The sequence below is a fragment of the Gopherus flavomarginatus genome, chromosome 5 (genome assembly GCF_025201925.1).
Source record: "Gopherus flavomarginatus isolate rGopFla2 chromosome 5, rGopFla2.mat.asm, whole genome shotgun sequence".
Classification (NCBI taxonomy): domain Eukaryota; kingdom Metazoa; phylum Chordata; order Testudines; family Testudinidae; genus Gopherus; species Gopherus flavomarginatus.
In genome coordinates, this window is record NC_066621.1 from 54,270,693 (window position 1) to 54,342,781 (window position 72,089).

General features: G+C 43.5%; 2 protein-coding genes across 3 annotated transcripts; both read right to left on the reverse strand.

Moving 5' to 3' along the window:
- Positions 1–4,510: 4,510 nt before the first annotated feature.
- MYOD1 (myogenic differentiation 1) lies at positions 4,511–8,264 on the reverse strand. The gene is made up of 3 exons (XM_050955836.1): positions 7,399–8,264; positions 5,847–5,925; positions 4,511–5,211 (listed from the first exon to the last, which is right to left on the reverse strand). Exons 1-3 carry the CDS (start codon positions 7,945–7,947, stop codon positions 4,967–4,969), a joined length of 873 nt encoding a protein of 290 aa, XP_050811793.1. The 5' UTR covers positions 7,948–8,264; the 3' UTR covers positions 4,511–4,966.
- Positions 8,265–14,853: 6,589 nt separating this feature from the next.
- LOC127052295 (ferritin light chain-like) lies at positions 14,854–24,949 on the reverse strand. 2 transcript variants are annotated; one of them, XM_050955838.1, is made up of 3 exons: positions 23,520–24,949; positions 17,162–17,308; positions 14,854–16,155 (listed from the first exon to the last, which is right to left on the reverse strand). In XM_050955838.1, the coding sequence occupies exons 1-3, from the start codon at positions 23,562–23,564 to the stop codon at positions 15,658–15,660; spliced, it is 690 nt and encodes a 229-aa protein (XP_050811795.1). In that variant the 5' UTR covers positions 23,565–24,949; the 3' UTR covers positions 14,854–15,657. The 2 variants fall into 2 exon arrangements, with proteins under 2 accessions (XP_050811795.1, XP_050811794.1); XM_050955837.1 differs by lacking the exon at positions 23,520–24,949 and adding an exon at positions 23,047–23,451.
- Between the last annotated feature and the right edge of the window lie 47,140 nt (positions 24,950–72,089).

A 72,089-nucleotide genomic window follows, 5' to 3' on the forward strand; every position in this document is an offset into this window, starting at 1 on the left:
GCTTCCACTGAAGTTAAGAGGTTTGTCATTGCTGTTCTAGTGAGCAGGACCAAGTTAATAATGATGTATAGAGCAAAGCAGATACACATTATATTATTTCTCCTATTATTAATGTCCAAATTGTACCCAATAACACATATTTGATTAGTTTACAACTTAATATTTCTCCATGTACTCATATGTGTAGTCATACTGATGACTGTAGTACAACTTCACTGAGTAAAGTGAGCAGTATTTGCCCCTTAGTTTTTTTCTGCAAAATGTTCAGAGCTTTACATATCTCCCCAGGAGCAAGATATATTATTTCCAAAGGTGTCATTTAAAACGAAAATGCTCTACAAGTTCAAATAGCCTGGGTCCAGCTTAATATATTTCTTGTTTTCTATTTTTAGGAGTAACCACACACTATTCATATACCAGAGGGGTAGCCGTGTTAGTCTGGATCTGTAAGAGCAGCAAAGAGTCCTGTGGCACCTTATAGACCAACAGACGGGTTGGAGCATGAGCTTTCGTGGGTGAATACCCGCTTCGTCGGATGCATGTCACTATTCATATATTTTTATATCTATAGTGGTCTTAATCATTTATTTCAAATGTTAAACCGTTTTCCAAAAGGATCATCTGTTATAAAACAGATTCTAAGTTGATAGTTTTGCGTTCTTTAATGTTTCTGATTAGAGCTGATAGAATTTTTTCAAAAAAAATCTATACAAAATTTGGACGTTAACATTTCACAGCATGAAATTGACCTATTTTTCTTTTTAATTTTTTGCATTTTAATTTAATTGGTTATTTACATTTTTTTACATAAAATAATATTTTTAATAAGTGAAAATTTTCTATAACCATTTTGATTTAAAAAACAAGTCATGAAATTTTGTGTATGAAATCAAAAATTTTGAAAAAATCAACAGTTTTCGTGATCTGTTTTCATTTTCTAAACTGAATGAAAAAATATTCAACAATTCTATTTCAGGTATTTGTTTACATTGTAAATATCATCACATCATACCTACTTCAATGTCCAAAACACTGGGTGGGATCTTAATAAACATAAATAAATAAAATATAAATTTGTTGTATTGTACTTTACCCATAACAACAATCTGAATAAAATAGACTGTCATATCACATTTGGCTTCAATATAACGCCCTTGGGTTATGCCATCAACCCTGATTCAAGAAAATGAAATGTTCCTGGTTCACATATTTATCTTTACATATCCTTAGGCCACTGAACAGCCAAAGACCACAGGCTTCCTTTAATTTTTCATATGTATGTGAGTTTCCTTAGAGGAGTTAAATTCCATGAGAAATGTTGGTGCTTTCTAAAATCCATACCTGAAGATAGCCTCTTAAATCTATATGCAAGCATTTCAGATAATAGTTTGGCCTGCTTCCCACAAATCCCATGGAAGTCAATGGGACCTACAAGCGCTCAATACCTTTGAAAATCAGGTCATTTTTCTGTACGGGGCTCAATCCTGCAAGATGCTGAACATGCTAACCTGATTGAGTGAAATGAACTGTTGAGTTCATTTTTAACTTTAGGCCTGTGAATAATCCCATTGACTTCAGTGGAACTAATCATGTGTTTAAGCATGTGCTTAAGTGGTTCACTGGTTCAAGTGCTCTGTATCTTACAAGATACAGCCCTGAGATGTAGCTTTAGGAGCCTAAACTTAGGCATTCACATTTGAAAATGTTGGACCACATGTTTAATCTGTTTCACTTTTGCTTATGTCCCCTCTCTCATGGGCTAACTAAACCCTGAGACTTAAACAGCCATAACTTCGAGGTGTTTGAAATCCAGATCTGAAACCTCGATAAAGCCTATTTCACTCAATTACACTGGTGACCCGATGTAACACGGAGCACTATTGGACCCATAAGCATTTTATTTAAGTGTATTACTGTTCAAAATGGAGAGGGAGAAATTACACTGTCTTCAATAGTCTTAATTTAAATTTAAAATTGAACATAAAATTAACCTTAGCGTGTATATTTACATGCATCAGTTCCCTATTGACCTCATCCCAGCTCCCATTAAGTCGACTGGCCTTTCCCTATTGACGTCAGTGGAGAAAAAGATGGGGCCTTGCATAGTAAAGGTGTGAATAATTTTTCTTTTTTATCCGTCTGTCTATTTTGGGACGTGTTAAGTGCTTGTTCTCTGTTGTAACATTAACGTCAGTATGTGGAAACTTGGGTTACTAAAATAAATAAGTGAAATGTAATATACAAGACTAAACACAGAACTGTGTGCACACTGTCCAACACAAATGACCTGCTTCACCACTGTGCTGCTCCAGCTTTCCACCAGGGTAACTCTGTTGTGTTGAATGGACCCTGGTGGAAAGCTGGACAAAACAGTGGTGAATCAGGCCCAAACTTTATAACAATAATTTATGCAGTCTTGTATTTCCTGAGCAGGCAAAACATCCACTGGCCTCAATGTACAAGAGCATAAAATTATATCCATGATACTTTTACCAGCTTGGGAGTGTAGGAAGAGATAAGACTATACCATCATGCAAGGCATCTTTTTCACTATGGGCCTGATTCATACTCCAGTGAAGGCGATGTCTGATCATTGACTTCAGTGGGCATTGGACCAGTCCTTAAACCAATGTATTTGCTCTTTATAAATTAGGGCTTGATTCTGATTAAACTTACACTGGTGCCATTCTGCTGCTTAAATGGTTTTTATCGATGTAAATGAGAGCAGTCTGAGGTCTATTTATTTTTAAAGGAAAAACTTATTAGATAGAGGGGCAGTATTAACTTCTGCGAGCTGGATCATCCTTTCCCACCGTAAAGCCAATGGGAGGCACCAGTGTGGAGGAAAACTTCCTGAGGATCCTCTCCCAAAGTTGCTTTCTGATCGTTGGGTTACGGAACCAGGCCATAAGGCCTGAGAATCACCTAAGATCAGTGGGAGGCTTGGGCAATCCATGCAGAGGCTGTGTGCCTCCTCCCTGGTTTAATGTCAACACTGTCTAAGCCATGCTTCCAGGAATTTCCCCTGGCTGCTGCTGTCCCCAGGAGTCCTTAAAGAGTGATCCCCACTTTAGGTGGGAGGCAGTTCTGAACACACTTCTTCTGGGTAGGCTCTACAGGGCTGGAGGGGGTGGGCGGTGGGGTGATGCAGCACTCCATCGAACATGGGGCTACCCACTTCCCCATGTGAGATGTGATCCCTACAGACAGCCCCTCAGTGGGGGTCAGGGGGGCAGGAAGTGGGAGGCAGTTCAGTGGCAATGGCTGTTTCCCACATTCCTGCAGAAGAGATGAGGTCTGCACACTTCACCTTTATGCAATTCTCAGAGAATGTAATGGCTGCACCATTACTGAATTATTTGGAACATCAGTCACTTGCTTATGGGATTTTCTTAAGGTTTATTTTTGTAATGTTTAAATAAATGCATAAATCACAGTGATGTGAAAAGAATGGGTTGTTTCATTGTGTCAGAGCAGTCAGTTATTCTCGCATGAACATTCACGTATGGACTAAGGGTAATTTATTGATGTAAATCTGTATTCAGGGAATACAAATTTCATGGCAAGATCACAAGCTTACATATGTTGAAGGATATTTAGTTCACTGATTATTTTTAGAGAGGGCTCCAAACCAGACCAGATCCCCGGATTGTAGCACCTCCAAAGACAGGGAAAGCTCAAATCCAAACTTAACTTCTTAGGCTTTTCTCTAATTGCATGAAAACTAGACCCTCAAATATGAACATCCCTGACCTTAGGGAAAGCTGAGGTGCAGGTCTGAACCTAGGCAGGGACCTGAACTCCATAGCTCTAACGGAGCTCCATTTATTTTCTGGTGTCCAAGAATATTCAAATACCAAAATGTCAGTTTAGAGTTAGAACATCAATTTCTTATCTAAACAGTCATTTGCTAATTTGGTTCCTGATCCTGCATGATGCTGAGCACCTTCAGCAGGGTGCTGAATGACCTTGACTCCCCATTAAGTGCAAGGGGAATTGAGGATTCTCATAATTATACTTAGCTCTTATACAGTGCCTTTGAGATTGAACCATTATACTGTAAACTCCTTGGGGCAGAGAACGAGTCTTTATGCTTGTAAAGTACCAAGTATTTCTGGCTCTATATAGATTTCATAATAATCTCAGATTATTAAGACAGAAATAGGTAAGAAAGCACCTCAGAAGGATACCAAAAAAATGGACCCCACTTCAGCAAAGCACTTTAGCACAATAACTGGACTCCGTGGGACACGGCTGGATTGCTGTGCTGTATCACAGCCTGAATCTTCCTCCTGCCAAGTGCAGCACTCAGAGCACCACTTCTAAATGTGGTAGTAATTCTAGAAGTCCTAAGGAAAGTCAGGGTAACACCACTGATTTTATAAATAAGGATCTTTATTTAGAATATTGTTGAAAACATTCTTGGCAACCACATTGTATAAATATATAAAGTTAAAGTTTGGCACGACAAACCAAGCAACATTAAATATTTAATTCCTTATTTTTTGTATTTTTGTTTGGGTTGTTTTTTTTTTTGCAAAGCAACTCTTATTTACAATTATACAAAAAAGTATTACAAAAAATGGTCCACAACCTTATTTTGGGCAGGATTGGGGGTAACAGTAAGGAAGTCTCATGACATTACTCCTGGGATTCATCTAGTTTTCTTCTTTTCAAAAGTGTTACCAGAACTCAAGAGCCAGGTTCCCATTCCCCAAAGCACAGATTATAAACATTGGCCATGTTGTGCTATGCAATTTTACCTCTAGACATGTTAAATAGCTTTAGTTCAACAACCAATAAATAAGTGTATTTTGAAGTAATATAGGTTTGAAAAATTATATATTTGAAGGAATTTTCAAAGATATTTTAGAACTGGAAAAAGAAATAGTCTTTTCAAGGCAGGTCTTCGAGCTTGCAGCATATAGCAGTTTGTGTTTGCATAACAGTGCAGCTGGACCTGGCTTTATAACACTTGGTAGATGGGATTGCTGGTGTCATGGGGAATCTGGGTGCAGTTGGTAGGTGAGGGAATTTGGGCTCCACTCTCACTCAGGGTAGCTCCTTCTTGGGGTGAGCAGGGGTTGCCCTCAGCTCCACCTTCCACTGTAGGCAGCACTGGGCAGGTGGAATTATCTGTGGAAATCCTCTCCACAATGCTTGATAGACAGTCCAGGCTGGAGACAACTGAACTCTTCCCATGTTTTGGATCTAAGGATAGAGGGAAAAGGAGATCAATAAACCCAATGAGTAATTGGGGAAGTAATTCTTCTAGAGGACCCAAAAAACAACCAACCTTGCATGGCTCTGAGCACATAAAGGTTCAGTGGAAATGTATATGAAATAAATATTATTGAAGGATGCCAATCAGTCAAAATCAGAGACAATATTAGAACTTGCAAAGTAGCGAAGGGCCCAAGCATCAAAGTTTGGATGTGAACTACCACCAGTCTGAGGGAATTTGGAGCCAGGGTTTTGGTTCGATACAGAAAGGGGGTTAGTTGCTTTGGATTCAGCTGAGAACTTCTCCAAAGTTTGGATCCAAGGTTTTGGGTGGGTCAGTTTCTGTTGCAAAGCAATTTAAAATCTGAAACCTGTTTTCAGAGATGAACATGCATGCCAAAGCACAATGTAAGGAATATAATTGTTACATGAAATGCACGTACAAGATGTCCCCACATTTGCAAACAGAATCATAGAAACAATTGGGGAAGGGGGATGTCCTGTATCAATGCCTACAGCTTGCTGGCTGAGCACAAGTGGTGACAGAAGGGGCAGGGGAAGTTTGCTCTGCTGACAGTCTCCACCTCCACACACTTGTCTTTGGCATTAAGGCAAATACTCACCATTTGGTGATTCTGTGTAGTAGTTGCTGTCATAGCTATTCCTCCTGCGAGAGCTGCAAGAGGGCCCACTGTACTCCATCTGGAAACCAAAAGAATGGATACATATCACCAGCTCAGAAACAGAATTTTCACAGTCTTCAAAAACCACTTAATTTCATATTCCAATCTCTGATCTGCACCATAGCCTCAGTCCTTGCTGAAATAGGGTAAATTTTTAGCTTCCCAGAATGAGGGGAAAAAACCTTCTAGGGAAGATATTAAATCCAGAATATTTTATATTACTGAATTATTCCAAGGATTTTTTGCCACACACAAAGAAAAATTTCTTTGTACACACAAAGATAAATTCATAACATTGTAATCAGTGATTACGCTGACTCTTTGAATTACAGTACAGAACATTTGGTCCTTGATTTGTTAATGGAGTTGGTGGGGAAAGCACTTGATTGTCATAATATTTTAAAAGTGTTTCGCCCATCAGTAGTCTTTCTTCTTAGCACTCTATTACCATTTCATACAGAAAAACAGCCTACCAGATATGGTTTATACTTTGATACTTTCACACCCAATAGCAGGGATTCTACCACCAAAAGAAAAGAGAATGCTGTATTTTGAGGAGGGATTAGTTACATAAAGCTTCCCTCAGCTCTGCTAACTCTATTATCCTCCCAAACATTCAGCTCCAGTAATGACCATCCCCTTCAGGGAACAGCCCTCTGTCCCAGTGGCTCTTAAACCTTTATTGTGATTCCCATCTCAGAGGTACTCTGTGTTTGAGGAGTGGGGGCCAGGGACATTGAGACTGCAGCCCTAGCTGCACAATGAGGTGAAGAGATTCCCCTTCCTTACTCCAGGATCAGGAGCTCCCCTCCCCTCGGGTTCCCCTTATAAGGATCAGAGACTGTGGAACCCAAGCAAGACTTCTCCAGAGCTGCACTACAGGTGAGCTGGAACATCAGTTTCCCGATCTGCAGATGCACTTTGGTCGCAGAGGGAACCCCTTCCTAAGGAGTGTGGGCCCCAGCTCTCTTCACTGAAATCAGAGTGTGATAGCACCCACTATGACTGAGGGAAGAAAACTAAGTGTATCTCTCACCAGCCCTCCTGTGACTCCCACGTTTATTTCAGGGAGATATAGCCAGGATCCCCTAGGTACTCTGCCCCAGGTCTGTCCTTGAAGGGTTCAGCGATAAGGGCAGCAGGCACATCGGAATGGGGATCTCTACCTTTCCTAGGGATCAGCCACTCCCCTCCTTACACTCAGGGGGGTTTCAAAGACAGGCTCCCCAATCAGGGTATGTAAGGGACCCCATCTCCCTTCACAGGCAGGGGCCAGGATACATAGGAGCCCACTCCCCGATCAGGGTAGAAATGGGGACCACATCTCCCATCCCAGGGTCCGGAAACACGTTGGGACTTCCAGTGTCTTTCCCAGGGATCATGATGGGGGGTAGCGGGGCTGCCCTCCCTCCTCCCGAGGATCAGGGTACAGGAGGGGGGCCTCATGTCCCATCTCATGGGCCGAAGACCCCGGACGCCGCCCCGCACTCACCATGCCGTCGGAGCAGTTGGAGCGAGGGCTGGAGGCGTCCGACTCGCCGCTGTAGTGCTCCAGCCCCGGGTAGTAGCTGTCCTCCTGCTCCCGCAGCAGCGCCTGCAGGCTCTCGATGTAGCGGATGGCGTTGCGCAGGATCTCCACCTTGGGCAGGCGCTGGTTGGGGTTGGTGGAGGTGCAGCGCTTGAGCGTCTCGAACGCCTCGTTCACCTTGCTGAGCCGCCGCCGCTCCCGCATGGTGGCCGCCTTCCGCCGGTCGGCGTTGGTGGTCTTCCGCTTGCAGGCTTTGCAAGCCCACAGCAGGCAGCGGCCGGCCTGGTGGTGGCCGCTGGGCGCCCTGATGTGCTCGTCCTCGTGGTGGTGCGCGTGGTGGTGGGGGTGCTCCTCCGGCTTCAGCAAGCCACCCACGTGCACCAGCCGCGGGTCCAGGTCCTCGAAGAAGTGCATGTCCGAGGTATTGAAGCAGGGGTCATCGTAAAAGTCATCGGCCGCCGAGAAGGAGCAGAGGGAGCCATCCGTTATCTCCATGGGGCCTAGCAAGTCCATGGGGGCAGCAAAGGGTGGAGTGGGCAGGAATAAAAGCAGGGGCAGAAGCCGCAGGAGCCCAGCCGATCAGTGCAAAGCAAAACTGCTTTAATCGGGGAATTTATTTTCCAGACACCAGATTAATCTAGTTTAACTTTCCCCCCAGACTTTTAACGCTCTCACACCAGTCTCCAATTAATTGGGAGAGAGACACTTTCCTAGGCTTAGACAAAATAGTTCTTTAGTTTTGGCTGGTGATTGTCTCTCTTGCCCAGTTCAGAGCTGCCTTGGCATGACACTGAAATACCTTCCCCGATGCCCATCCAGACAGCACAATTTGTGACTCTATTTATCCCAAAGCCTTGCTTGAGGGCGGGTGGGGATTCCTGCAGGACGAGCTCCCTTTCACCTGCCGGCCAATCCCTTAGCCCCAAGGAGGCAGCGGCTGGGGTCTTGGAGGGGGTGGGCAGGGAAGGGGTCGCGTCTGATTGGAGGGCAGCTGGAGCCCTTGTCAGGCAAAAGTTGTAGGAAACTTTTTGCAAATGTCAAACTGCAGCCAGAAAATAAGCGTCACAGTGGGATCATCTTTATTTTAACTCTTTTCTGCATGAGCGCTCCTGTTCTAACCCTTGTTCAAATGGTATTTTAGGTTTTTGTATTTCTGTAAATGTTTTGGGATATTATTTTTATGTAAAGGCTTCCTGATTAATAATATTGCAAAGAAAATAAAAACAACTATATTCTGGTTGTGATTTGTGCTATTCCGACTGAGTCTTTTGCTACGTGCAAAAGATTTCTGCTGTTAAACTGAACTATTGGCTATTGCAGATGAGATAGAGCTAGCTAGCTAAAATAGATATTTCTTTTCTTTTATTGCATTTTGCAAAAGTTCTCTTCTGTTCAGCGATTAAGAAACACTAAAATAAAACGATAGAACCAAATGAGTCACAAAGAAATGAATATACATTCCTTTAATGGTAGCTTTAAAATGTATCTTCACGTGCTTGATATATTGAGTGGTATCGCTTGTAAGGGAACATTGGCCCTTCTTGTAAACATAGGAATCGCAACTTTTTCGTTCAGACGAAAATATAGCTTCGCATTGCAGGTTGAGTTTTTTCCTTCCTATTGTATTTTGTCTTTTCAGGAAATGCAAGTGAACTGGATGCTGTTTTTAGGATCCCACAGATGCATTTTTTGTTTTTTCCCCCTCTCCTGCTTTTAGTTTCTGTCCTAGGAACCTAATATTTTCTCATACAATGATTTGCAAAAGTGAAAAAAATATAATGCTGTGTAACTTTTGTAACTAGGAATAGGGTTCAGTTGATTTTCAAAGAGTCCGGGAAGCAGTCTGAAGGCGAAAAGGACTACTGTATTTTCGGTGTTTTCCCCTCTAAATCATTTTCTTTGATTGACTAAATCAGTTTGTGGTCTGATAGGAGAAAACATTGAATGGTTCGAAAACTTTCCACGTAGACTTCACATCATTTTGAATAGACGTGACTCCGTTGTAACAGTAATGCCATGTCTCTGGCCAGATAATAGTACTCTTGAGTTTGATTTGTAAAAGAATCCCCTAAAATAATTCGAAATCAAGCTGGAGAGCGTTCCAGCCTTTTCCTGAACACCATGCGAGCCGCCTGGTATATGCCCAGTTGCCAGCTCCCCATTTAGAAAGGAGGGGATACTGACATTGATCGCCGGCTTCCCGATGAAGATGCAATCGATTTGTTTGTTTTTTACTATCTCTGGTTTGCTTTTTACTGTATGCAAAACTGTGAGAATAGGGACCAAGAAGAAAAGAGGAGGGGGGAGGGAAAGCGTGTTTAACAGAAAACTGGAGAGATGGTACCTTTAAATAAAGGAAATGAGTTTTAAAGTGGGTATGGAGAGTCTGCGTCAAGAGTGTATAGAGACTGGCTCCTGAAAGGCAATCATTGCCTTAGATTATCTAGAAATATATTCAACCTTCACGTCACGCGTCAGCCTTTCGGTTGACAGGGAAAGGTATTCCGTGGGGTTTGTGGTAATGCTGAGTCTAAAACGAAAGAAGCAGCTTGTAATCACGTATCGCTGCAATTCTCTGCTGTGGACTTGCTTTGCAGAAAGAGGAGGCGGCCACCCAGCCATTTCTCCCCTTCCCGTCCTCCCAGTGGGTTTATTCCAGCCCTCGTTGACTTTTGGGCTGTCTCGGGCACAGAAATAGTGTTTAATCAGCCTGCCCGGATTTGTGCTCCTCTCTTCCAAATCTTTTCCAGGCTGATAACGTGTGGTGGCTGGGCGGACGGGGGGTCTTTCTAACACGACGGAGAAATCAGTGTAAATCTAGACGAGGGAGGACGTGTTGGGGTGGGGGAAAGGAGAGAGTGGTCTAGCGGTGTGTTCAAAGGGCATCACGCACGGGAGGGAGCTCCTGGCAGCCCGCTTTAGAGCCCTTGGGGCTGGGGCATGGTGGGACGCAGAGCGAGAGATAGCAGCTGGTCCGTGCAACGAGCCCCTCACGAGTCCTGAGTAAAGAACACGCCACCCAAGGCCCACGGAAGCCGTCTGGACGCCTCGTCCTGGGGACTGCTACAGGTCTCGGTAGCCGGGGCTGGGGAACGGGCTAGATGGGGACTGGGGGAAGGCAGGAGAAATGGGAGGGGGGGAATACAGCTAGCGAAGGTTACACAAGCACGGGGCCAGTAGGGGGCGATAAAGCCTTGCCCAGCAGCTCTTCGCTATTCCATAGGGGGCTGCGCGTGGCCGTGCAAGCTTAGCCCGTCCAGCCCCGCCCAGCGCGGTGCTGAGCAGCGGGGCGCCGCTGGAATCCCGCGGGGGGCTTTGGTTAGACACTTACAGCAATTCCCACCCGTCTAATATGGGGGAGGGGTATTTTAATCTTCTAAATGCGCAGAATCAGGAAAGCTAGACGCCCCTCCGGCACATGTTGCGCAACTCGCCCGCTAGGGGACGCCCCCTCACTCTCTAAAACTGCGTAGTTCACGCAGCTGACAGAGCTTCACAGAAACCCCGCTGGTTTCTGCTCGCCTCAGGCTCAAGCTGTCTCTTTAAATGCGGCTCCTGAAATATTACTCCGAAGGTTCTCATTGTAATGGTGCCACCTGCAGAGCAGATCCCTGTGGTGCAAGGAGCACCTGGGCAACTTTTTAGGTGAGCAAGTGTAATGGGGACTGGATTGAACCTGGGACCCCTGGAACTTAGTGTCTGGCGTCTACCGCCTGAGCTAAAAGCCAACTGCCTGTTAGCTAGGGCTGTGGAGCACTCTCATTTTTAGCTCTCTCTTTAAGTGGTCTCCCTGCTACTAGATGGGGCAGAACACCATACCCAGGAGGTGTGTGGGTTACGCAAGCAGCCTTACCTAGCTATTGCACTAGTTTCACTGGGTTGGTGGGACTTGTGGTGCCTCAACCTTACTGGAGCCTGGTAGCAGTAAAAGGCATATGTTGAGGCTGGAGGAGATGTGCCAAGCCCAAGCAGAGCTATTGCAAGCCTGGCCAGTTTGGGGCTACATTTTGACCTTACAGAAAACTGGGTGGGGGAGGGGTTGGCTGCTGGAGCAGCACTTGAGGCCCCATGTTGGTTTAGGAGACATGACCTAACACTGGTTAACTGCAGTCATGTATTTTGGGGACAAGTTGATTCCTCTAAAAAACCAGTGGATTAATGCATTAGTAATGAAACCCCTTAGGAGAACTGAGTTCACAACTATTTGTAGCCCCAGTGCAGCAAAGCAATAGTGGGTTTGATGTAGCCTACTATGGCATTTTGATTTGCACTGTGAGTCACCCCTTCACCTAAGAGCATCTGTTTGTAAAACACTGTAAAACGCTTTAATGTGTCTTGTGTGGTCACAGCACAAAAAAACCCACCTCAACAAGAGGCATAGCTACCAGCACTGGTGCACTGTCTACACTGGCGCTTTACAGCGCTGAAACTTGCTGCACTATGGAGGGTGTTTTTTCACATCCAAGCCAGAAAGTTGCAGCCTTGTAAATTGCCAGTGTAAACAAGCCCTTAGAGATGGAATCTGACACCCGCCCTCACTCATCCTGAGTACTCCCTTGCTGTGCATGCACTCACATACATTTCAGCTTCTGGAATAACAGTGCTGTTGAAGTGAGCAGGGGTGATAGAATTGGGCCTTTAGAAAAAAACATGTCAGCACCAAACAGATGCTGGGACCCTCCCTTTACAGAATTCACATATAACGTTTAGAAGGCTTTGCTCATGGTTTAGAATATCACTTATTTCCAGTGTTTTAGCTGATGTTAATTCTCTTTGTTGCTGATTTAGAAGTGTTTGAACAATTTCTGCTTCCGTTTTAAAGGGGCCGATCCTGCAAAGACTTATGTATGCAATTAACTTCCCATGGATAAGGTTATCCACAGGAGTAGGCATACTTGCATGTGTGTTTGCAGTTAGCATTAACTGGACTTTCATAACCTTTCATCCCAAATCTATGATTGGTGATTAGTTGTTTTAATAAATAAAACAAAACAATAATAATGATAAATGGGGTTTTAAAACTACTTAGCAGCTTCTGCTTGGAAGAGTGCAACAGTATATGTGTTTGTTTTCCAGCACTCTAACATTGTTCATGACATAAAGCAATAACAAATATTTGAAATGAACACACCCCCAGTTCAACTCAGAACTTACTTTGCTAGTTTCATAAATGGTTAGTTCTTTTCCTTCTGGGTACAAAAATCAAGTAAGAAATTGTTGAGTTTATGTTTGCACTAACAAACTCAGCAATGTTATGAGAGACTGTTACATTTAATATATCTTTGCCCATTTCAGAAGAATTGTAAGAATGTAAAAAAAAAAAAATCACAAAAAGGACAATCATTTTTTATCTAAGTAAATTGTTAATTTAATTCATCTAGTGTAGTGCTCACATCATAGTGGACCTGGTCATGCACACGGTGCACATCTGCAACTCCCATTGACCTCAATGGAGGTTCTGGGTCGGCAAGGTGTTCAGGGTTAGACCCGCAGTGAGCACTGGAACAAGGATTATAACTACAGGTAAGAGGTGAATCTTAGCCCACAATAGAGTAATAATAATTTTTTTTAATCTAATCTGGCCTACAATTAGTGTCCCTGCTGCAGATATAAACATGGTTTGAAATCCTGGCTCCATTGTAGTCAAGGGCAAAGCTCACATTGACTTCACTGGGGGCCTCTATTTCATTTATAGTCCATAAAATTAAAATATTTACTGTGGTCCAATCCTGAATTCCTATTCATACAACAGTTCAATTAGATTTATTAATGATTAATTCTTTTTAATGTAATTTCATTTTTCAACAGTTCCCAATTTTCCATCTAAAAAGTCCTTATGCCTTCTCTGATAGAGTCAAGGCTGAGCCCTGTTAGTCACATTATACCATTGACCCCCCCCCCCCCAATCAATTTTGTTTTAAACAGAAAACTGACTAGGTTTAATATCATTCTGACTCTCCACTACCTCTTTCTTTCACTTTGTCCCCAGCGCTGAAAAGCGATATGTCCCAATGAGATCAGCTATTGACCACCCTAACACATTCATAATTATATATCCCAGCTGTTCCTGAGAGGTAAAGTAGCAAACTTGTGGAACTTTTCTTGTTTCAACCCTTTGCTATTCTAACATTGATTCTTGAGCACAAAAAAGAAATAGACTTTCCTTTTTCTTTGTGAAGTATTTTCCTAGCAACTAAACAAAGTAAAATATATGTATTAGATGTGTAATAAACCATATTTATTTTGAATGAGAAATTGGGAAGGGTGGCATATTACAATTGTTAAGAGCATGAGACGGAGATAGGGCTGCTCGGTTCTACTTCTGGCTATGTCACAGGCTTACTAGATGACCTTATCAAGCCATTTAACTTAGTTGTCCCATTTGCAGAATGGGAATAATTTAGAACTATATATAGCAGTGTTATCTGGCCCTTTAAGAGGGCTTCTAAGATCAGCTTTAAACCTGTTCCTGAGTCAGCCTACAAATATGGCATTCTGGAACTTGTGCAGCTAGACTATTGTAGTTGTAGGCTAGGCAGCAATGAATCCTGGGAAAGGGAGTAGAGCTATAAAGAGTTTCCTTTGCCCAGTAAGTCAGAAACTAAGGAGGTAGCAACTCTTTATGGGGTATTCCTCCTGAAAAAGATTTTACACTTGATCTCTCCAAAGGTCTTGAAGTATTTTGGAAGAATCTTGGGAAAAAGTATAAATGGAGTGCCAAGGAGCTGGTTAAAGTACTGAGCATTTGGTAGCGTTTGGGATTATTGAGCCTGGGGGAAACCTGGAGGGAGCAGAAGCTACTTGTTGGTGGCTGCCAAAAACCTGTGGCAGAAGTCCAGTGGTAAAATATGACATGAGAGTCCCTGCACTGTAAATATTGGATTCATTTTGGACTATTTGTTTTGTTGGACTTCCCTTTAGCCTGCAATGGGAGGAGTTTTGGGAGTAGGCTAGGGGACTAAATTAGCCTTCCACGATGAAAACTTAGTGAGTCTACACCAGATTCTGGAAAGGTAAATGACTCAAATAGCATCGTGGAGAGGTATTGTGAGAATTATTCGCAAGCTACTTGAATGTGTTTGTTTTGTGTGTGTGTGTGTGCATGGTTTGTTTTTGTTTTTAACTGCAATGTGTTATTAGAGGAGTAGTTTGGTTGCATTCACAACTAACTACTGTACCAGCATTTTGGTATTTACAAAGGGCTGAAGTCTGTAGAAGGAATTTCTGGTACACTGGTTCACTACTGATTCAGAGGGTGTTGAGCTATCCACCAAATAGCCTTTCTGAGTGCAAGCAAAGCAGATAACTAGCCCAACCGTCAGAAACAGTGGAATGCTATGTTCCTACAAATAAGCACTCATAACTGTGTACAAAACATTAATATCCTTCATCTTTGAGAAGTGAAGAACTAGAAATAACTTGGATAGAAAGCAGTTTATTGAATTACTCTATTATAATTGCTACAAAATTTATAAGAATATCATGGAAGTCCCCCTCATTTTAAGAACAAGTCTCTTAAAAATATCCATGTAATATTCACCAAGACAGTAAAAATGTTTAAGAATGATTACATAATACAATCTGTATTGCTATAATATGGAACTAAGGGTACTGCCGCATCCCTTGACTTGTAGTAGTAACAACCCAAATACATGGTTTCCATCTTCAGCACCCTCCACTATAAAAATAGTTCCAACACCACTGTATAATATCTTATTTGTTTAATAATATAAAAAGCTATAGTTTCTCCATCATAGAAATTACTCTGTATTAAAAAGGTTTTTTCTTTAAAAAGCCTTATATACTTAAACCTCTTTTGCACTAAATAATCCAATCAACCATTTAAGACAGGAAAGAAACCTAGAGGTCTGGTAGTTTCCAAATAAAGAAATGTTATTTATGGGTAAGAGACTCTGAAAGGTTAAATTAATGTTGACATTATCTATATCTAGCAGCCTTAATACCTATGATATGAGGTGGTATATTACAGATTAGATTCTGTGCTGCACTTTGGAGGAGGCATAGCATAGAAAGCACAGCCCAGGAGGAAGAGTGTAAAGGGGGAAGGGGGGCGGAGTCATGGGGCTTTAAACCATCACTTCATCTCCTGGATTTGAGACTCAGTTTGGAGCCAAAGCATCCCTGGGGCTGACAACTTACATCAGCCTCCCCTGTGGCTGCCTATAGGTTTCTCCATGGCCGAGAATGGGCATAGTGCTCCAGCTATTCCTTCTCTTGCCTCTGTTTTATCCCTGGCATATCCTTGCCCAGAGACTGTGAGGAAGGACAGCACTGGTTTGCGTGCATTGGCCCTATGCTACTGCTCTTCTGGGAGAATTCTTTTGGGGGCTGTTGCAACCCCTTTGCAGTCCCTCTGCATTGCTGAAGAAATGTACAGGGGGTGCAGTGGTGCCTAGAATCTGTCTCTATGCCTGTTTTTAGCTCTTCCTGTAACCGTTCCATAAGGTAGTCTCCAAGGTTGCCTCTGCCATCTTGGGAACACACAAGCCTGTGAGCATTGGTCAGGAGGTCTCCCACCAACTTGATCTTCCAGATCTTGGGTTCAACAAATTGTTTCTTAATAGTACTTGCACTATGAGGGTCTGCATTTTCAATGCTCAGGGCATAAAGCTCTTCAAAATATCCTGTCATTGTTTTCCATTGAACCAATGCTACTTCAAGGGCCTTCACCACATTGGATACATGTTCACAGTTTGGTCTCTGGAAACATAAAAAGCAAGATAGCAATGACTAACAATTCTATTTCCCTGAAACCCCTGGTATTCCAAACAAGAAATGCATTGCAGAAGGATGCTAGGGTTTTGCAACAGCTCCTTCCATTTCTGGGCATTTACTAAATCTTTTCTGAGTCAGTGGTCAGATTCTGCCACTTCCAGTATACTTACTAACAATAACATGTTTCAATTCAGACAGTAAGGATTCAGATAGCTGCAGCTATAACTGAGGTTCATTCTCAACCAAACAACAAAAAACCCCAAACAAAATACCCTCCCCCCCCCCCAAAAAAAACCCCAAAACAAAACAACCCTCTGTCTACAATATGGAAACTGAATGTGTTACAGTTACTTAAGGGCAACTTTTTAACTCATGGCTGCTATAAATGAATGCTGTGAAGGGCAGACAGCAGTATTACACATTTAACTGTTTATAGGACACTACTTGAATACAGAAGTCTGAGGAGCCTGATTCTTCTATAAGAGTTTACACACAATTTCACTGATTTCAAGTTACTCATGATTTATACTTGTGTAGGGAGATTAAAATTTGGCTTAATCTCTGGGACAAGTTCTATTATACCAGTGTAAAACTGAAGTAACTCTGCTAAGGTCAAGGGACTTGCACCACAGAGAACTGAGGCCAGAATCCGGCCCTCAGTTTCAGAGTCTGTGGGCAAAAGTTCTGCATAGCTACCTCTACCATAGCAACAAACACCAGACTGACTAGGGTAGCAAAATGTTAGAGAAAAATATGAAGGAGTGCCCTTATTTTATCTTTGGGTAGAAAAATGCAAACCCTAGAGTCAAGATTGCATGTCTAATTAAAAAAAAAAAAGTCCCTAAAGAAGAACAAGTGAATATGATTGGGGAATTAAAGTATTTGGAAAGCTAACAGTGCATACACCCAGAGTTTGGGAGCGACAGATATGCACAACAGATGTATAGATGAGTTTGCTGATTATGGAAGAGCAGATTTGTCTGCTGCACACCTGGATGATTCTGGTACAGTAATGGCCTCCTCTCTCTTGTAGGTATTTCAGCATGGCCTCTGCAGCTTCCTTCTCTTCTTTAGCCTGCTGCTGGAAAAACTTTGAAAAGTTTGGTAGAGCCACATCAGATTGATCAAAAACTTCACCCTACATATTTAAACAAAAAAAAATTGCTGTTAAAGTATGAAAGCCTGGAGTTAGGAGAAAAGAAGGGGGAAATTAATATCCAACAAAATACAGGTCAATCAGATCTAATATTTAAAGAACAAAAGAGAAAATTTTCAATAGTGCTTGTGCTTCTGACTGCCTGCGGCACCTCTAAAAACTTCTACCCCAATTATTACAAATGAAGTAAGTCAAATGTTCCTCCAGATCAGGGCCGCCCAGAGGCAGGGGCAAGTGGGGCAATTTGCCCCAGGCCCTGCAGAGGCCCCCATTTGAGTTTTTGGGGCCCCTGGAGCAGGGTCCTTCACCTTCTCCTGGGCCCCCGGAACTGCTTCTGTTCCAGGTCTTCAGTGGCAATTTGGCAGCAGGGGGGTCCTTCTGCCCCGGGACCTGCCGCCAAAGTGCCGGGTCTTCAGCAGCGGGGGCCCCCTGCCGCCGAAGACTCCAGGCCCCCTGAATCCTCTGGGCGGCTCTGCTCCAGATCAGGTAGTTTGCATCTTTTTAAGAATACATACACACATCCCAGTCCACTGAACATTAGACATGAGACTATTGTTTTGGTGACACTGTTTGCTTTGAGTGATAATCTCCTATGACTTCTAGCTTCAAATGGGTTTTTGATTTGGGGAAAAAATTAAACAGCTATCAGAAACTGATGACTGTCTTTCTCTGTAGGGAAAAGTATCCAGATCCTTTCACCATCACCACTAGCAGACCCAGAGGGACCCACTTAGGGCACCAAAATCATCAGCTTCCTCTCCCTCTCCACCAGAGGCAATGTGTAGGGGGGCCAAGTGCCCCCCTTAGACTGGCCTGCCAGGGGTGGTGAGGGAGAGAAGCTCTGAGGGGTCACCCCTGCCTCCCAAACAGGCTCTCTCAGGTAGAAGCAGCTCTGTCCTATTCTCCACCTAGCTGCCAGGGAGAGCAGCCAAACATAGGGGGAGAGGAGTAGGTAGAGGACAGACCTCACTCTTCCCCTCCCTGCAGGTAATGTGGGGCTGAGGTCACTGGGCGGGGGAGACGTGGGAAGTCACGTGTCCTCCCCTTTAGATTGTGCCCCCAGTATGGGGAGGCACCAGTCTATGGTCTCCACAGATACCAGCAGCCAGGAAGAACCATCTCAGCCTCCTGACATCATTGTACATTACATTCTGAAACTGTAACTGGATTTTTTTCTCTCCTTTACTGCATTGCTGTTGGTTCCTGATACACCTTCATCCCACCCCTTTCCTATCTACACTTTAGCTGCCCAGTCTCACTCTTCTTAACCTTATGTTTCACTCTACTTCTCTCCTTTCTTCTCTCCTTTCCCTTCTTCTGCCTAATTCTTCATACTGAATGCCCTCATCCCCCCGAACCCAAATCAACTTACCCAGATTTCCATTTTGAAGAACAACTCCAAAAGACAAAGGGTTATTTAAAAAAATAAAAATAGAAGTATATTGAAACTGCTAAGGGCCCAATCCTGCATTCCTTGCATACCCAAAATTCCCATTGACTTAACTGGAAATGCTGGGTGCATTAGGAATATAGGATTGGTCCCTTTAAGAGACAGGACTCAGCTAAAACTAACTTTAAGATATGTAAATTTGGAAATATGAAAGAGAGGAAAAAAAGTTACAACAGATTTAGGTCACACAAGAAAAACAGACTGCCTCAGTTTAATCAACTTCCTTATAGACAATGCTGACTAGTCATTTTCCAAGGGAAATATTACTGGTAATACATAACTATACTATGTATACATACATACACACACTGCCCCCCCTTAAGGGTACCACTTAGATTTATTATAAATATATTACAGGCAAAATTCTGCTCCTCTGAATTAATGGCTTTGTAGAGAAGTACAGTAACTTTAGACACTCCAAGATTTAAACCAGGGGTCTCCAACGCAGTGCCCACGGGCGCCATGGTGCCAGTGGGAGCATCTAAATGCGCCCGCATCCTGGCCGGTGGTGGAGCATCTGCCAAAATGCCGCCGAATTTCTGCGGCATTTCGGCGGCGGCGGCGGCGCCGCCACCGAAATGCTGCAGAAATTTGGCGGGTGCTCCACTGCTGCCATGGTCCTTCATCTGGCACCCGCCAGACAAAAAGGTTGAGGACCACTGATTTAAACTATGCTCAACTGTCAGTTTTATTCATATTGGGTGGAATGCACCCAGGGTGTGAAAAACCAGTCCCAAGATCTTTTCACCATTTAAGTTCCATAACAAGAAGGTGCAAGTTAGACCACAGCACATGAGGGCCTCTGCACTGTGGAAGAGGATTCTGCATTGGCCCTGCACAGGCTAATATGAAGAATGGTGAAAGGGTAACATTGGGGGCCAGTCAGACAAGGAGACAAAGGATCTACAACTACATCGATCCAGTAGTTCTATCAGCCTGCATAGGAGATGCAGAGTTGCCACTAGTGCAGACTATTCAATGGAGTAGTCTGCTGAGGGACTGTTGCAGCCCTATGACCTACCTATGCATTCTGGCACAGAAAGGTGTATGTTTGGGGGTATGCATATTTCTTAGTGTTTTCTACCTTCTTCTGTTCCCCAACCTCTCATTTACAAATGTGTACAAAGCCTAAGTAATTAAATTTGACACACAGTACCCATCTACCAAAACATGCCAAGCACTCATTCAATATAACATGTCCACCCCCCAAAAAAGAACCAACCAAACCTGTAACACTCTACTAAAGGACTGTAAAGTTTATAAGAAGTCAACCTACATTCCTCAGTAGCAATGTGCTATACCACTTCAAATAGAAACAGAATAATCAAATGCATAACAGTGTCTCTTGAATCACTAGAACTCAAGAGACTAGAAAAGTATTAAAATTACATATTTTCACATTATACAATTTAAGATTTTATCTGAATATCCGCGTGTAGGTTGTGAACTATATTATCAATCAAATTTATTAGAACGGACTTGTCTGCTACCAATTTGATAGAAAATTTTCAACCAGCCCCAGCTATAAGTGCCAAGTATTATAATAAATCTACAAAAAAACCCTCTGCCTTAACAGGTGGATGTTTATCAGTTATACTTTTTATTGGATTGATGCTTTACACCAACGCTGATCAAAGGGTCTCACAGATACACTGAGGGTCAGATCCTGAAGTCAATCAATGGACATTTTATCTAAGGAATGCAGCATGGGGCATGAGATGTAGGGTGCTGATCATCCTTGTTCCTCAACAACTGATTAATAGCTTTTTTGTAAAGTGCACATTTCTTTAATATTTGATATTTCAGCCTAATGTGTTGTTATTGTTTGATCTGTCTGTTGTGGGCTTTTGTTACTCAGAGTAAAACTAAAGACTTGTCTGCTGAAATCCAAGCATTAGTGTAAACAGTTTTGTTTTGTCTTTTTAAGTTCATGTAAGATTAACCTCTTGCTGGTCTTCACTTCAAATATCAGTGATGTTCATAGGAAAACAAACTGATCTTTCACTGATTCACAAACACAACCAGTTTTCACCACACACAACCTCCATTGCTTCCAAGCAACTTATCCCAAAGCTGTAGGATTCCTTATTTTTGGCCCCTCTTGTAAACTGGTCTTATACACCCAGTTTTCCACACGAGCTTTGCAGAATATACATGGCACTGATTTGTTACTGTGTTATTACAGTTTTGTCAGCATATCTCTAGTGATTTTAGTGGAGTTGCACTAGTGTAAAATTGGAGTAACACAGTGGTGGACCAGTCCCATGTATTTTTAAATTTAAGCATTCTCTCTTAAATCCCTTAGTACAGAAAAGATCTATTCAAACTACTGCTCTGAAGCCTACAATCAGCCCTCGAACAGTTGTCAATATTAGGACAAATAACTAGTAAGATTAAATTAACAGAAGCTTAGAATTTATCATTCTTTTGCTTCTACTGATGGATTCGTTCTTCTGGGAATAATGTTAATTTCAGCTGAAACCACAGGGAGAGAGCAGATTCTGGCCTACTGTGAACATTCAAGGTATATATTTAACATTCACTCTAGTAACGAAAAATACCGAGCCAGATCCTCAGCTGTGCAAACTGGTATACGCTGAAGTGCAAAGTTAAACTGCTGTGAGAACCTATAAATTACATGTCTGTGGTCCATAGTGGTCTTTCCTTTCCCCACCCTCAACCAATCCTCATTCAAACTGGAAAATCAACCTAAACACTGATGTGCTGAAAATTTTGGGGGGGATTTTGATGCTACTACACATGCCAAAACTTGAACTCCATACTTCCATTATACCCCAGCAGTGAGACTGGTGCCTGAGTGAAACTGGGAGTGAGGAATTTAGGATCTGGTCCTATCAATGGAGTTTCATTATAACTGATCTCACTGTAAGTGGGTTTCCCATTTGTGTCTTTATGACAAAGGAGGGCAAACTATGGTCTGCGGGCTAAATCCATCCTGTCAGGGCTTTCAATTTGGCCCGCAGGATTGCCAGCTCTGGCACAGCAGGGCTAAGGCAAGCTCCCTGCCTGCCCTGGCCCTGCACCACTCCGGAAGCAGTCGGCACCACATCCCTGTGGCAAAGGAGGGCACCCTGTGCTGCCCTTGCCTGCAGGCACCGCCCTCACAACTCCCATTGTCTAGGAACAGGGAACCATGGCTAATGGGAGCTTTGGGGTGATACCCATAGGTGAGGGCAGCACATGGTGGAGCCGCTTGCCCCACCCCACCCCCAGGAGCCACTGCTGGACATGCTGGCCACTTCCAGGAGTGACATGGGGCCAGGGCAAGCAGGGGCCTGCCTTAGCCCCCACTGCCACCCTGGAGCCACTCGAGGTAAGCAGCGCTGGGCTGGAGCCCACACCCTGAACCCCTCCTGCACCCCAACCCCCTGTCCTGAGCCTCCTAACCTCCTGCCTTGAGCCCCCTGCCTCACCCCTCCTGCAGCCCAACCGTTTGCCCTGAGCCCCTTCCTGCACACCACACACCCTCCCCCTCCATTCATAGCCCTGAATACAATTTCCCCACTCAGATGTGGCCCCTGGGCCAAAAAGTTTGCCTACCCCTGTTTCAAGAGGGCTCTCATAAATTTAGCGCAACACAGGGACCGCCAACTATAGCTCCAAGGCACCCATCACCTTGGTGCCTGAGCCTGCTGTACACCTGTTGGAACACATAGGCTATCAGGGTTGGAAGGGACCTCAGGGGGTCATCTAGTCCAAAGCAGGACCAACACCAACTAAATCATCCCAGCCAGAGCTTTGTCAAGCCTGACCTTAAAAACCCCTAAGGAAGGAGATTTCACCACCCCCTAGGTAACCCGTTCCAGTGCTTCACCACTCCCTGAGTGAAAAAGTTTTTCCTAATATCCAACCTAAACCTCCCCCACTGTAACTAGAGACCATTAGTCCTTGTTCTGTCATCTGCCACGTGCCACCAGCCGAGTTCCATCCTCTTTGGAACCCCCCTTCAGGTAGCTGAAAGCAGCTATCAAATCCCCCCTCACTCCCCCTCCCAGGTGAATGAAAGCAGCCACAACACCTGGATTCAAGCGGTCGCTTTGGGGAGGGGGCTTTCTGAGGCTGGGCCTGGCCCTCTTTTGCTGGGGAAGGGGTGAGCCGGCGGGAAGCAGAGACGGGGGTGGCAGGGCGGATGCGGAACGCTGGGGGAAGGGCCGAGCGGGAGGGGAGCAGAAGGCGGCATAAAAGCGGAGCCCGGCGGGAGGCGGGCAGGAAGCAGCGGCGGGGCGGGCGGGAGCGCCCGCTGCCTTACCAGCGCCTGGAGGCGGTAGGCGAGCTCCAGCAGGGCGCTGGTGACCCCGCACAGGCCTTCCTCCACCGCCGCCGGGAAGTTCTGCCTCACCCGGCTGCCAACCGCGAGCTGGTGGCCGGGGCACACGGGCAGGCTGCCCCGGCGCTTCTTCAGGCGGGGCTCGGCCATGGCGGCGGGAGGAGCCCCCTCCCCCCCGCCACGCGGCGCAACGAGGCAGGCGCTCCTCGCAGGGCTTCTGGCGCGGCCAAGTTCCCCTGTTACGACACAAAGAGCTGCGCGCCGCGGGCTGCCCCGGCTGCGCTCGCTGTATATAGCCGGCGCGCAGGGCCCGGCAGCAGCCCCTGGCCTCTGGGTGGGGCGCACCTTGCTGCACACCCACAGCGGTACCTGACACGCCTCATCGGCGGTTATCTGCACTCAATGCAACCCCTCCTGCTCCCTCCTTCGCCTGCAGCGCGGGGACCTGTCCAGACCTGCCTTAGGCCGGGAAGGCGGTCACCGCTGCACCACGTTGGCATGCACGAAGAATAAGGCGTTGCTGCAAGGCACCCAGAAGCGAGCCTGCTGGGCCTTACAGAGCAAAGAGACTGGCATGAGCCCCAGCTGCTCTGCTTGCTTTGTGGGGGTAACTGACCCCAGCGTAAAGCCGGTGTGGGGCGCTACCCTTCCTGTTCCAGAGTGCTGTATTGCACTCCCGAGGATGGCTGCACAAGGTGCAAGGCAATGGATCATGAGGCCCTGCCAACCCTGACCTAAGAGTTCACAGTCTGAAAAGAGTTCTCCCTTTCCTGAATGCATGGTGCAAGTATTAATAACTTTTACAACATTTGAACTCAAGATGGGGCCTGAACCAAATTCCCCAGATATGGGCTGAGTTTTGATTTTTTTTCCCCAGCTCAGTCCTGTTTCTGTAATGGACCAGATGAAAACAGAGCTTACATTAGGAGTTTGGATTCTGATGCATCCTTTGAATCCCTAAGTTTGACTTTTACGCTAACCAGAATGTGAAGATTTTGACTGCAATATATTGGCTCATTTGAGTTTGTTATCAAAAGCACATTTTCTAACATGCTGAATATATATGTTTAAAATAAACTCCACAAATTTACAGTGGTAAAATAAACAAGAAAACTGAACATCAAACGAACCAAGAAGCAAAACAAACAAATAAGGGTTTTAATCAAGTGTGTGATAGATTTGGGCCGGATTTTCAAGTTGTGTAAACTCTCATGGTCTCACTGATCTCAACTGAGTTATGCTGATTTACACTAGTTGAATATCTGCCTCATTACATCTGACCTTCTGGTTCAAGCCCATCTCCAACTCTTGTACAATTGAAATAGTGTGCACGCTTATACCTACAGCTGTGAGTTTACAATAGCAAATGTTGCAAGAGTCAGCAGAATCAACATTCAAAGTTTTCTTAGCTTCAAGTCTTGCCAGGATCATGCACACACACATTTCTTTGGATATATGTCTGTTAAACCATCTGCAGGGTCCAGTCTATTTATGTTTTATTTACTTTACATTTAAAACTTTAGCAAAGTGGATAACCAAATTGCTAAAGACAGCAGTGCCAACTGAAGAGACACTTTAGGACATTATCCTCTGAGGTACATTCCTGCACTGAAGCACGCATGTACATGCTTTCCTTTAATATCAATGGATATTAAACAGCATGTATTGCTAGAACTGAAAACAGCTGATCCTGACTTGTGCAATCAGATACAGATATATTACCAGGGACAGAAGTGATTTCCAAAAAATTCTGGGAACCAATTGATTTATTCCAATATGTGTTTTGTCATCAGAATTAGTCCTTTTGTCTTTGATAATTCTCAAACTATTGTCTGTTAAGGTAACCCTATCTGGCCAGATTAAAATATCACTGATTTTTAATAAAAGTCTAATCCTTTCCTTTCTAGAATAACTTTAAAATGTACTCATAAAGTTCCAGGGTAACTTCTTGAGTTACTTTATCATATATAATGATAACTGCATCTCTATACATTATTAAAGGTAAACCCTTAATTAATATGTGCAGAAATCAATGAACTTGAAGCACAGTTAATCTCAGCACCTTTCAAATTTGATAATTTTCTGTTCAGTGATTTTCTGTTTAGTAAGCTTAATGTCACATTTTATTCTGTCGAATATTTTTTCAAGCAAATCAGGTGATAGATTAAATAAAATACTACTCCCCCAAAGTCTATTCATACATTTTCCATTGGTTTGAATCTTTATTCCATTGCACGTTCTAATTGTTATTAGATGTGACTACAGAAGGCAGATCAGACATAATTTGAGAATATTCACGTAAAAAGGAAACATAGGGAAAATGAATCTAAAGCATATGCTGGTAGTTCAGTGTTTACAGCTTTTTAAGATATTTAAATAATCTTTATTCAGACTACCAAGGGGTGACCTCAGATTCTTCAATTTTTATTTAAATTAAATAAAAGGTTCCAACAAGCAGAATGTGAATTAACATGTCAGACCCTCATCCTGCAAACACTTAAGCACATACTTAATTGTAAGCACTTGATTAGTCCTATTGAAGTCAATAGAACTATATACAAGTAAAGTAAGTATGTGTTTAAATGTTTTCTGAGTCTGAGTACAGCCTGGTACATACTTAACAACTTTCTTCAATATAGAAGCGCACCTCTGATTGCTGTAGCTATGGCGACCTGACCCCCAGTGTAAACGCAGTTAGATGGACAGAAGCATTGACCTAGCTACCGTCGCTCAGGGAGATGGTGTTCCTATAGCGACAGAAAATCCTCTTCCATCTCTGTAGGCTGAGGGATTATGCCAGCATGGCTATGGTTCTGTAGTAAGTACCTTACTTAATAAGTTATAGTAATTTCAAAAGAAAAGTGGGTTTATGGCAAAAAAGAGAAATAAGTCACAATATACCACAATTTTTAAAAGTTCCTGGTGAAGAAGTGGGTGTTCCCACTAATGGTTGGAGCAGGGTTCTGAAAGTTAGGACTCTTAGGATCTATTCCAGGGTCTGCCACTGAGTTGCTGTGGTACCTTGGGCAAGTCACCTGAGATCTCTGTGTTTCAGTCAAGGACTGAAATGGGATAGGGAAGGGGGAGATGGGAGTGGTACTCTTCTAAATTTCTCCGTTAAGCCAATTTGACACCATTTGCAGTAGACTGTGCATGCTCTGCTTGGTTTCTCAGACTGGCTCCCCTTTGGTAGGGTTCATTCCATTGGCCTTCCCTCTTCAGCTGTGAAATAAGTGTCAGTATTGCTATAGAATCATAGAAATGTAGGGCTGGAAGGGACCTTGAGAAGTCATCAAGTCCAGCCCCCTGTGCTGAGGTAGGACAAAGTAAAGCTAGATCATCCCTGACAGGTGTTTGTCTAACCATTCTTAAAAACCTCCAATGACAGGGATTCTACAACCTCTGTTGGAAGTGTGTTCCTGCGCTTAACTACCCTTCTAGTTAAAAAGTTTTTCTTAATAGCTAATCTTAATTTCTCTTGCTGTAGATTAAGCCTATTACTTCTTGACCTATGGTCAGCAAACATGAAGAATGATAGATTGTCCTCCTCTTTATAACAGCTCCTAACATACTTGAAGACTGTTATCAAGACCCTCTTCAGTCTTCTTTTCTCAAAACTAAACATGCCCAGTTTTTTTAGCCTTTCCTCATAGGTCAGGTTTTCTAAAACTTTTATCATTTTTTTTGTCTCCTTTGGATGCTGTTCACTTTGTCCATATCTCTCCTGAAGTGTGGCACCCAAAATTGGACACAGTAGTTCAGCTGAGGCATCACCAGTGCAGAGCAGAGTGGAACAATTATCTTTTGTTTCTCACATACCGGACTCTCGTTGATACATTCCAGAATGCTATTAGCTTTTTTAGCCACTGCATCGCATTTCTGAGATATTCAATTTGTGATCCACTATAACCTCCAGATCATCTCATGATGAGCATTCAGAATATTTAAGGCCTCAGCTGCTGAATTTTATTATATGGGAAGCTTTTCTTCCATTTAAAAAAAAGAGTTTTTAGCTTTCCTGGTTGCAGAGAAAAGCCTATAAATGTGAACCCTAAAATCTTCAGAACCAGAAGGCAAATAAAAAGAACCAAAATATGTTATAAAATCTCATGATTTTCAATCAGGGTCATGATTTCTGGGGGACTCATGCATGATTTTTAAATGCTTGGGATTGGTGGGACAGTATTGCAACATGATCCCAAGTGTAAGCACCAGAATGAGATGTCACTAAAGTAGATTGTGCAGATCTTCCTGTTATGTTTGTCCCTATCCTTTCTAATCTGCTTTGATCAATACTAAAATAATTAACAATGTTGATTCTTCAGCTATCATATTGTTAAATTGTATAGTCAATTGCTTGACCGCACTTTGGTTTGTTATGAAATATACTCAAGGGACAAAATAACCAATATCAGTTAGACTTATTGCTGTGAGCCATTAAATATATAGTGTGGAAAAAAACATTCTATATCAGGAGTGGGCAAACTACGGCCTGTGGGCTGGATCTGGCCCACGAGCCATTTTAAGCCAACCCATGAGCTCCCACTGGGGATCTGGGTTGTGGGCCACACTGGTGCTCCAGCTGGGGCACTGGGTCGGTGGGCCGCACCATACAGCTCCCGGAAGCTGTGGTATGGCCCAGCTCTGAATGCCAGGGGCCACTCCATGTGTAGGAGCCAGAGAAGGGACATGCCACTGCTTCCAGAAGCCGCTTGAGGTAGGTGCTGCTCAGACCCTGCACCCCTGAGCCTCTCCCCACACCCCAACCCTTGCCTCAGCCCTGATCCCCCTCCCGCTCTCCAAACCCCTTGATCCCAGCACGGAGCACCCTCCTGCACCCCAAACCTCTCATCCCCAGCCCCATCCCAGAGCCTGCACCCCCAGCCGGAACCTGCACCCCTTCCTGCACCCCTGCCCCAGCCCTGATCCCCCTCCAAATCCCTTGGTCCCAGCCCAGAGCACCCTCCTACACCCCAAACTCCTCATCCCCAGTCCCCCCCCAGAGCATGCATCCCCAGCCAGAGCCCTCACCCCCTCCCACACCCCAACCCCAATTGCGTGAACATTCATGGCCTGCCATACAATTTCTATTCCCCAATGTGGCCCCAGGCCAAAAAGTTTGCCCACCCCTGTTCTATACGATACCAATCTCCAGGATGCCATCTTATGCAGTGTTGTTATATGTGAAAAGGTTGCTCCCAAAGTTACACTCCTAATGCATCTTTTTATATAGAACCTGTTTACAAGTGCAAGGTTCTGTGTGCGCCATCTGAAACTACCTTTAATAAATCAGCTTTCTACCTTGTTTTTCTGATTCCTAGGTCTACCCTTTATGTCTTTGTTCTGAACACATGCATTCCAAATACCATGAGATGTGAAGGCACCTCTTAGATTTGTACTAGAGTAGAGCAATCATGTTTTGTCCTCTTCCTTTGGGACATTCCAGTACCATCCTATGAGAATAACTCCCTACCAGGTGCTATGGTAAAAGAATCATGTATCATGAGCCTGACAACTTTCCTCTCTACTTAAGCCAAAGCTTACTTCAGCTAATGCAAGATGTTATGGGATACTTCATATAAATGAACAGGATTATAGTGAAAGTAAAGGCCAATTTAGGTTATATAACTGCTCTAATATTTGTGCTTAATGCTATCTATGCTTAATGCATATTAGTGTGTGTGTGTGTGTGTGTGTGCGCGCGCGCGCGCGCTTGGCATGCTGAGGCCTGGAGCCGCCCCTGGACCTCACTACAAATTACATTCAGCTTATATTTTGAAATTTATCTTCATGACAAGATTTCTTTCCCCCTTCTTTTTTTAAAAATGGCAGCTGAAATTTTGGAGCACTAGACAGCAGCTCAGGAGATGTAGTATCACATGTACATTCTGCTTCCTCCAATTGAAGCTACTCTGGTTACCTGTCTGTAAAATAGGTATAATGATGCTTAACCATTTCACAATAATGCTTTGAAATCTTCTGATAAAAGATATGTACTCTGCATTTATATCAACGAAGCAGTGTTCCTTTAGGTCAGTAATACAGAGAGTTAAAATATAAAGTGTTGATATTACAGGATAATGCAACCTGGCTAGTTTTTCAGAAGAAAAGTCACCCTTTCTTTCTTGGTCTTCTTTTTTATGGCAGTACGTTACATATATTAGTGAATTAATTATCCTACACCACTCCTGTGAGGAAGCGAAGTATTATTATCCCATTTTAATGATTGAGAACTGAGGCCCAGTAAATTATATAACTTGCTCAGAGTCACCTAGAAAGCCTATGGCTGATCTGGAAACAGAATCCAGATTTTTTAAGTCCCAGTTCACTGTCTTCAAAAGACCATCCTTTAGTAGAACTCCCAGTACCTATTGAGAAAAACCAAGTAAATTGCACTGCAATCAAAATCAATATGGAAAAGCTCCATTTCAGAATAACCTCAGGACTAACTGCACAGGATGCTGTGGGTGTCAAAGAGTTGATGCTATTCATATCCGGAAGGGGGGAGAGAGAGCTTGCATCACTCCTCCAAACACTCTTATGATCTTATGGCTTGGTTTTCAAGTAGTGTTATATCCTATTTGTTTTCTTAGTTACAGTATTTCCACTTGGCACAAAATAAGTGCAGCTGTTCTGTGAAGTTGGGCTTTTGAGAGGAAGAGAAAGTCCACCCTCCAAAATTAAAGGGAAGGATGAAAATCTCAGGAATCCCAATATCTGTATTTCTCACTTTGGGAAAATTAGAACCCACTTTGTAATCTCTGTGTATGGGTTTTCTGGATCAAATAAATCTAGGTCAGATCGTTGCCCACACTAAATCTAGCAGCACAAAGTAATCTTAAAGCCACAATAAATGCACAAACTGGGATTTCCCTAGCATCAGAGAATTCTCAGCTGATATACAGCCAGCTCAACACCAGCTTCCTCAAAGCATCTGCTGTAGCTGGTTTCATAGGGCGTCTTTACAAACTAGTACCTATACTGGGGGCTGGTTTCGCCTCAGACCATTCCCATAATCTGGGGCTATTTACAATCTTAAAATTAAGCACATGCCCAAGTGTTTTACTGAATCAGGCCCCTTGAGGCTAGATCCGCCCCTGCCCTGCCCCCTCCCCCAGAAAAAAAAAAAACCAAGCCAAATCAAAATACACCCAATCTCTCCAGAACGTAGGGTCAGTATTGCAATATCTAATTTTAAGCACCCTGCTGCCTACTGGAAGCCACAGCCCATGGTTATGTTCCCAGGCTTTCTATAAAATGCTTGGGGAGAGTTAAGTGCCCAAGAATGAGATTTACAAATGCCCGCATGTTGAGTGGGGAGCCACCCAAGCTAGCCAAAAATGAAATGTTGAAGCAGTTGGTGTGGCCTAAGCCTCATCTTGCAAGGGAGTTAGGCATCCACCTCTGGGCTGGAGGGAGATGCCTCCCTCTGCTCATATTTACAGCTATGAATTCCTCTGCTGGAGTTATGGCCAGTGTGACGGGCTGGCTCACAGAAACCCCCTTGGGACTGCCATCTGATGTGCTGAGACTGCCTCTAAGCCCGTTTTCCCTGGCAGATTGGGATTTCAGTACCTTGCCTGGTTGTTCCAGACACATTAGCCTGCTACAAACACAGACCCAGGTCTGAACCACATCCCCCAAAAGTTGCAGGCTTAATTGAAAATAGCTTAAGAAGAGCTCCTGTCTCCAACACCCAAATACCCAGTTCCCAATGGGATCCAACCCCCCCAAAAATCCGTTTTACTCTGTACAAAGCTTATACAGGGTAAACTCATAAATTGTTCACCCTCTATAACATTGATCGAGATATTCACAGCTGTTTGCTCCCACAGGAATTAATTACTTGCTTGGGTTAATTAATAAGTAAAAAGTGATTTTATTAAATATAAAAAGTAGGATTTAAGTGGTTTCAAGTAATAACAGATAGAACGAAATAAATTACCACGCAAAATAAAACAAAAACACGCAAGTCTTAGCTTATGTGATGGAGACCACTTCAAGCCGGGGGTGCAGTGGTGTCACAGAGTCACTGAGGCGAAGCTCTGGAACTACTCCATATGAAGCCAGTCAGGACTCTGGGGGAGAATGCCTCCTCTCTCTGAGCCTACTGTTTCCAGGGCAAGAAGCTTACACAGTATTGACCTTCCTGGGTCCGACCTTGGAGCATTCAGCATCCCCTTCCACACCGTGCGCTTCCTGTGGGGAGTCAGCTCGGGTGGGGCTCCTGGGGAAGTTAGAAGGCTCTGCCCCCCAACTCTGCAGTCAGACATGACTCTCAGCCGGTAAAACAGAAGGTTTATTCATCGACAGGAACACAGCATAGAACAGGACTTGTTAGCACAGAAAAGGATGGTTACTCACCTTTGTAACTGTTGTTCTTCGAGATGTGTTGCTCATATCATTCCAGTTAGGTGTGCGCGCCGCGCGTGCATGCTCGTCGGAAGATTTTTACCCTAGCAACTCCGGTGGGTCGGCAGGTCGCCCCCTGGAATGGCGCCGCCATGGCGCTGGATATATACCCCTGCCGACCTGCCCGCTCCTCAGTTCCTTCTTGCCGGCTACTCCTACAGTGGGGAAGGAGGACGGGTGTGGAATGGATATGAGCAACACATCTCGAAGAAAAACAGTTACAAAGATGAGTAACCGTCTTTTCTTCTTCGAGTGATTGCTCATATCCATTCCAGTTAGGTGATTCCCAAGCCTTACCTAGGCGGTGGGGTCGGAGTGAGATGTCGCAGAGTGCAATACGGCGGAGCTGAAGGCTGCATCATCCCTAGACTGCTGAACCAGGGCATAGTGGGAGGCAAAGGTGTGGACCGAGGACCAGGTCGCTGCACAACAGATTTCATGAATGGGCATGTGAGTGAGGAAAGCAGCTGATGAGGCCTGAGCCCTGGTGGAGTGCGCAGTCACGTGTCCCGATGGGACGTAAGCCAAGTCGTAACAGACGCGGATGGATGACGTTACCCAGGAGGATATCCGCTGCGAGGAGACAGGAAGCCTCTTGATACTCTCAGCCATCGTGACAAAGAGTTGGGGGGTTCTGCGGAATGGCTTAGTTCGCTCTATATAAAAAGCGAGCACTCTATGAACGTCTAGGGAGTGTAGCTGCTGCTCCCTGCGAGACGAATGTGGCTTTGGGAAGAAGACAGGGAGGAAGATCTCCTGGCTAACGTGGAAGGCCGATACCACTTTAGGGAGAAAGACCGGATGCAGTCGCAACTGCACCTTATCCCTGTGGAACACAGTATACGGGGGATCCACCACGAGGGCCCGAAGTTCCGAGACCCGTCTCGTGGACGTGATGGCCACCAGGAAAGCGGTTTTCCAGGAGAGGTAGAGAAGGGAGCAAGTTGCTAACAGTTCGAAAGGAGGGGACATGAGTCTGGCAAGAACCAGGTTAAGGTCCCATGTTGGGGCAGGGCGGCGTACTTGAGGGTAGAGGCGCTCTAGGCCCTTAAGGAACCTAGACACCATCAGATGAGAAAACACCGAGCAGCCATCCTCTCCAGGGTGGAATGTAGAGATGGCCGCCAGGTGGACCCTCAGAGATGATACCACCAAGCCCTGTTGTTTGAGGGACCAGAGGTAATCCAAGATCTTGGATATGGAGACCTCAGCGGGAAGGAAGTTCCGCTCCATGCATCAGCACACGAAACGCTTCCACTTGGCCAAATATGTAGCTCTAGTGGAAGGCTTCCTGCTACCCAGGAGTACCTGCTGCACTGGGGTGGAGCAACGCAGCTCAGAGTGAGTCAGCCACGCAGGAGCCATGCCATGAGGTGGAGCGACTGAAGGTCCGGGTGACGGAGCTTGCCATGGTCCTGGGTGATCAGGTCCAGGTGAAGAGGCAGGGAAACAGGGTCGGCTATGGATAGGTCTAGCAACATGGTGTACCAGTGCTGTTGAGGCCACGCTGGAGCTATCATGATCAAGCGGGCTTTGTCCCTGTGTGCTTTCAGTAGGACCTTGTGGACGAGCGGAAACGGTGGAAAGGTGTAGGGCAGGTGCGTCATCCATGGCACAAGGAAGGCGTCCGCCACTGAACCCGGTAAGAGGCCTTGAAAGGAGCAGAACGTCTGGCATTTCCTGTTCCAGCGGGATGCAATGAGGTCTTTATGGGGAACCCTCCACTTCCGGAAGAGCGAAAGACCAATGTCCGGGCGAAGGGACCATTCATGGGAAAGGAAGGATCTGCTGAGGCGATCCGCCAACGTGTTCCAAACTCCTAGGAGAAAGGATGCAATGAGGTGTATAGAATGGGCTATGCAGAAATCCCATAGTCGTAAGGTTTCTTGACACAGGGGTGAAGATCTCGTGCCGCCCTGTTTGTTTATATAGTGCATGGCTGTTGTGTTGTCGACACACAACTGCCCTGTAAATGTTGCCGGGCCGTATGACAAGCGAGGCGGACCGCTCTCAGCTCCCGGACGTTGATGTGGAGGTCCAGCTCGTGAGATAACCAACGGCCTTGGGCGTGTAGGTGCCTGAGGTGAGCCCCCCAACCGAGGGATGATGCGTCCGTTGTCAGGGACGCCGAGGGCTGGGGCAGGTGGAACGGGAGCCCCGCACACACCATGGAGGGATCCAGCCACCTCTGGAAGGAGTCTAGCATGGTTGAGGGAATGGTGACGACCATGTCCATAGGATCCCTGGCTGGATGGTATTGCGAGTTGAGCCAGGATTGGAGGGGCTGTAGGCGCAGTCTTGCGTAGTTCGTTACGAACGTGCAGGCCGCCATGTGGCCCAAGAGAGCGAGGCAAGTGCGTACCGAAGTTAGCGGCGCCGCTTGCAGCCTCCAGATGATGGCCGTCAGAGCCTGGAACCGTGACAGTGGTAGGCAGGCTTTGGCAAGAGTCGAGTCCAAGGTGGCACCAATAAACTCTATCCTCTGAGTGGGGATTAGAGTCGATTTTTCCACATTGATCATTAGACCTAGATATAGGAAAAGGTTCTTGACAATGCGGACGTGACTGAGGACTTGCGTCTCGGAGGTCCCACGGATAAGCCAGTCGTCTAGATACGGAAAGACGTGTATCCGACTGCGGCGAAGGTGGGTGGCGACTACAGCCATACATTTGGTGAATACCCTTGGGGCTGTAGAGAGGCCGAATGGGAGGACCGCGAACTGGAAATGCTGCCGCTTGACCACGAACCGGAGGAACCTTCTGTGAGGTGGGAAGATGGCTATGTGGAAGTAGATATCTTGCATGTCGAGGGCGGCATACCCGTCTCCAGGATCAAGGGATGGGATAATGGTCCCCAGGGATACCATACGGAACTTCAACTTTACCATGTATCTGTTGAGTTCCCGCAGATCGAGGATTGGTCTGAGACCTCCTTTCGCCTTGGGGATCAGGAAGTAGCGGGAATAAAACCCCTTGCCCCGCTTGTGCTCCAGAACCTCCTCTATGGCTCCTTTGGCGAGGAGCGTTTGCACCTCCTGTAGGAGGATTTGCTCGTGAAAGGGGTCCCTGAAGAGGGACGAGGGAGGGGAGGTGGAAGGGGGGGTTTGAAATAAATTGTAGGTGGTATCAAAGTTCCAACGTGCGTAGGACCCAACGATCTGATGTTAGCTGGGACCACGCAGGGAGGAAAAAGGAAAGCCAGTTGGAAAAGGGCGGGGATGGATCCTTTGAAGAAACTGGTACAACGCCCTCGGGCGCACCTTCAAAAGGAAGGTTTTGGTCCGGAGGAAGGCTTGGAGGAGGTTTGGTTCTGGCCCCCTTGGTTGCCTGATTGCCTCCGGCGGCTGTTTCTGCCTCGCCGTCTGGCGAAGTCCTGTCTCTGCTGGGGTTGAGGGTAAGGACGGTGCTGTTGGGGTTGGAAGGGCCTGCGCTGAGTTACAGGCATGTGCATCCCTAACGAGCGCATAATGACCCTGTTGTCTTTTAGGCTCTGCAGCCTAGGGTCAGTTTTGTCCGAAAACAGCCCTTGACCCTCAAATGGAAGGTCCTGAATAGTGTGCTGGAGCTCCGGGGGGAGGCCGGAGACATGCAGCCACGAGATACGACGCATAGTCATGCCAGAGGCCAGAGTCCTGGCGGCTGAATCCGCGGCGTCCAGGGAAGCTTGGAGAGAAGTTCTCGCGACCTTTTTCCCCTCGTCGAGGATCGCCGAGAACTCCTGCCATGCGTCCTGCGGAAGCAGCTCCTTAAATTTGTCCGCCGCCACCTAGGTGTTGTAGCTATAGCGGCTAAGAAGGGCTTACTGGTTGGACACACAGAGCTGGAGGGCTTCCACAGAGTAAACTTTTCGCCCTAGCAAGTCCATGCGCCTTGCGTCCTTCGATTTAGGGGCTGGGGCCTGCTGGCCATGGCACTCCCTCTCGTTAACTGACTGGACGACAAGGGAGCAAGGAGGAGGATGTACATATAGATATTCATAGCCCTTTGAGGGCACCATGTATTTGCGCTCTACTCCTCGTGCAGCGGGCGGAACAGAGGCTGGAGACTGCCAGATTGTAGTGGCATTGGCTTGTATTGTCTTAATAAATGGGAGGGCCATTCTAGTGGGGGCATTGGATGACAATATGTCCACCACTGGGTCTTGGACCTCTGGGACATCCTCGGCTTGCAAGTTCATGTTCTGTGCAACACGCCTGAGGAGGTCCTGGTGGGCCCTGAGGTCAATTGGAGGAGGCCTGGCCGATGAGGTTCCAGCTACAGCCTCGTCAGGGGAGGATGAAGAGGAGAGACCTGGAACGAGCGGGTCTGATGAGGGGTCCGCCTAAAGGATCGTGTCCGTCTTCCTGGGGAGCTCGGAGCCCTAAGGCTGGGTCAACCCTTCCTCCATAGGAGGAGGAGGAGGACGGGTAATCGTGGCCTCCGGTGCCCTGTGTTCTGAGGCCGTCGAGCGCAGTGGACCTGGGAGAGGGCCTTGGGCATGATGGTACACCCAGGGCGTCCAGAATCCCCACTGCTGCGGACCATGATCTTGAGGCTGGGGCTCGCTGAACAAGGCAGCAGGCACGTCGGTGTCCGGGGCGTATGCACTGTCCGCCTGAGATGACACGGATGGCTGTCGGGATGGCCATGGAGGAGCCGAACGAGGCTGGTATGAGTCCCTCGCTCCCGTCGTTGGAGATCTCCTCGGTGCCGGGGATCGGTACCGGGAATCGTATCGGTACCGAGACCGGGACCTGCAACCAGCGCGGTGCCGGGAGGTCGACCTATATCTCGAGCGTCTGCGGTGGGACCGGCTGGGAGAGTCTCGGTGCCGGGAGCGGTGCCTAGAGCTGGAGCGGTATTGAGAGTACCGACAGGGATGAGAGGTGGATCTGTGCCGCGAGTACGACCGGTGCCGCCTGGGTGAGCGGTGCCGGGACTGCGAGCGGCGTCGAGATCAGGACCGACCATGAGACCTTGAGCGGTGCTGGGACCTGGATCGAGACCGGTGCCGGCTTGTCAACTCCAGCGAAGGAGGCCTCATAGCAGCAGGCTTGCCTCTGGAATGCAGAATCCACACTGGCGGTGCTGGGGGTTGAGGCAGGGCAGACTCAGTCATCGCAATACGGTCCCTGGCCAAGGAGAATGTCTCCGGCGTGGAGGGGACCGTCAGCTCGACCATGGGTCTCACTGGGGAGCTCTCCTGGACCGGACTCGACGGCCCTCTCAGGACCGGAGTCGACGGTACCACGGTCGTCGGTGCCGCCGCAGGGGTAGGTGCCGGGTGATCCAGATGAGTCTGCACCGAAGGTGTGGAGGAAGTTGAAGGCCTTCGGTCAGGTCCCTGCGCCGGAGAAGATGGTGCCGAGGTATCTTGGTGGAGCCGGCGCAGTCCAGTGCCGGAGGAGCGCTGTCAGTGCTCGGTGCCGAGGACGGAGGGTTAAGGGCTGCCTTCATAAGGAGAGTCTTTAATTGAAAGTCCCTCTCCTTTTCAGTCCACGGCTTAAAGGCCTTGCAAATGCGGCACTAGTCGGAGATGTGCGATTCCCCAAGGCACTTTAGGCAAGAGTCATGGGGATCGCTTGTGGGCATTGGCTTTTTACAGGCCGAGCATGGTTTAAACCCAGGTGAACCGGGCATGGGCCCGGGCACCAGGTATGGGGAAGAGCTAGAGCCCAAACCCCGCTAAACTATGTACAACAACTAACAACTGTAAACTATAAAACTGATTATACTATGGACTAAGTCAACTATATACAACAAGAGATCAAACAAACAAAGAGAAGCTAGGGAAGTGGAGGACAGCTAAGCCGCGCTCCACTGTTCCAACGACCTACATGGGCGGTAAGAAGGAACTGAGGAGTGGGCGGGTCGGCAGGGGTATATATCCAGCGCCATGGCGGTGCCACTCCAGGGGGCGACCTGCCGACCCACCGGAGTTGCTAGGGTAAAAATCTTCTGATGAGCGCGCACACCTAACTGGAATGCATATGAGCAATCACTCGAAGAAGAACCAGTGACTTTCAGCCAAGTCCATCTTGTGGGTAGGGGAGCCCAGAGCCAGGGCTCCTGTCCTCCCCCTGCACTCCAAGTGAATTGATACTGACTTGCTTCCAGCCGCCTGGGCCCTGCCCTGCCTGTTGTTCCTCCTCCAGCCTTTGTCTCACTCTTCGGGCCAAGAGTCACCTGGTCGCATCCCCCTCCTGGGTCTCAGATTATGAAGGGGGCAGCCATAGCATCCATGCAGGCAGCTGGAGCAGCCCCCGCAAAAGTCACATACCCTTATTCCCACCACCTAGACTGTGGTGCAATGCACAGGGAAATTGAGGCACACACTGCATTCATGCAAAACAGTAAGACTCACATAGGCTCACATACCGCATAAAATCCCCACTATGTCACAGGTGGCATCCCCAGAAACCCTAGTTTCAGCACCTATGATGATAAGCTAATATGTACTCAAAAGGTATGCATGTGTAACCCACATACTTTCTGGATGTGGTGTTCTGTCCCATCCAGTGGCACTGAGACCACTAAGAGAGAAAGAAAATGAGTCTGCTCCACAGCCTTAGCTAACAGCAAGTTGGCTTTTAGTTCATGTGGTAAAGGCTTATGCACTAAACTCAAGATGGCCCCGGTTCAATCCTACCCGCTGACGACTGGGGATCTGTCGGCGTTACACATAAGCTATTCTTGCCCCATTTTCTCTGTGTTTGCTTTCCTTTGTGCAGCAGAGAATAAATTAACAGACTACACTTCAAGTTGTTTCTTTAATTTATTACATTATATGTTGTGACAGGAAAAACACCTTGGAATTTGAGGGGATTACTTCCTAGCAAAACATAAGGAAAGAATTTCAGTCCTCTTTAAAGTAAAAGTGGTCATCAACAAAATATGGTATGATAATGAGATGACCAGACCGGTGTGACTAAGGCTTCAAGTGGAACCTACTGAGAAATATTTTTCTGTTGTGTCATCTAAACTTTTGGGAAATGCAAAAAGTTCAAAAAAGTTAACACCATATGTTTGTAATGCTGCAAACATCAGTATGTGTTAGCAATGGTAAACAAAATGATGATGGCTTCTTTAGGTTAGATCCTGATCCTTTTGAAACCAGTGCCTTTACTCTCATTGGATCAATGGAAGCTGGTTTGTGCCCCAACTTTTGGGCTGAAATTTGTTGAAACTCAGGGCTAATTGATTGTACGGGTGCAAACACACAAGTAGCCCTTACTGAAGTATGTTTAGAAACTCTAAATTTCTTTATGATGGCATATAAAATATCTTTAGTTTTCCCAGTCCTCCTCTGAAATTAGGCACAGATCTGTTACTGAAGGTCTTCATTAACCCTTCAGAAGTTTAATTTACCATATTTTCATCTCCTTTTCTAGAGGATGTTAGAAGTTCTTCTGTACTCTGGTGGTAAATTGATTTTTTTGCATGCCCACAGCGTATGTTGTCCTAATAAGTAATGAGACTCAAGACTACATAAACATGTTCTTCTTTTGTCCTAAATTCTTCATTGTCATTATTAAAAACTGAGGCAAAGTATTTGTTTAGGTGTGGGGCCATGCCTAGATTATCTTTAATCTTCACTCCATCCTCAGTGCTTAGCAATTCCACTTCTTTCTTTGTTTTCTTTTTATTTGTATGGTTATAGAACCTTTTACTATTCATTAATTCCCTTTGCAACATCCAACTCTGCTTGGTTTTTGGCAGTTCTCACTTTATCCTTACTCTTTCTGACCTCCAAGAGGTAGCTTTCCTTGCTGACTCTTTGATTTCTCTTAATCACGTGTTTGAGATCCTTGGTCTGCAACCCTTCCCTCCAATTTTTACCCCTTGCTTAGGATGCAGGCTTCAGACAATTTCTGCAACTTTGACTTATAGTAATTTCAAGCCTCCTCCACCTACAGATCCTTGAGTTCTTCAGTTCAGTCCACTTCCCTAACTAATTCCCTTAATTTTTTTAAGTTTGCCGTTTGGATATCAAGGGCCCTAGTTGCAGATCTATTTTTGTTTATCCATCCATTTAGTTTAAACTGAATTAGCTCATGATAACGTGAACCAAGCTTCTTTTATGAGGTGCTCACTACTCACACTCATCTCTCCAGATGCTGATGCACATACTTCTCCTTGGGAGGTAGTGCATCCCTGCCTGCACAGGCTTTTGCACATGTATGCTGGTGATTGCACAAGGGCCAGAGGAGCCTGTGGCCTTGGGTGATTCTTGGGCATCCCGGGGACCAGTGTAAACCAGTGTAAAGCCAAACAGAGAATGGCCCACCATTTTTGCTTTCTGTTCAAAACATTTCTCTCAATCCATCCTTTGTGGTGCATTATTCTTTAAAGTTCAGGTATAGTGAATCCCAAATCCACCCTGTACTGGGATTATATACAGTGAGAGCAATACATTGTTAAGTTTTGATAACCAAGTTACTTCAATATGCTTTAAAGACAGCAGCTCTGAAGGTGAACGCTGAGTTGTAAGTTCCAATTAAAGACCTCTGAGATACTCTGCCCAGTCAGAAATAGAATCACTGCCTTGACTTTGGTGACTTCTACTGTAACCATGGGCCAAATTTTGCTCCTTTACATTCCATTGATTTCAGTGGCATTCCAAGGTACAACTGAGAGCAGAATTTGACCTCATGTCTGTTGGGAAGTTGTCAGCTACTGTACCGTTGTCACTTGGACAATGTTTATTACATTTCACCACCCATAGTGGTACTGTATAATACTTTACTTTTTAATTTTTAAATTACTGACCTAGTCTAGAAAGCATCTATCTCTAAATCCTAAAAAGCTAAGAGTCTTTCTATCTGAGCCAGCAGCATTTGCAGCACTTCAGAAGAACATGTGTGTATTTAGGTGCTTATTAAGTACTTGGAAAATATTTTTCTGGAGGCCTTGCATACAGTGCCTGTTGATAGTAGAGTAGGGAGATTAGCTTAGCAGATATCCACCTGTATTTTAGTCTAAGACTATGTCTACGTGGGGATGATAAACCTGTGGCTGGCCCATGTCAGCAAACTCAGGCTCACAGGGCTCGGGTTCCGAGGCTGAAAAAATTGCTGTACAGAAGTTTAGGCTCAGGCTGGAGCCTGAGCTCTGGGATCCTGTGAGGGTGGAGAGTCCCAGAGCTTGGGCTCCAGCCTGAATCTGAGCTTCTACACAGCAAATTTTAACCCCCTACCCTGAGCCCCGCAAGCCTGAGTCAGCTGACCTTGGCCACTCGTGGCCGTGCTGTGGGGTTTTTACCCTGGCCACCCTATTTTGAAACTATCCCACCCAATCTGTGTGTGAGAAACCCATTTTTAACATGTAGTAATTTTGAGGAGATTCGCAAAGGCATCTCACTGTCATTTGTGCCTTTGCAAATCTCCCTCTTGATCTTTTGCATTTTTCCCTCAAAACAGCAAAGCAGTTTGTCCACATCATTTTTTGAAAGGCCTTTTGAAGTTGAGTGCAATAATAAAAGCATTTTAAACCACTAATTCCAGTTGTTAGCATTCTTATAATTCAAAAGTGGCCAAGCTGAGTGTTTGCAATACAAATCGCTCAGAGCAGTTTGCTCTCTGATTTAAACCTTGCACACCAAAGTTCACCTGGAGAGGAGGCAGAAGAGGAGAAGAAGAGGAGAAAAAAAGGTTGAATAATTCAGACACAGCTGGTTTGCAGGAACTGTGCATGTCAACTGGCAGTAGTAGGAAGAATTCTGCTAAGCAATTTTTGCTCTGTTGTCTTTATATTGTCTTCCAAATCAGAGTACTGCATTTCACAGACTGAACTTTCAACTGTGTGTACAACAGGTGCACCTGCAAACAATGCACACACACTTGTTGCTCACACAGAACCCTTGGGACTAGGTTGTGCCTGTAGGCATATGTGACTCCAACAGTCCCTCATTGCCAGCTGGCAATAGGTTCGCTGTCACGTATAAGCAACGCTTATCAGGCCTGACCAACTCACAACACCTAACACATTATAGACAAATACTATGACAGTACATAGTGCCTTGTAAGGTATCAAATGAAACACAGTAACACACTTCTCATTAATATCACTATGAAATGTATGTATTAATACTTTATGAGGAATTATGGATACTTACTGATATTATGCTTTAATGCCTGTAACCAAAGGGAGAAATCAGTTTTCTCCCAGAGAGGACGGAAGGTAGTTTCAAATGTAAATTGAGCATTTTGGAGCCAAATACAATGTGAGCTGCATTTGCACAGAAGTCAACAGGAAAAGCCAGGTTGATGAGGGGCATGTGAAATCAGCATGGAGTCTGAATCCCAGGGGTTCATCTTCTTTCTGGAAACAAAGAAAATAAAGTTTGGGAAATATAAGAAGATGCAAAAGTCCATTTTGTTATCCATTTACTGAGGAGACCTCTGGCAGGGCATAGTGGAGTCATAAAAATCTGGATCCTGATTTGACTGAAAATTAGCAAGCTCTACACAAAAAACTTGAGGATGAGAAAACTGCTTTAGCCAAAGTAGTGTAGCTTGCTAAAGTTATGTTTAGTTTCTCTGAAGCAAGTTATACTTTTGTTTTTGTAACTGATTCTGTTTTCCCTAGCCTTATTCAGTATCACTTAAAACTCTGTCTTTGTTAATAAGTGTCTCTTTATTTTATCATAGGTAGATCTTAGTGCTGTAATAACAAACAAAGTGTGAATTCTTAGTTGAATCAAACAACGTTGTGTGTACACTGTCTTTTTGGAGATAGTGGACTTGCTAGTTTCTGTGAGTATCCAGTTACAGGGATGGATGTTTCAGAGGAATGCTCTTCCTGGTGGATCAGGAACTGGAGTGTCCCAAGTGCTATCTGCAAGGCAAAGTAAGGGCTGGCAGTGACCTGAGAAGTTTGTCTGAGGTGAGAGGGAGTTGTCACCCAATTTAGCAGGGTGGTTACACACTCACCTGAAGTTTTGGGCCTTGAGAAAGTGCCAGAGCAAAGCCCTGAGCAAGGGGCAATGCATAAGGACTCCAGGCTAAGGGCTGCATTTTATTAAATGCTCTATCAAAATGGAGCCCAAACTGGTCATGGCCTACACATGCTACCTCAATATAAAGGTTTAATAATAATAAGCTTCACTGCCCAACAGATACTGTGCCTCAGAGACACCCAAGTGACTCTCAGTTCTCTCCCTGCTTCCCCCTTGCTCTAAGAACAGTAATCTAATGCTCTCTATGAGCTCAGTTGCACTGGCAGGCATACCTAAAATCTGAGTAGGCTGCTCAGGAGTGGAAAGGAGGGGACATGTAGTACAAGTCACAACTTAATCCTTCATTTGGGCACAGATTGGATAATTGAAAACTCGTAATTGGTCTTGCAATCCTCCTGATGTGCATTTGCACAAATTTGGCGGTTTGTGGGCACAACAGGTGCATGACTAAACAGTTTAGCCTTCTCTGTATATCTGCAAAATGCCACTTGCTGCTCTGATTCCTGACTTAGCACTGTGGTCAGCATTACAGTCAGAGCTTCCAATGGAATTCAGAAGTCTAGAGAAGCTAAGGACAATCTCCCAACAGTTGTATTTATGAATTTGGAGAATCCTTGGGTTTCATCAGCTGAGAAGCCTGCTAATGCACTCTGTACTCCTTCATCATGATTGCTGTTTGCTTGAGTTCCTCATTCATTCGGTAAAATTGAGCTCTATATTTTTAGAGAAAACATTTATGCAACATTTTTGTGCCAAATTAGTTCTTCAGTTCTCTGAACCCTTCTGGTAAGGTATCAGGTCTTCCTAGTACATACCACAGAGTTTAGTAAATAAAATGCTTGAAGACACAGTATAATGGGAAAACAAATACAGTACAATTTCTGAATGTATGTACCTGTATGTAAAAATATCAGTGCTTTCTATGACTCTCATATTAAAATAGTGGTCCATAGCAATTTCACATTGTGTTAATTTGGCTGCAAACTTCACTAGTGCAAAACTCTTTGGTTTGCTTTCTTGCCTTTTCCTCTTATAATTTTATAACTCAAATGATTGTAAGCAAAGCTAGGTTGCACATAATCATTAAGGAAAAGATGAAGGGCTGAATGGCTGAGGATATTGGTACTGGAATGTGTGGCTAGATTTGCTGTTGTGGCCGAGATTGCTGCAGCAGAGAAAATAAGTTGGAAAGCTGGTTACGGCTTCCTTATTTTCTGTTTGTCTCCACTTTAATCCCCATCTTAGTGTATGTTAAAACAGTCTGGGGCCTGCTTTAACATACACTAGCTGGTAATAGTCCTCAAAGGGCCATCCACCAGCTAGGGATAGCTGGGACAGTGTACACTTTCTCCCCTACACTGGGGCTGCAGGGGGAGGTGTAGGAGCTGAACTGCATCAGTTCTGTGCCTTTGAGTGGTGCAAAAGGAAAAGAGCAGGGCAGTGAATCTGGCCCATGCACTCTTTCAGCTCTGTGTAACTAAATCTGAATCCAGCACAGACAGGGCCGGTCCTACAGTTTTCATCGCCCCGAGCAGCGCACCGAATTTCTGCCGCAGACGGTGGGGGCAATCCTTTTGCCCTAAGGGCGGCAGATGTGTTTCCACGGCGGTGGCAATTTGGCGGCAGCTTCTGTGTTTAGCTGAAGCCGCCGAATTGCCGTCCGCAGCGACAATTCGGCGCACTGCTTGGGGGCAAAACAACAGGGACTGCCGCCCCTTGCACACTGCTGCCCCAAGCACCAGCTTGGAATGCTGGTGCCAGGAGCTGGCCCTGAGCACAGATCAGCTGTGGGTATCTGGAAGCAGATAAGTGGTGTGTGTATGTGAAATGAGCTGAAACCTCAGTCCACTTCTGAGAGGACAGGTGTCTGTGGCATTGCAGCCACCACCACATTTGGCACTTTTGCTAGAGGTCGTGGTAGCAAGACAAGAAATTAAATGGGCATGAAGACTGGATTACCCACTTTCTCACCCTTAGAAGTGATCCCTCTGAAAGCAGGTTGAGGCAGATAGCCGGGAGTCTTGATCCTGCTGCTGTTTTTTGCTGTGCCTATTCCACAGGTGTAGTTTCCAGTGCTGATAACCTGGTACTTTCCATGTTCACGACATTTACTTTATTTAAATACAAAAATCTGTGTCTGCTGAGAGATGCAGGGGATGGAAGAAGAAAAGGAGCTAGGGCCCGACCTAAAGTCCATTGAAGTGAATGGAAAGACTCCTGTTGAGGTGAATGGATTTTGGATCAAGCCCCTAATTAACAGGTGTGTAAAGTAGATAGGATAAATGGTGTAATACGACTCCCCTAGAGGGTCATTAGCAGCAGGGATTGAATCTGGGACCTGTGGATATAAAACCATGAGTCTGTACTGACTGAGCTAAAAGAGCAACTCTGTTATCCACGCATGCTACAGCTGTGGCTCTGTCTAGACTGCAAAGAAAAAGCAGTGGCACCAAGTTTCAAAACCCGGGTCAACTGACTCAGGCTCCTGCGCTCAGGCTGCAAGGTTAAAAATAGCATAGATATTCCCACCCAGGGCTCTGAAACCTGGCTCCGGTCAGAGCAGGAACATCTACACTGCTATTTTTAGCCCCAAGTCAATTGACGCAGGCTCTGACACTCAGCACTGCAGGTTTTTCTTTGCAGTGTGGACATGCCCTGAATAGTCTGTTCACCACTCCCGGGGGAGTCAGAGCAACACAACGAGCGTGTGGATGTTACAATGGGATTGGAGGCAGGAGCACATTTCCTCCTGGTGATAAATGAATGTGAAAGGGTGGATTCTAATGGCTTATTCTGAATGTTCATCTTTGAGATGAGTGCTCTGGACAGATTCTAAACAATGAAATCTTTTTGAGCTAGGCTAGGCATTCAGATACGGCAATGCTGACAGCTCTATAAGTACCTAGCTAGTTTCAGGTTGTGATATTCTGGTAGCCTACTGACATGGAAAATAGCATAAGTGGAGGGTCTTGGATCAAATCTGTGGAATTAGACCAGTGGTTCTCAAACTATTATACTGGTGACCCCTTTCACATACCAAGCCTTTGAGCGTTACCCCCCCTTGTAAATTAAAAATCATTTAGAAAAGTTAGATGCCTGCAAGTCACAAGGGCCTGATGAAACGCATCCTAGAATACTCAAGGAGCTATTAGAGGAGGTATCTGAGCCTCTAGCTATTATCTTTGGAAAATCATGGGAGATGGGAGAGATTCTAGAAGACTGGAAAAGGGCAAATATAGTGCCAATCTATAAAAAGGGAAATAAAAACAACCCAGGAAACTACAGACCAGTTAGTTTAACTTCTGTGCCAGGGAAGATAATGGAGCAAGTAATGAAGGAAATCATATGCAAACGCTTGGAAGGTGATAAGGTGATAGGGAATAGCCAGCATGGATTTGTAAAGAACAAATCATGTCAAACCAATCTGATAGCTTTCTTTGATAGGATAACAAGTCTTGTGGATAAGGGAGAAGTGGTGGATGTGGTATACCTAGACTTTAGTAAGGCATTTGATACAGTCTTGCATGATATCCTTATCGATAAACTAGGCAAATACAATTTAGATGGGGCTACTATAAGATGGGTGCATAACTGGCTGGATAACCATACTCAGAGAGTAGTTATTAACGGCTCCCAATCCTGCTGGAAAGGTATAACAAGTGGGGTTCCGCAGGGGTCTGTTTTGGGATGGGCTCTGTTCAATATCTTCATCAACGACTTAGATATTGGCATAGAAAGTACACTTATTAAGTTTGCAGATGATACCAAACTGGGAGGGATTGCAACTGCTTTGGAGGACAGGGTAATAATTCAAAATGATCTGGACAAATTGGAGAAATGGTCTGAGGTAAACCAGATGAAGTTTAATAAAGACAAATGCAAAGTGCTCCTAAATTAGTTTCACACATACAGAATGGGAAGAGACTGTCTAGGAAGGAGTACGGCAGAAAGGGATCTAGGGGTTATAGTGGACCACAAGCTAAATATGAGTCAACAGTGTGATGCTGTTACAAAAAAAGCAAACGTGATTCTTGGATGCATTAACAAGTATGTTGTGAGCAAGACATGAGAAGTCATTCTTCCGCGCTACTCTGCGCTGGTTAGGCCTCAACTGGAGTATTGTGTCCAGTTCTGGGCACCGCATTTCAAGAAAGATGTGGAGAAATTGGAGAGGGTCCAGAGAAGAGCAACAAGAATGATTAAAGGTCTTGAGAACATGACCTATGAAGGAAGGCTGAAAGAATTGGGTTTGTTTAGTTTGGAAAAAGAGAAGACTGAGAGGGGACATGATAGCAGTTTTCAGGTATCTAAAAGGGTGTCATCAGGAGGAGGGAGAAAACTTGTTCACCTTAGCCTCTAAGGATAGAAGAAGCAGCAGTGGGCTTAAACTGCAGCAAGGGAGGTTTAGGTTGGACATTAGGAAAAAGTTCTTAACTGTCAGGGTGGTTAAACACTGGAATAAATTGCTTAGGGAGGTAGTGGAATCTCCATCTCTGGAGATATTTAAGAGTAGGTTAGATAAATGTCTGTCAGGGATAGTCTAGACAGTATTTGGTCCTGCCATGAGGGCAGGGAACTGGACTCCACCTCTCGAGGTCCCTTCCAGTCCTAGAGTCTATGAATCTATGAATCTATATCCAATTACCACACCATTGTGGTTTGTGCATCAGGGCACACCTGGTGGAATTGTGGGGAACATCCTGTGAGGGATGAGGAAAGGGGGCAACAGTAAGAGAATTTAGTTGGTGGGAAGGAGGAGCTGACAATGTGACATGTATAGCCAATGACTCTAAGCCAGTAATTCTAAAGAAAAGAGTAGAAAGTTTAAAGAAGAAAAGTTTAGAAAAAAAGACCAAGTCAAAGTAAAAAGAGAAAAGAACAAGGAGGGAAAAAAACCAGCAAACAAAAACTCCCCACAATCTCTTGTGAAAATGGAAAACCAAGAAAAGCACTATGAAGCAAGTGGACCGGACACACAGCTGGTGTAAATAGCTCCCTGGAAGTCAACTGCACTGTGCTGATTTACACAAGATGAGGATCTGGCCCATAGTGTCCTTTATAATGCTGTGATTCTCCCCAGATATTTGTACCTCCTCTCTTCAAAGAGGCACCTGTTGTTGGTGGAGGTGGCAGTGGGGCTGGATTAATGCACATGCAGTCAGTCTGCTTGGCCCCAGCCCTTTGGACCCAAACTGAACCCCAGCTGCTGCTCACCACAGCAGTGGCTTCATATAGGCCCGAACAGCTGTTTGAATGCACACTGTTATGACCAATAGGACAGAGGAAGACCCTGAAAAGTGTACATCACATTAGCTGTCTTTTGGCTACCTCGCTGCTGAGCCCAGCCTGAGGGAGGAGACAAGGGTATGCAGAGGAGTTCAGATTTGGGAACCCAGCACACAGAATAGAACACAATATTCTACCATCTCCTCGTGGAAATGAATGCTAGAAGAAGATATAAATAGAGGCAGTCATACTGTTCAGAGAATGACAGCTAGGCACAGCCTAGAATAAGGGGCAGTGCAGAGCTGCACAACTCTGTGGAGAGCTTTAGGAGGCTGCCTATGAAACCCTCCTTGAACACCCTGGCCTGCAGGGGATGGGGCCTTCCACTACACTCCATTCTAGTGTGCAGCCAGTTCCCCTATTTCCTCTTCTACTCTCCCCCTTCCCTTCCAGTCCACCCTAGATCCCCTGCGATTTGACTTCTACCATCTTCATGCTACTGAAACAGCTCTCTCCTAAACTGCTCTGACCTCTTCATGCTCTATCCAAACTGTATCCAAACCTTGTTGCTTCTGATGCTTCCATCACATCGCCAAGAGCCAGGCTATTCTATCGGTTTGCACAACAAAACTCTCACATACTTCAAGTGCTTAGAGCTAAATCCTGAGGCCCTTACTTTTTTTTTTTGGTTCTGTGTATACTCAGTTCTTACTCAAGCCAGTTCCCACTGAAGCCTCTGTAAGGACTGAGGAAATGCTGAGCAAGGACTTTTCCCAGTGTCCTGATGGCAGATGATTGTAAGAGGTGATTATTTGGGCCATATTTCATTACAGCATGGCCCAGCCTGAATCAAGGAGAAAAACATTAATATTGTAGGCCTCTATTCATCAGGAAATAGGATTTCCGCAGGTGCCAAGTCACAAATGCTCTGCATGCCTTTCAGGCTTGGCACACAGCATTGCTAAATCCTGATTCAGGATGCAAGAATGTCTTGCGACCCCTGCCACGTAAACCACTGTCTGACTATGTTTGGACGTTGGTCATCAGTGCTGACAGTATGCAAGCATGGATGAAATGAGCAGCTTTTCTTCCAGGCTAAATAAGCCATATTAAACATCCTAAGTATCCTAACTCAGTTCATACCTTCTGTAACAAATACAGTGGTTTTTTTTTTTGTAATGAGAGCTGACACACTGTTGGTAAGAACCTGGACTTTCTTTTCTTGCCCGAGCCACAAGATCTAGGGTCTGGTGACAAAGGACTAGAGTCAGTAGCCATATTCTTCATGTAGGATTACATAGAAATGTATTAATCTGAGATAATATCATGTACTAGCAAGGCCACAACACCCCCCATAAGGGGTAGACAGTGTTATCTCCATTTTGTTTGTTCCACCTCTTGTCCGTAGTCTTATATTTGGATTATAAGATTTTTGAGGCAAGGACTGTCCCTTTGTTATGAGTCTATACAGTGCACAATGCAGCCTTGGCCTCCAAGCACAACAACATTATTATTGGTATTGATGATGATATTATAAATAGGGAAACTGAGGTAGAGAAACTAAGGGGATTAATTGCTCAAGGCCTTTGAGGGAATCAGTGTCAGAGTCCAGATTGGCGCTCAGGAATTCTTGGCTCCCATACCTGTGCTCAGGCCTCTAGACCATACCACTCTTTCATACAGTTAGCCACCTGGAAGTGACACCACACACCTATCTGCATCTTTATGTATCTACAAATCTTTGAGAATCTGTCCCTAAGTATCCAAGACATGTTTGAAAATGTGACTTTAGCACCTAAATTACATAGGCACTTTTATCCATGGTCAAAAGGAGGTTGGGGGAATGACAAATACACTTTCTGCTGAGGAACAAAAGAGAGGAGCATTTTTGGAATATCAGCTCACATGTTATTACTTACTGGTCTGAAGGTAGGAAATGCAGGACTCTGTAGCAGCTGCTCATGTTTTCAGGGATCTGCACCAGAGGGACTTCTACTTTGTCTGAGATCCTTGTTAGGCTATGAGGAATTCCCAATCCAGTACCAAAAATATTAAAGGTGCCCTTTACTGTATCGCCTACAATTAGCTTGCTGCCACTTGGAAAAACAATCATTAAGTGGTGAGTAAAAGCCGTGTCAGAAATGGAACTTGACAAAGTGGTAACACATAATTACACCGAGTGACATTCTTCACACCTGCTATGGAGCATAACAGTAGCTGGCTGACTTAACCCGTGGCACTACAAGCAAAGCATTGTATTGGGACACAGCCCGGACACCGATTAAATTACACACTGATTAGGTCTTCAGCCTCTCTCTGTCAGTGCGGACAATGAAGAATCAGAGAAGAACATTAGAGCTTTAGCAGACCTTGCGCTCTCCAACTAAGGAGGATTAGTTTGTAAATGGTAAATTGTGTTGAGGCCAACAGTCACAAAGCTGCTGTGTTGCTTTGCCCTTCTGCTGGCTCGAAGTGGGAGGTTTTGTGGAGAAAGAAACCCACCGGCACGATCTGCATGGAAAATAAAGGTCAGCCCCTTTCTTTCTCATACAAGAGCAGGAATAAAGCTGTGTCGATGTGCTTTTCGGAATCACTCTCAGCACTATATATCATTCTTTTATACCAGGGATGGCCAACCTGAGCCTGAGAAGGAGCCAGAATTTACCAGTGTACATTGCCAAAGAGCCACAGTAATACGTCAGCAGCCCCCCGTCAGCTTCCCCGCCCTGCTCCCAGCGCCTCCCACCCACTGGCAGCCCCCCCCAATCAGCGCCTCTCCCTCCCTCCCTGCACCTTCCAGTCTGCTGTTTCGTGGCGTGCAGGAGGCTCTGGGTCGGAGGGAGAAGGAGCGAGGGCACTGCAGACTGAGGGGAAGGGGTAGGAAGGGGTGGAGTGAGGGCAGGGCCTGTGGCAGAGCCAAGGGTTGAGCAGTGAGCATTCCCCAGCTCATTGGAAAGTTGGCGCCTGTAGCTCCAGCTGTGGAGTCGGTGCCTATACAAGGAGCCGCATATTAACTTCTGAAGAGCTGCCTGTGACTCCAGACAAAAGGGTTGCAGTTTTTGCCTCCTATATACTGGGGCTGCTGGGGACTGGTCCAGTCCCTGGCATAGGCTAGGTCAGCCCTCAGGGCTACTCTAAATGGTACCCTTCCCTCAATGGCTTCTGTGGGCCATTGTAAAGCTGCAGAATTATGTAGGTCCCATCAATTCCTGTCACACCAATGCTCTACCTGTACCCAGCCTGGAATACTCCCTGCAAAGGGGACTTGTTTGTGTACCCTGTGCTTGTACTAGTCACTGGAGTTGGAGAGGAGGACTTTATTCCTGCCTAATATCCCATTTGGGACCAGCCTAACTGTGAAAAGGGAATGTAAGGTGACAATGAATCAGGCCTTCTGTATCTTTTTGTGACACTCAATCTAAGGGATACGTCCCATTAAATATTCTTTGGGCTATTTTTTTTATAGAGAGGTCAAATTCCAGGGGGAAGTACAATTGCATGATTTCTTCCCTTGCTACATGAATGCAATGCAGCTTCTTTGCTTGTACTATATATCCATTGTCTTTACATTTCCACTCTCTGCGCATTGGAAGTACAACAGTTGTTAAACAAGAATCTAGACCAAGGGCTGGACTAAGCCAGTACTCACTACCATCCATTGATCAGGTGGTCCCAACAGGTTCTATAGAATTGAAGCTTTCTTTAAAGTAAGGCTGAGATTTTCAAAGCAGCATGGGGAATGTGGACATCCAATTCCCATTAGGTTGAATTGGCCTTGGGAATTCAGATAGTATTGGCAGCTTTGAACAGCTCAGCCTAAAACAGGCAAAGGCAACCATCTGAATGTGACCCAGTGTAATGTTGCCTTTCCAAATCTGCAAATACAAACAGAATCAATTGCCATGGGAGGTGTGACCACTCTCTATTCATCCTAATATATGTTGACTCTGAAACTTACTGATGACATCTTCATTGACAGTATTCTTAGTTATCTCATTGGTGGCTATTTCAGCAGAAATATCTAGATACTGTAGGACTGTGGGTAGGGTTGGTTAGTGTACCAGTTTTTTTTTTTGTTTTCTTTTAATTCACCGTGTTCTGACTCCTAATCTCAATTAAGAAAAAATCCCCTGGGTTCCTTACTCCTAAATGCCAGGTCAGTTTTGCTACAAAATACCAGTTATTAGAGTAACTAGCATATGGTATGTCATTTCTTCAAAAATACCGTGAGTTTCCAAAATCTAGTTTAATCCCTGCAGTTTCACAATGCTGTACAAGGTGTGACTTTTTACAAAAGTTCAGTTAAAAACGACTCTATTGCAAATAAATTTAGCAGCTGCTTGCCATAAAGTAATTATGGCTTAGAGTGGGGTTGGTCCTAAACTGTGAAAAATTAGAACTACTTTGAACATCCAGTGCCGTGTTTAATTCTGTGGATGCTTTCAAAAACATATTTTAAGAAAAACATTTAAAAATAGTTATCCACAGGTACCAGTACAGGATTGACAGGGGTTAACATCACTGACATCATGTCAGAACTTCATATTGTTTTAATGGTTATTAATATCCTGCTGTTGGAAGACAGATGGTGCCAGCTGTCAATTAGAATGTTACCTCTCCACTGGTGAGCCTAGGCCTACACTTGGAATAGGGGGGCTGTTAGATTCTCCACCCTGCCTGAGCTCCAACTCAGATGCAGTGTGTGTGTGGGTGGGTGGGTGGGGAGTTGTACTGAGCCAGTTACAGTTCCCTGATCCCAGGCCACCTGGCCCCAGAATGAGCCAAGTAGCCATCTGCTCTAGAGCCATGTTCTGAAGACAAGGGCAGTTTCGCCTGAGCCTGATCTCCATAGTAGGCCCACATAGTGCAAAGTGTGGAAGAAAACAGGAACAGGAAATGCAAACAAACACATTCTCCCATTGACTTCAATGGTCCCAGATCACTGTTAGCAGCACCAGCCCTGAGTAGTACATGCTTTGCTTTCAATATTGAGCGTCTCTGGGCACCAACAGGGGAAAGCAGAAATGGCAGACAGCAAAGAGGAAAACTGTTGAGAGGAGAGAGGGAGGCAAAGCAACTCTCCAATGTCAGGATGATGATGAATATGGAGCAGTTAATTTACTTTGACTACATGATATTCATTATTCATCCAGATGTGCTTGTCCAGCGGCCTCACATGGGGATGGCTATTACTTTGCATAATATCCTTTGAATTACATCCACCATTAAGGGAGTGTAACAGATACCCAAAGGTGCAACATATCAGTGTATTGTATCAAATTAAGAGAGGCACTTTTTGGCAGGCTGTGATAAACTCAGGTTTAAGGTGGCATTAGATTAGGCTTTAAATGTATTATTGTTTTGAACAGAATAACAACTGAAAAAAGCTAAAAGCATTTCAGCTGGTAAAAAAAATGAAACAAAACTCTACTTCCTTTCTGCAGCCTGGAACCAAAACAGGATTGCACATCCTGGATAAAATGACATTGGCCCACAAGGGGAGCAATTGATTGGATCATGCCAGTACTGGAACATGCTGAGAGCAGTTTTGACTCACTGGAAGGAATGGCTTGGGGGATCTGGCCAAATAATTTAGGCTCTCATTTGTCAAAGGGTATTTTTAAATGACTTATGTTGGTTGGGATTGGAAAAAAGCTCTGGTCTCTTCACCAGAAGGACTCTCAATACCAATGACATCTCTTATTGAGCTTGCTTTATGGAGAATAGTTTGTCTTGGCATAACAGGTATTCAAAGAAAGCACCATATATATTCATCTAGCATCCTACAAAACCTGGTTAGTGATGTGATGTTGTCAAAGGAACAGGTTTATTTTTATCCATTCTCTTCTAGAAAAAAGACCCGGGAATATATTATATTCGGACAACTAACTGAAGTTTCCTGATCACAGGTCCTGATTCTAATGAGGGACTTCAATCACCCTGACATGTGCTGGGAAAGCAATACAGCAATGCACAGACAATCCAGGAAGGTTTTGGAGACTGTTGGGACAACTTCCTGGTACAAGTGCTGGAGGAACCAACTAGGAGCTGTGGTCCTCTTGACCTGCTGCTCACAAATAGGGAAGAATTGATAGGGGAAGTAGAAGTGGGTGGCAACCTAGGCAGCAGTGACCATGAGATGGTTGAGTTCAGGATCCTGACAAAAGGAAGAAAGGAGAGTAGAAAAATACTTCAGAAAAGCAGAGTTTGTGTCCCTTACGGAACTGATGGGCAGGATCCCCTGGGAGGTTAATATGAGGGGGAAAGGAATCCAGGAGAGCTGGCTGTATTTTAAAGAAGCCTTATTGAGCGTGCAGGAACAAACTCATCCCGATGTGCAGAAAGAATAGCAAATATGGCAGGCGAACAGCTTGGCTTAACAGTGAAATCTTCAGTGAGCTTAAACTCAAAAAGGAAGCTTACAAGAAGTGGAAATTTGGACAGATGACTAGGGAGGAGCATAAAAATATTGCTAGAGCATGCAGGGGTGTAATCAGGAAGGCCAAGGCACAATTGGAGTTGCAGCTAGTAAGGGACATGAAGTGTAACAAGAAGGGTTTCTACAGCTATGTTAGCAACAAGAAGTTGTTCAGGGAAAGTGTGGGACCCTTACTGAATGGGGAAGGCAACAAAGTGACAGATCATATGGAAAAAGCTGAAGTACTCAATGGTTTTATTGCCTCGGTCTTCACAGACAAGGTCAGCTCCCAGACTGCTGCATTGGGAAACACAGTATGGGGAGGAGGTGAACAGCTGTCAGTGGTAAAAGAACAGGTTAAGGACTATTAGGAAAACTGGACATGCACAAGTCTATGGGTCCCAATCTAATGCATCCAGGGGTAGTGAGGAAGTTGGCTGATGTGATTGCAGAGCCATTGTCCATTATCTCTGAAAATTCGTGGTGATCAGGGGAGGTCCTCGAGGATTGGAAAAAGGCAAATATAGTGCCTATATTTGCAAAAGGGAAGAAAGAGAACCCGGAGAACTACAGATGGGTCAGCCTCACTTCAGTCCCTGATAAAATCATGGAACAGGTCCTCAAGGAATCCATGTTGAAGCAGTTGGAGGAGAGGAAGGTGATCAGGAACAGTCAACATGGATTCGCCACAGGTAAGTCATGCCTGACCAACCTGATTGCCTTCTATGATGAGATAACTGGCTCTGTGGATATGGGGAAAGCAGTGGATGTGAAATATCTTGACTTTAGCAAAGCCTTTGATACAGTCTCCCAGAGTATTCTTGCTAGCAAGTTAAAGAGTATGATTGGATGAATGTAAGGTGGATAGAAAGCTGGCTCAACAGGTAGTAATCAACGGCTCGATCTCTAGTTGGCAGCTGGTATCAAGCGGAGTGCCCCAGGGGTTGGTCCTGGGGCCGGTTTTGTTCACTATCTTTATTAATGATCTGGAAGATGGGATGAATTGCACCCTCAGCAAATTTGCAGATGACACTAACCTAGGGCGAGAGGTAGATACACTGGAGTGACCTAGACAAATTGGAGGATTGGGCCAAAAAAAATCTGATGAGGTTCAACAAAGACAAGTGCAGAATCCTGAACTTAGGAAGAATCCCATGCACTGCTGCAGGCTGGGGACTGACTGGCTAAGCATCAGTTCTGAAGAAAAGGACCTGGGGATTTCAGTTGGTGAGAAGTTAGATATGAGTCAGCAGTGTGCCCTTGTTGCCAAGAAGTCCAACAGCATATTGGGCTGAATTAGTGGGACCATTGAGGGAAGTGATTATTCCCCTCTATTTGGCACTGGTGAGGTCACACCTGGAGTATTTTGTCCAGTTTTGGTCCTCCCACTACAGAAGGGATGTGGACAAATTGAAGAGAGACCAGCGGAGGGCAATGAAAATGATTGGGGGCTGAGGCACATGACTTACGAGGAGAGGCTGATGGAACTGGGGTTATTTAGTCTGCAGAAAAGAAAAGTGACGGGGGATTTGATATCAGCCTTCAACTACCTGAAGGGGCTTCCAGAGAGGATCGAACTAGACTGTTCTCAGTGGTGGCAGATGACAGAAGAAGAAGCAATGGTCTCATGTTGCAATGGGGGAGGTCTAGGTTGGATATTAGGAAACACTATTTTACTAGGAGGGTGGTGAAACAATGGAATGGGTTGCCTAGGGAGGTGGTGGAATCTCCATCCTTGGAGGTTTTTAAGGCCCAGCTTGACAAAGCCTTGGCTGGGATGATTTAGTTGGGGTTGGTCCAGCTTTGAGCAGGGGGTTGGACTGAATGACCTCCTGAGGTCTCTTCCAACCCTGATATTCTATGATTCTATATTGGTGATGGGCCATGGCAACTGTGGTCCTGGGTTTTACACAGTTTTTTTTATCACTGTAACTCAGTGGATTTCTTCCTGATTTACACTTCAAAAGAGAATTGGATATTTTATATGGAAACCAAGAATATCCAAAGTTATCATCATTACTTATAACAAATTTTGGAAGGGGTGTTAAATCTGATGCTATAGTTATTCTTTAAGTATTAAAGACCAGGAGGCAAATCATTCCACATCTGCCTACTGCAGAGTTCTCATACATTCTTCTGAAGAATCTGGTGCTGTCCATAGTAAGATACAGGATATTGGAATAGATATCGGAGTCTGATTCCAGTCTTTAAATGGCTATCTTCCCATGTACACTGGGATAAATGAGAGTAGAATCAGGGCTTAGTTAGGCCAAGGCTTTGGTTTCTGTTTGGAGCTGAATGAAGCCCACTAATTTTGGGACACTTATAAAAAAAATTGCACACACAATTGTAATAATAAATAGCCGTTATGACAGCTAACATCATGACTGTACAGTCCGGTCAGGTGATTAGATGCCTAAACTGAATTATTTTCAGTCAGATTTTGTTAAGTTCTAGCATGAAACACTGATTAAGGAACCAGTACTACAAGTTGAGATAGCTAACTATCCTTTTATATTTAATATCAGAAGTCTTTTTTTCAGCTGCTAAGCTTAAGTATCTTAAATATAATATACTTGAAACAGCAGAAATTTTATTTTAACCCTTTCTGTTCCCATAACGGTGACTAAAATATTTATAAGGTTTGAATATGGAGGATTTTTCAGGAATCATTTTAAAACTAACTAATCAAATTAACCTTCTTTACCATCAATCTAGAAAAAAGTATTTATTTTGCGACATTAACATTTGTTTTATTGACAAAACCTGTATTTGAAACTGAGTTATGACCCAAATGTATGCAATATAATTTTTTAATCCACATACATTATTTCAGTTTCATGTGGTTTGCTACAAGACAGGAATGTGTTCTTTGTTTTGTTGAACCATTATTTGTGGATCTAGGTATTGGTACTAGGTACACTTCAAAAGGTTTATTATACTTTAATGAGATGTTGCTACAGATTACCTTAAAATGAATTTTAAAGCTACTGGGTCAGATTCTGATCCCCAGCCGGTATAAAGCAGGGTGACTCCACTGACGCTAAGGAGGCTATGCTGATTTGTGTCAGCTAAGGATCTGGTCCATTATCTAAATTACTAAAAAAGATTGCAAAAAAGTTGTTTTGATTCTGCTTTAGAAGAAATAATTTAAGATGTTCTAATTTAGAAGAAATAAATAACTGCATACTTACTTTCTGGGTACATGGCTGTGAGGGGGCAAGGCCAGATGGCTACAGTGAAGTAGTGAGGAACAGTAAGTAGTTAGCCCCAGGCTAAACAAAACCCTGGTACCATGGTAACCAAATGGCAGTTGCTCCAGGTTAATCAAGACACCTGGGGACAATTTAGGCAGTGGAGATAGCTACATTGATTGGGACACCTGAAGCCAATCAAGGGCTGGCTGGAACTAGTTAAAAGCCTCCCAGTTAGTCAGTGAGGTGTGCATGTGAGGAGCTAGGAGCAAGAGTGAGAGTGAGAGTGAGAGTGAGAGTGAGAGTGAGAGTGAGAGTGAGCTGCTGGAGGACTAAGGAGTACAACCATTATCAGACACCAGGAGGAAGGTCCTGTGGTGAGGATAAAGAAGGTGTTTGGAGGAGGCCATGGGGAAGTAGCCCAGGGAGTTGTAGCTGTCATGCAGCTGTTACAGGAGGCACTACAGACAGCTGCAGTCCACAGGGCCCTGGGCTGGAACCCGGAGTAGAAGATGGGCCCAGGTTCCCCCCAAACCTCCCAACTCCTGATCAGAAACAGGAGGAGTTGACCCAGACTGTGCATTCCACCAGAGGGGAAGGTCACTGAGGTGAGCAAATCCACCAATAAGCACAGGACCCACCAAGGTAGAGGAGGAACTTTGTCACAATGGCACATACAACAAGCTGTTACAAAAAACATGACATTATTATTTGTACCGTGTCAAATAAAATGGAATGAAAAAAACCTTTTGAGCTATCATCTGATTTAGTTTTAAAATAAAATGAGCTATCTTTTTTTACCTTTTGATATAAATGCCAATATAATGAGAAATGATTTTCCGCCCATGTATATTGTATATCATGTTTTGTAGGCAGGTGACACAGGTATTATTGGCATTTAAAGTTTGATAACTGATAATGAAAAAACTATACAACTTCATTTCCAAAACTTGTTTATATTCTCAGGGCCAAACTCTTAGCCATAGGCTCAAAGAATGCACCTGCAAATGTGTACACATCCTATTGTGGCCTGTTCCTGCAACTGCACCTCCAGACCCACATATTTACAGCTGTAAATAGACATCTGTGCTGTGCCAACATCTGTCTTGTTTGCACATGTGTTTGTCTGGGTTTGTATATGGATGAGTGTTCAACTGGGAAATTGGCACTTAGTGTGTTTATTCAAGCACGAATATACATGTGCTTATTTCTGACTAACTGTGTAATTGTCACAAAATTTACTTGAGTACCATCACACTTCCTCATATGTGCATGACTATGCCAGCCTCTTATACACAATGTATAAGATGTAATACTACTACACACCACACAACAAAAACACTAACCTAGGAACCAATCCCTACAACAAAACCTGTTGCCAACTCTGTCCGCATATCTATTCAACGGACACCATCATAGGACCTAACCGCATCAGCCACACCATCAGGGGCTCATTCACTTGCACAGCTACCAATGTGATATATGCCATCATGTGCCAGCAATGCCCCTCTGCCATGCACATTGGCCAAACCAGACAGTCTCTACACAAAAGAATAAATGGACACAAATCAGACATCAAGAATTGTAACATTCAAAAACCAGTTGGAGAACACTTCAATCTCCCTGGCACTCAATAACAGACTTAAAAGTGGCAATTCTTCAACAGAAAAACTTCAAAAACAGACTTCAATGAGAAACTACAGAACTGGAATTAGTTTGTTCCATAATCTTTAATTTTTGATGAAATGGAAAAGTCAGAGCAAGACATCCAAGTAGCAACTTCTGCATCACACTTGGTTTTGCTTAAAAGAGGAAACCATTCAATTCATTTGAGTATAATTAAAAGCCTTTTAATCTGTATATATTTCTGATAAAATTGACTTAATCAGTCAAGTTAACCTTGCTGTTTCTACTAGTTTTGTCATGTTTAGAATAAAAAATAATCCTCTCCATTGTTTATAATGGCATATTATTTTGCATAGCATTATTCAAGTTTACATGTGGCTCTTTTCTCTAAAACTAGCCCTAAGGAAAAAAGAATTGTAAATTGACAAAGGACTAATCAGTGTCATATCCCCATTTATAATAGGAGACCCAAGGAACTGGCTGAATCATACATTTGAGAGCTGAGTTAGTTTTCCAAATTGAATGGTCAAGTTGAAAAGCTTCAATCCCAAACCCTTCTCATTTGAAGAGGAAAATGTGGATTAAGAAATACACCATTGGTGGCAGAAAGTCTATAGTTATCTAAGCAGGACTTCGTGAAAACTACTAGTTGTAGTTTACAAAGTTCTGGTGAACTGAGCTGGTGGCAATTTTTATAACAAAGGGGTTTTTTGAAATCTTTTTGTGTGTGTGCAAATTAATCCCTTTTTGTGAAATATTTCATCTCCTTTTCAGGATTTTTATCAAAACATTATCCAGAGTTTCCTTTCCCTGAAAACTCTTTCAGTAAATGTCAATTTTTATAAGGTTTTTGATTGCAAAAATCTAAAAATTTGTGAAATAATGAAAATTAGGTCCATTTTAAACACTTTGAAATGACAACTTTAGAACTGAGTGTTTTTTCAGGAAAATATGCTTTCATTTTTTGATCACATCTGCTAGTGAATAATACTTGGCAGGTTTGCATTACAGGATCATGTAATCATAGGGCTTCACTTGGATTTTCATGTTTGTAGGAGATCCAAATGAAACCAGAATGAATTGCAGTGAAGCTCGCTTACTGCCTAACGAAACCAGTGCATTTCTCCAGAGCCTACCATCCCCGCCACAACTCCATGCTCACTGCTTACCTTTAAGTGTCTTCAAGGATGAGGGGAGAATGAGGTAGCTTGCAAGCTCTCCCCTGCCTGTCCCTACTCTTCCTCCTACAGCTTTTTTGAAGTCTGGCTGGTAACTCCATACCCCCACATCCAACATCTTTTGGGTGATAGGCAGAATTTGTTTCACTGCTGACTTTACTTCATTCTGAGTCACGGAAATATGAATGAACTCTATTGTCACAATGGATTCTGGGGTGTGTCAGCCCCAGAATGAGGGCAAAGAGCAGTAGCAATGAAACCAAAAGCTCATCCCCTGGCTTCACTGCTGCAGAAGAGAGGATAAGTAAGTTTCAGGAAGATTCTTACTTTATTTGAATCAGTTTGCCCATTCCTCTGAGTTAGAAATGAACATGTACCTGGCTCCTTATTGTAGTGGGATATCCTTTTCACTTTGAAAATGGCAACCATTGCTGCTTGGTCTGAGAGAGCACATATGGTCTCTTTTTAAGGAAGACATCAGTGGCAGTTTTATTTTTTAATAATTGGCTGTAGATGATTCCCTCCTTTACCTCTCCCTGCAGTCCAACTGAGTCATGCCCATTGTGCACCTGAATCTCACTGGCCTGGGGAGCCAGAGTCTAGAGGCAATCCCCAAACCTAGTGTTTGTTATATCAACTGACTGTGGTTCTGTAATTGTAGCAGTAAAGGACAGTGGACATACCAAGAGATAGAAACTCAGCTCAGTGCTTTCTTACAAAGAACTCTAACAGATGTTTTATTCCTAACAGTTTATCTCATAATGCAACTCTGCATGGGAAAGTACTATGAGCATGCTTAGTCTTGGAGCAGGGCCGGATTAAGACCTTTAGAGGCCCTAAGCACTGAAAAGATTATGGTGCCCCCCTGCCATATGTAATTAAAAATAAAAACAATACTATACCATAAAATAAAATTTTATTTTTCAAAATGACACAAAACTTACATGTATGCTGAAATTAATATAGTTTCTTTCTAGATTTTCTGATTGCAAAATTCTGGATAAGTTCATTGAAGCTGACTCAATGAAGCATGTCTGCTTCCATACACAATAGGGAAAGTGAATCAAGTCTGCCTGACACGTTGTTCTCTGAGGGTTTTTTATTCTTTTCAGCTGAGAAAAAGAGCGTTCCGCGGAGCGGTTAGTAATCATCAATGTTAGAAAAATACATAGTGCGATCTCTACATTTGGAAATACACATTGTATTCCATCTTTCAATATTGTGTCATGAAGATCAATGTGACTGAATTTCATTTTTCCTGTTTCATTAAACTTTGAATGCATATAACAGTGGAACTGCCGTACTTCTCCACAGAGATTCATGTTCAAGTCAACAGTGTATGAATCAACTAGCTTTTCGGAACCTTGTGAATATTGTTCGTCAGATAAGTCCATATTGTTTAGAAAAGAAAATCTACTTGATACTTCTTTGTACACTTCAACTTTCCTCTTCATATTAGCTTCAAGTGTATCAATTATAGTGTAGTAAGAAGATACGTGAAATTTGTCTCTAGGATTCAATGCTGTTTCTGTTGCACTGCTATCATTTGCTTGTTTTTTTCCTGATTCACTTGCTGGACTGGGCTTCTTTGTAGCTAGTATCAGGCAAAATATCTTTTGATACATCTTCAAATCTTTTGAAATCATTCCTCAAAGTATTTAAGTGGTCTGCTAATGATTGACAGAGGTCTGAACATGTTTTCAAATCCAATTCTTTTTCTAGGAGAGCTTGACTTGTGTGGTAAAATTTCATTCCACACGGTCAACATGAATACAAACTCTAGTTCTTGCATTGTGTTTGCAGTGTTTTCTGCCTCTTGTATAGTTTCTCCCTTTTGTGATTGAGCTTCAGTTATACTTTCTAATGCATCCACAATATTTTGAGTAGGACTCCAGAATTGCACTTGTTGCCACTGCATTTGCCTCCCAGCAAGTATTAGAAAGAGATTTCAACACATGATCCTTGCCTAAATATGTTTTAAGAACTGCCCATCGGTGTGTAGAGGCAGAGAACAATGTATAAAGTAACTGGACTGTTGAGAAAAACCTTACTGCCACCAGACAACAATCAACAGCACTGCGGCCAACAAGATGGAGAGAGTGTGTAGCACATGGTATGAATATGGCATATTTGTTCTGTTCTAAAAGCTTCTTCTGCATTCCTTGATAACACCCTGACATGTTGGCAGTATTGTCATAAGACTGACCTCTGCGCTTTGAGAAATCTATTTTGCAAACTTGGCACAATTAATGTAGTACTTGATTTGCCATTTCTTCACCAGTGTGGCTTTTCAAATTGAGGAATGTTATAAATCGTTCAACTGGTTTTCCATCTGTGGGAGACGCATATCTTAGTACAACACTCAATTGACCAATATATGAAAGATCAAGTGTAGAGTCGATAGATAAACTGAAGTACTCAGCAGTACTTATTTCATCCACAATAGCTGAACGAACTATGTCACTCATTAGACCAATGACTTCATCACATATTATCTTGGATAAGTATGATGGGTTACTTTTGCCAGCATTCCCATATTTTGAGATATGGCCTGCTAAAAATGGGTGAAACAGCCACAAGCTCCAACAATTCCAAGAAATTTCCATTCTGCAATGATCCAAATGTGTCATTTGATCCCCGTAAAGGCAGACCACGTTCAGCTAATGTTTGAATAACAGCTATAACATGCTGCAAGACATGTTGCCAGTATTCACACTCCTCTTTAATTTGTTCTTCCAATTTGTGTCAATCCAAAGCCCTGTCTTCGATTTAAATATGTCAACATTGAATCTCTGTGAGTAGTGCTATTTTCATGTTGTTCAATTAAAACAGTATTCCACCAGTCACTAAAACCATCTGCAACAAACCTGGATGTTGAAGGTTTATATGCAAAAACTTTGCAAACAAAACAGTACACAGACCCTGTTGATAGCGAATACAGTAGCCATTCTCGAGTGTATTTCTCACCATTTGCTTTCATGCCAAAAAATATATTTTATGGACAATATCTTGTTTGTTTGCCATTGGTGAAAGTCCGACATGATTTCTCAAATGGCCCAGTGTGGTGTTGACAGTCATTTGGTCCACAATCTATCCAGTAAGCTACATCATCGGTACTGAAATCAACTCACATACCAGGATCTTTTCTCCTATTATTTACAGCATGAGCAGGTTCAATCTCTGACACATCCACACCTTCTAGAACAATGTCTGTTTTACCACTAGGGGTAGGATTATCAGTTAGTTTCTGATTTCCTCACATTATTTCGATCTACGTTAGTACTAAACCCCCTGGTTTAGGTGGGGATAAGTAATAAAAAGAGAACAGAAAATGGGGGAAGAGTGGGTAGTGGAGTGTAAGGAGTCTAACAAAGTTCTGATTTTGCCCATGATGACTACTTCGAAGATTTTTTTGAAATATAAAATATCATTTTTTTTAAATCTCATTTTTTTGGTGCCCCCTGCTTTGCTGGTGCCCTAAGCACGTGCTTAGTCTGCTTATTGGGTAATCCAGCCCTGTTTGGAGGTAAGTAGTATGAGGTGTCACTCAGCAACAATGCCTCCTTCTAATTAAAGAGCCATGTAGGCATGTCAGTACAATCCTCCTTGTGTGGAAAAATGATGGTTAGAGTAGATAGCTTTGGAGAAGAGGACATAGGGGGACCCCACAGCTCTTCCAGGTATTTAGAAAGATGAATCCTCTTTGTCACAAGTAAAAAAAAAAAAAGTAGCAGTTCATTTTAAGATAGAAAAATGGCAGTTAAACCTTTAATTCTGAATTTAAGGAATTAAGGAAATATTCTCAGATTCATTTTTCTTTCTTGTAATGGCTATTAACTAACTCCCAAGGCTTGATTTATTCTCTGAAATTGCATGTGGTGAAAGAAGAGATAAGAAAAAAATCCAAAATCCAATTTATAATATCTGGACTGTTCTTTTGTAATAGGTCCCTCTACATCTTAGCATACAGAAACTTTGATTTTTCTTCCATGAGTCTTGTCTGATAGATTCATTAAGCATTGGGTCTGTCTCAGGTTGCATGCATGCTGGTATTTCTTTCCAAAACTAGAAAGCCACATGAACATTAGTTAATAATCCTTTACTATGGTAAATATAAGCAGTTTGTCTAGAAATTTCAGTTAAGTGACCAAAATAATCTGGTTAGGATTTATTTAGCAGCATATGCAATATAAGTGCACATAAGAGATATGCTAGATCTTTTTTATATGTCTAGGGCTAAATCCTGAGGCCCTTAGTTACTGAATTTCAGTTCTTCAGCTGAAGATGGTGGAGTTTTCCTCAGTAAAGACTAAATAAAAATTGAGTAAGGACTTCATAATTTGATCTATTAGGAATATTCAAAGCAAGACAACAATCCAGTGATGTCATACAAAAACAACGGCATATTTCCAATACTCTATCCTCATTACCTATATACCAAGCAGAAGAGTATGTTCTTTTGAGCAGTGAGGGTGGGATTTTCAAAAAGCACCTTAGTTAAGCTTGTCACAAAAAAAATTCAGTCAAATAAAAATTATCACTGAAAACTTTTTATTACTTTCTAAATTGAAAACCAAAAAAATAGTCTTTTCCCAAGGAAAAATTTTGAGAAAAAAAATGTTGTTTCTTTCAAAAATGTTAATGGAAGACTCTAACTATTTTCCTTCCAGTTCTACGGGAGACTTGTGTTCCTCACATACTATGGTGATTTTGAGAATGTCACCCAAAATGTCCATGCTTACTTATCAAATTATTGGGAGAAACTAAGAGTGGAAACAGGTATAAGTACCACCAGCTGGAAGTTAAAGCCAGACAGATTGAAATTAGAAATAAGGCTCAATTTCTTAACAGTGAGGGTGATTAACCATTTGGGTCAAACTACCAAGGGAAGCGGTGAATGCTCCATCTCTTGACACCTTCAAATCAAGACTTTCAGGAAGATATACTTCAGTCTCAATACGAGGTTGTGCTTTAGGCTCAATGTTTTAGAATACGCTTTAGGTACAATACAGGGATAATTGAATGAAGTTCTATGGCTAATGTTGTACAGGAGGTCAGACTAGATGATCATTATGGTATCTTATGGCCTTAAATCTATTAATCTAATGATTTTGGAGGAACAGTTTCCTAATATATTGTGCACACAGCAAACTGCTACTGCTTTGTTTCAACACAGATCATGGATAGCTTTCTTTCCCTGTTCTCAAGCATGTGCACATAACCTGTTCAACTTTTAAGTGTGCTCACTATCAAGAGAGGATCCTTTTGAAATGCTAACATACCCTCACTCACATTTCCTTCCAATGACAGCAGTATTAAGACCAATAACTTCTTAATAGGTGCCAATGAATCTTTAAGTATTTGATGTTTGTTGGCCAAATTCTGCTATATTGTAGGCATACTTGCTCTGTTGGCCTTAGGGATTCACCCATGCACATGCATCTGAGGACAGAATTTGACCCATAATTGATTATAAAATCATACATATCATAGGAAATTTATCAAATGAGTTGGGTGAGGGAGAGAGTCCCTTTTACAGTATTTCGAGCAAATGTCTTTGGAAAGACTGAATTGGACTTGAGAATTTCTGGCTACCTGTTTGGTTATGCCAAGATTGCCAGATTTGTGGGCCAGTATGAGTGTCTTCTCTTGTCGTTTTGAATCTGCATATACTGGATTATCAGATGGCAGTAAAAGACTCATAAAACAGACAGTACGTGATCTTGGCTTGTAAAGGTCAAGGAGGAGGCAGCTCATATTCTTCAGAGATCTCTTTTTGATTTTAAGTCCTGGCAGCAGAAACTAAACCTTCTTTAACCACCCTCTAGCCAACAGTACTACTCCAACCTGATCTATTGAACTTAAAACACATTTGATATGTATGATGGGGCTTACTACAAGGTCCTGCCACTCCACCTGAATAACTATAATGTGCTCATAAATCAGAGGAGAACATTCCTCTGTGACACTCTTCTGAATGGCCTACTGAGCTTATGCCTGTGTTAGCCATCAACGCCTCTTACATAAACACACAGAGTACTCTAAAGTAGGGTCTTAGAAAAGCACAAACAATACATTGGCACAGAGAGGCCACACAAATTCAAGAGCTGCCAAGTGGAAACAAAAAAGCTCTCGCAGATAAAATACATTCCTAACAGATATATGCAGAGAGTAAATAATTCATCCTGGATTTCATTCCTCACAACATGCAAAGGCCAAATGCAGAAATAATTCCCCCTCTTCTCCCTCCCTTTGCCCCCACCCACCCAAAAAAAGAAAAGAAAAAGAAAAAAATGAAAATAAGAGACTTCAGCAAAATAATGGTGCAGGAAACTTCAAATTACGTGAGATTCATTTGAAGCGTAACTAACATTTTGTATAAATCTCAGTTTGTACAGTTCAGCATTTCTAATTTAAGTAATTTAAAACCAAAGAACACCTCATTTGCATGCAACAGAGGTCATTGTTCATTTAAATTAAAAAATGGCTAGTTGAGACTCCCGATGGAATTGATCCAAATGGAAGACCGGGGATCTAATCGAGCAAAGCACTTAAGCATGTGCTTAAAGTTAAGCATGTGCATAGACCCACAGAAGTCAACAGGGCTATTCAGATATTTAAAATTAAATGTATGCTTTGGTGGGTCAGGGGTCAGATGAATTAATCATTTATTCTTGAGCAGAAAAGCTTGTTACATTTATTGATCTATTTAAATCTGAGAGAAGGATGAGCATCTGATTATGTGATACTGATGGACCAGATGCACACAGCTTTTACTCTAAGCTGTGTAAGGTTGCCATGATTTGGCCTTAAAATGATAAACATTCAAACTTATTTATGAAATAATCTCACTTACATAGTCACCTCTCAAAGGAATTATAGTCTCTGCCTTTCCAGTTACCTGCTCTTTATTTTAAATATAGACTTGTGCATGGACTAGAGAAATGTAACACGAAGCTCAGCTCAGCAAGAGAGATAGATGTTAAAGAGCATCCCCATCACACACATACTGGGCTGCCCCACTATTACTCTTATAAAATCAGTGTGCTCACACTGGCCTGGGCTTTGATCTTAGTCAATAAGGAAAATGCTCCAAACAATAGCAGATGGAACACACACAGTCAAAAGTAACAACAGGCCATGAACAACAGACGTGCCTGCTGTATCTTTCATGTGTGTTACAAATCACTGGAGAGTGACAAAGTTAACAGGTGCCCTGAGAGATACACCCCACCAGCCGAATATCGACATGTTGTAGAGGTGGCCAATGTTTGGAGGAGCAGGTAGGAAAAGAAACAAGGAACAACCTTTGTATGGTGGGTGGTCTTCTTGTTATCTTGTTACAAATGGCAATGTCTTAGTGCACAACTGGGTGCCATAACATAAGCATTTGAACACATGAAAATCGGGCCCACAGTTGAGACTAGACAGTAGTAGGACTTGGCATTGCTGTGCACCTGCATTACAAACCTTCTGACTCTCCACTCCCATTGAAGTCAATGTGCTCAGCACCTTGCAGGATCCAACCCCAGATGACCAGTGATATTGTTCTGAATATAATTTTTGTACATGCAATGGATTGCAATGCCATTTTCCTCTAAGTACTTTCCCTAGTAAATATAACTGACCAAGTCCTGAGCTCCTTATTCAGATTTACTCAGTCCTTAGAGGTAAATTCCTATCAGTGTCAAACATTTTATAATAATTCAAAGTGACAGTATATTTTAGAGGATGATAAACTAAGCGGGGTGCAGAAGGAAATCTGGGTGTAGTATTTATTTACTTTTCAAAACTTATTTTGATTTTTAAACCATTCGAAGAGTGCCCAACCTATGCAAAAAAGTATGCAGCGGGCCTAGCACTGGGTTGCTGATTTGATGTCATGGTCTTTACTGCGGTGGACAAACCTTTGGTCTGAGTAAGTATTATTAAAAGATTTTTACATCCACAAAAGCAAAGGCTAAACAGCAACTTGAGACATGTGCTGCCCTTGGTAGTGGCTCATCACTGTGGTGCAGCTGTCACCTTACCAGTGACAGCATCTGCTGCAATAGAAAAGTGACATTTAGGCTTAGAATCCTTTGAAAACTGACAATCCTGTTTATAAAAAAATCAACCTCTATTTACACAGTGTTTTCCAAATAATAATTTACTTAAGGTTCAATCCTGCAAGTGCTGAGCACTGTGGCTGATCTGGCAAAACACTTAAGCATGTGCTTAACCTTTTTTGTTAGCGGGACTGCTTATGTGCTTAAAGTTAAACACATGCTTAAGTGCTTTGCTGGATTGGAACCAGTATGCTCAATGCTGCATAGATTTTCTTAGTTTCTCAGTTCATAGGCAGTCTTCAAAATGGTTTAATTGCAGCTGTTGGATCTGCATAATCATTGAGCTCTGACAGATACACATGCATTGAAAATCTCTAGAAATAAACTCTCCAGGAGCAATTTGAAAATAAGTAACTTCATGGGCATTTACACGATTGCATGTTACATGGTTTACTTGTTATAGTCTACAGACTACAATGATCCTTGACTAGTTCTTTGGCAGAGGGGGAAAAAAAGTCAACAGACAGTAGAAGCAAAATATCCACTACAAAACAAAAACAATTTGCCCATCTTTTCTTTTCAGAATAAAAAGCCTCCCTACTTTAGACATTACCCTCAAAATGAAAAGTTCAATACTACCTCACTCCAGCTGGACTGCGCTCCTCAGCCCAGCACTCTGTTACAGAAAGCATAATGCTATTACCTTTAGTTACTGCTAAATGTTTATTTTAAACCAGAAATAGAACTGGAATAATTTATGTTAACAGGATCTGAAGGATTTCTACTTATTTATCTCGGACCTCTTTTACTTAACAAACAAATCAATAAATCTCAGTTTTATCCATAATGCCACTGTCCAGACTAATTGACACCCGCTGGGGTTGTGACAGTAGCATGCACCTGTCTCAATCAGCAGGGCACATTTTATTTTTCGCTGGAGATGATGGCCATGATAATCACCAAGAATGACTCTCCCCCTTATGCTTGTATGATAGACCTAGAAACCTACTACAGTGTCATGAGTTTAGATACAGAACTGGTTCTCAAATTATAACACTTTAATTCAGGGGTCAGTGCAGTAAAAGCAGATGCAATTACGCTTTTAGCCATCATGACTGCATCACAATGGCTATTTCTACGGCAAAATAACTTTGTTCATTGTATATCAGGTCTGGCAATAATCTATTTCTCTGCTCTATAGTACACATGGGCTTTTTATCCCTTAAAGCCAACCTTGGATTAACAGTAGCCTCCTGAAAATCAGAAAGGATTTTCCCCTCCTTTAATTCAAACTTTGAGTAATTTTAAGCAGACTTTTTGTCCCATCCAGTTGTCCACCACTTTCTCAGTACTTTAAATAGAGAAATACAGAAACCATTTAGAGTTCATACAGAGTGGAGTAACATGAAATTGGGACAAAGGAGATGCCACAATTCTGAGGTTTGGCTCCAAGAGTCCAATAGTATGGCTAAGGGTGTATGTCCAGATTGCTATGCCCACACAGAGCCATTGACTTCATTTGCATTCTGCAGGGTGCAGCAGTCACATGCTATCCATTGCAGGACTGGAACATGAATCTCAGTTATGTACAGATGATTCTACTACAATTTGTCTCCTTACAATAAGTCAACTATTTTAAACATAATAATGTGGCCAATGAAAATGTTGGCCATATTTTATCTCTCTGTCTTTACATTTGGCTACTGCTTTCTCCCACTGCTTTCATTCATTGCCCAAGTGAAATTATTTTTTATCGTAGATGTATCTTTTCATTTTTCCAATCTGAATATCACTCCATTATTTTCTGCCTGTGTTTCCAGTCCCATTCAGTCTCTTTGTATTATTTCTTTGTCTTTGCTGGTGTTTGCAACTCTTTCTAGATTAATGGAATTTGCAGTTAAACCTAATGTCTATTATCTTTCTCAAATTACTCATGAAGGAACTCATGATACTTTTATGCAAGTCAGGTAGCACTTTACTTGACAAGCCATCCTATAGATTCCACTGGGACTAATTGTGACGCAAGATAAAATTCAGCATAAGTAAGGGCATTAGAATGTGCCCTAAAGATGTTAAACAAGACCATATCTATCAGCAATCTACAGTAGTTGTATCCAGCTAGACACCACTCTCAACACATTGCTGTTGCTTATTATCTTTTTTTAAAGCTTTTAAAGCAACTGTTTATTCCTATGAGAGTGTGAGACCCATCTCAAATTCATTACTGTATGTCAATATAGGCCATTCCTCTGTGACTCTTGTATGCTATAGGCCATTCCTACTCAGCAAAGCATTTAAGCAACGTGCCTAACTTTAGGAATGTGCTTAAGTGCTCAACTGAATAGAGACATTTAAAAGCTTTTCTGCATTGTGGCCTAATTTTGTAATTTTATTTTAAGAAGAGATTTTTTTAAAAAAAACCTCTAATTTGTTTTTTGAAATATTATTAGGTTAATTACATTAAATAAATCCAACAACGTCTGTGACACTGGAAATAAACAATATGAATACGTCTTTATGAATCTATTGTCCTTTTAACCTGTAAAAGTTTAATCAGATATAAAGGTTTCAAGGTGCTACACAACTGGAAGACAATCTGTGTAACAATATTTACATAGTATGCACAACAGAATAGTGCAGATACAATGCAAGATACAGGTATGGAAAGTCATTCTAGTGCAAACCAGTGGCACAGCAGCAGCAAAATGCAACACCATGGACCAACTCTAAGTCTGGGTTTCCAGTCTGGATGAGTGAGAGATGACACACTCTAAAAAGGAGAATGAGATGAAGAGTATTAGCTGGTGGAAAACATTCAGGTGTCTGAATGTTGATGGCAGGGTCAGAAAAAATAAGGGAGAAGGCAAGAGGAGTTTGAAATAATCAGATCAGAAGCAGGGAGCTGTGTTGACAGATTGTGAAAACTCAAGAATACCTAAGAGAGAAAAGAAATTAAAAGAGAATTGGATGGGAGGGGTCACTGACATCCATAATAAAGTTTCCAGTTATAAGAAGAATAGGGACCTGAATCAAAGCACATGGGATTCTATGGAAAGACTCCCAGTTGCTTCAGTGGACTGTGGATCAGGGCTTGGAAAAACAAATCCAAATATAAGGAAATAAAATCAAGTAATTTGCATTACGTGGACTATAGATTCCCCACCATTCAGACAGCACACTGGGATAGACAGACAGAAGTGTAGGAAGGATTCATTATTGTCTGCAAAGGGAAAAATTTAAAATTAAGTTTGGTGATGCCACCTGCCCTTTCAAACTGTAGCAGCAAATGAGCGAGGAATTTTGAAAGATTCTTAAGCCATGGTTGGAGGCGAGATAGCAGCATGTGTGATGGAAGCGAACCCTTCTCAGTTCGAGATCAGGGGAAGAAACCAAAGATCCCAGGATTCATGTCCCATGCTGCTAAATCTTTGGTGTTTTGTTGAGATGATGACTTTAGTCTATAGTCTTAAAGAAGGCAGCTAGGGGACTTTGGTTCCCCTCACGTATGTCTATCACATGGTGGCCACAGATGAAGAAATGCTAGAACCATGACAAGCCTCTCATTATGTGCCTAGCACAGTAGGAAAATATAAAACATTCCAGTTTGGTCTTAAAGAGAATATTGTCTAGTAAAATGAACTTGAAAGACAGCAACACGGCTATGTCCTATGTCTGTCATTTTCAGTCATGTTTTTCCCCCAATATCTAATATTTTAATATACATCTCAGTCATAAATTTCAGAATGGAAGATACCTCCAGCAAGTGATGATACTTACATGAAATTATATTTGGACTAATAGCTAAAACATGTTAGAAAAATACAAGAAATCAAATATGATTAGAGGTATACAATAGATTCTCTTAGTTTCTGGTTTTGTGATTTTTTTATTGAGCCACTTTTTTATTGTGAACTGCCAGTTAATTTTTTGTTGTTGTTAAATTCTTTGTTTAACCATAACTGTGACCAAAGAGAGGAATGCACTTGAC

Coding starts and splice junctions, on each gene's coding strand:
- MYOD1 (XM_050955836.1), bottom strand. CDS start 7,947: ATGGACTTGCTAGGCCCCATGGAGATAACGGATGGCTCCCTCTGCTCC. Junction 5,926..7,398: donor CCAACTGCTCCGACGGCATG/GTGAGTGCGGGG, acceptor TTTGGTTTCCAG/ATGGAGTACAGTGGGCCCTC. Junction 5,212..5,846: donor CTACACAGAATCACCAAATG/GTGAGTATTTGC, acceptor CTCTATCCTTAG/ATCCAAAACATGGGAAGAGT.
- LOC127052295 (XM_050955837.1), bottom strand. CDS start 23,214: ATGGCCGAGCCCCGCCTGAAGAAGCGCCGGGGCAGCCTGCCCGTGTGC. Junction 17,309..23,046: donor CCTACCGCCTCCAGGCGCTG/GTAAGGCAGCGG, acceptor TTAAATATGTAG/GGTGAAGTTTTTGATCAATC. Junction 16,156..17,161: donor ACTGTACCAGAATCATCCAG/GTGTGCAGCAGA, acceptor TTATGTTTCCAG/AGACCAAACTGTGAACATGT.